Source organism: Triplophysa rosa, linkage group LG6 (genome assembly GCF_024868665.1).
Source record: "Triplophysa rosa linkage group LG6, Trosa_1v2, whole genome shotgun sequence".
Taxonomy (NCBI): Eukaryota; Metazoa; Chordata; class Actinopteri; order Cypriniformes; family Nemacheilidae; genus Triplophysa; species Triplophysa rosa.
The window spans coordinates 11,438,856-11,510,944 of NC_079895.1; the positions used below are offsets into that span (position 1 = coordinate 11,438,856).

The 72,089-nt window shown below is 38.6% G+C and overlaps 3 protein-coding genes across 7 annotated transcripts; 2 read left to right on the top strand and 1 right to left on the bottom strand.

Moving 5' to 3' along the window:
* Positions 1-11,513: 11,513 nt before the first annotated feature.
* LOC130556103 (putative methyltransferase DDB_G0268948) lies at positions 11,514-21,034 on the bottom strand. Of its 3 annotated transcripts, none has more exons than XM_057336808.1 (7): positions 20,603-21,034; positions 20,134-20,294; positions 19,715-19,928; positions 18,799-18,899; positions 18,552-18,689; positions 16,109-18,392; positions 15,319-15,399 (listed from the first exon to the last, which is right to left on the bottom strand). In XM_057336808.1, exons 1-6 carry the CDS (start codon positions 20,711-20,713, stop codon positions 18,389-18,391), a joined length of 729 nt encoding a protein of 242 aa, XP_057192791.1. In that variant the 5' UTR covers positions 20,714-21,034; the 3' UTR covers positions 15,319-15,399; positions 16,109-18,388. The 3 variants fall into 3 exon arrangements, with proteins under 3 accessions (XP_057192789.1, XP_057192791.1, XP_057192790.1); XM_057336807.1 differs by having other exon boundaries at positions 16,109-18,352; positions 20,603-21,033; XM_057336806.1 differs by lacking the exons at positions 18,552-18,689; positions 18,799-18,899; positions 19,715-19,928; positions 20,134-20,294; positions 20,603-21,034 and adding exons at positions 11,514-14,677; positions 14,777-14,914; positions 15,065-15,168 and having other exon boundaries at positions 15,286-15,499; positions 16,109-16,269; positions 16,694-18,551.
* Positions 21,035-22,103: 1,069 nt separating this feature from the next.
* LOC130556077 (uncharacterized) lies at positions 22,104-26,006 on the top strand. Its single transcript, XM_057336767.1, has 7 exons — positions 22,104-22,326; positions 23,602-23,934; positions 24,211-24,543; positions 24,628-24,753; positions 24,898-24,990; positions 25,706-25,743; positions 25,894-26,006. The coding sequence occupies exons 1-7, from the start codon at positions 22,107-22,109 to the stop codon at positions 25,942-25,944; spliced, it is 1,194 nt and encodes a 397-aa protein (XP_057192750.1). The 5' UTR covers positions 22,104-22,106; the 3' UTR covers positions 25,945-26,006.
* A 4,063-nt stretch (positions 26,007-30,069) lies between these two features.
* LOC130555244 (uncharacterized) lies at positions 30,070-36,884 on the top strand. 3 transcript variants are annotated; one of them, XM_057335297.1, is made up of 9 exons: positions 30,070-30,165; positions 34,190-34,438; positions 34,750-35,082; positions 35,164-35,454; positions 35,591-35,695; positions 35,801-35,857; positions 36,122-36,181; positions 36,280-36,311; positions 36,427-36,884. In XM_057335297.1, the coding sequence occupies exons 1-9, from the start codon at positions 30,099-30,101 to the stop codon at positions 36,520-36,522; spliced, it is 1,290 nt and encodes a 429-aa protein (XP_057191280.1). In that variant the 5' UTR covers positions 30,070-30,098; the 3' UTR covers positions 36,523-36,884. The 3 variants fall into 3 exon arrangements, with proteins under 3 accessions (XP_057191280.1, XP_057191278.1, XP_057191279.1); XM_057335295.1 differs by having other exon boundaries at positions 35,591-35,857; XM_057335296.1 differs by having other exon boundaries at positions 35,591-35,857; positions 36,283-36,311.
* Positions 36,885-72,089: the final 35,205 nt, after the last annotated feature.

Below are 72,089 nucleotides of genomic sequence, written 5' to 3' on the forward strand. Positions count from 1 at the left end.
CCATGTCTGGCCCCGGGACGGAACGAGGAGATCCTGAGTGGCCTACCCCCTGCGGCGGTTAAGACCACTACTCAGGCTAGGGCCCTGGCCACTAGGCGACTATACGCCTATAAGTGGTGCCTCTTCTCATCCTGGTGCTCTTCTCGAAGAGAAGACCCGCGGAGTTGCTTGATCGGGTGGGTGCGGTCCTTCCAGAGACTCGAGAGTAATCTCTCCCCTTCCACACTGAATGTGTATGTAGCCGCTATTGCCGCTCAACACGCCCAGGCCAGTCACCGTCGCTTCACTAGAGATTGTGACAGGGCACAGTGTTATGGCGTTTTCCATAGGAACCCCATCTGTCGGTTCGACACAACGTCGAGAGACCGACAAAAAGGGAACGTCTCGGTTATGGATGTAACCTCGGTTCCCTGATGGAGGGAACGAGACGTTGTGTCCTCCTTGCCACAACACGTGCTGTCCTCTGCAGCAGTCGTGAGAGGTCTCAGGCTCCTCAGAACTAAGGTGAATGAATGAAGCACGCCGTCTCCCTTTTATACCCGGATTTCCGGGGGTGGAGTCCGGCATGCAAATTTCATTCGCCAATTTTCATTGGCCTTTTCTAAGTAGTCGGAAGCGATTGGTTCTCAGGGACGAACCCCATCTGTCGGTTCGACACAACGTCTCGTTCCCTCCATCAGGGAACCGAGGTTACATCCGTTACTGAGACGTTTTCTTCCGTGTTGCCTCTGTGTTTGTTTTGTTGGACACGTGATGCTGTTTTGACAGCTCCCACGTTTTCAGAGTCCGTGCGCTTCACCCCTCCCCTCTCGTTACCTGATTAACTACTCATTAGTTTTCAGTACTGTCACCTGGATCTTCCCTCAGTTTTCACTCGCCACGGCTGGTTCCTTATTTTCTGCTCTGTCTCCTTTCCCTTTATACACTCACCTAAAGGATTATTAGGAACACCTGTTCAATTTCTCATTAATGCAATTATCTAATCAACCAATCACATGGCAGTTGCTTCAATGCATTTAGGGGTGTGGTCCTGGTCAAGACAATCTCCTGAACTCCAAACTGAATGTCAGAATGGGAAAGAAAGGTGATTTAAGCAATTTTGAGCGTGGCATGGTTGTTGGTGCCAGACGGGCCGGTCTGAGTATTTCACAATCTGCTCAGTTACTGGGATTTTCACGCACAACCATTTCTAGGGTTTACAAAGAATGGTGTGAAAAGGGAAAAACATCCAGTATGCGGCAGTCCTGTGGGCGAAAATGCCTTGTTGATGCTAGAGGTCAGAGGAGAATGGGCCGACTGATTCAAGCTGATAGAAGAGCAACTTTGACTGAAATAACCACTCGTTACAACCGAGGTATGCAGCAAAGCATTTGTGAAGCCACAACACGCACAACCTTGAGGCAGATGGGCTACAACAGCAGAAGACCCCACCGGGTACCACTCATCTCCACTACAAATAGGAAAAAGAGGCTACAATTTGCACGAGCTCACCAAAATTGGACAGTTGAAGACTGGAAAAATGTTGCCTGGTCTGATGAGTCTCGATTTCTGTTGAGACATTCAAATGGTAGAGTCAGAATTTGGCGTAAACAGAATGAGAACATGGATCCATCATGCCTTGTTACCACTGTGCAGGCTGGTGGTGGTGGTGTAATGGTGTGGGGGATGTTTTCTTGGCACACTTTAGGCCCCTTAGTGCCAATTGGGCATCGTTTAAATGCCACGGCCTACCTGAGCATTGTTTCTGACCATGTCCATCCCTTTATGACCACCATGTACCCATCCTCTAATGGCTACTTCCAGCAGGATAATGCACCATGTCACAAAGCTCGAATCATTTCAAATTGGTTTCTTGAACATGACAATGAGTTCACTGTACTAGAATGGCCCCCACAGTCACCAGATCTCAACCCGATAGAACATCTTTGGGATGTGGTGGAACGGGAGCTTCGTGCCCTGGATGTGCATCCCACAAATCTCCATCAACTGCAAGATGCTATCCTATCAATATGGGCCAACATTTCTAAAGAATGCTTTCAGCACCTTGTTGAATCAATGCCACGTAGAATTAAGGCAGTTCTGAAGGCGAAAGGGGGTCAAACACCGTATTAGTATGGTGTTCCTAATAATCCTTTAGGTGAGTGTATTCCTCGTGTTTTCCTTTGTTCGGTGTCAGACCTTTAGAGTTATTTTCCTCTGGTATCGACCACTCTAAGGGCGTTTTCACATCTGTGTATCGATTGCTTTGTTCTGAAACCGGGGGTTAAAGCTCTACAATATTTAAATTTATTTTAGTTCGGTTCGCATTCACAAGGCAATATTTCCAGACGGACCAAACTTTGTTAATAAAAGTCACGTGCGAGTAAACTCTCATTCGATTGGTTAGAGTGCATCTGTTTATTTTCCGGCCAGTAACGCGAGTGAAAATGAGCGTCAGCTGCGCGTTGTCACGCGTATCTCATGGCAGAGCTCGGGAAGCATAAAATGAGGAGAAGGACGAGAGAGAACCAGGCCTGGATTTTATGTTATGTTTTATTGTGTTTGTGTGGCCGGCAGTCGACTGTGAGGGAGCTGTCAGCACTTTACTTTCGTTTTGTTGTTTGTTTATTTTATTAAAAGTTTGGTTGAACGTTCGCCGGTTTCCGCCTCCTTCCTTCCTTACTTTGAACATTGTTACAAGGAGCCATTAGCAAAACAATCCCTTTTGCGTCACGCAACTTTACATAATTACCCATCATACATTGTGATAACAGTCTGGTTCGTTGGTCCGTTGGGTCAGATGGCTTTCACACGTCTACCGAACCGCTCCAGAGTTCGTTTGCAATCGGGTCGAGACCACCTTGTTCAGGCGGTCTCGGAGCGATTGTTTTGGGGCGGATCCTAGCGCGATTGCCGTGTTCACATATGCCTAAACGAATCGAACCAAGAGAGAAAACGCACCAGGTTTCGAAACAAACCCTTATGTGTGAAAACGCCCTAAGCAACCTTGTCTAGTATAGTCTAGTCTTGCATAGTACAGTTTTTTGGAGATTATACTCACCTTGTCATGTCTTGTCTTGGCTCCAGTGTTAAATTCACGTCCGGGTGTCTGCACTTCTTTGCCATTGTCTACCCAGCGATATCCTCCTCCATCTCGTGGAGTTCCAGTCAAGGGGTTCAGTTCCAGCTCCAGGAGTCTCTTGCCAAGTGGAATCTTTCCGGTGATGGGAGTTTCTATTAAGGGGATAACGATCACCTCTAAGGAGCCTTGCTGTTTTCAAATGTGTCTTGCCATGTGGATTACTCAGCTCTAGAAGACCTCCCCGTTCTAAGGTCCTTGCAGTGTGGATTATTTTGCCTTCTGGTTTTTGCTTATGGACTCTGCTCACTGAGGTTTCCATCAGCCACCTCAAAGACTATCTCTCTCTCTCTCGCTGGCTGGTCTCGGATGCCACACTGTGGTGCTTCATCATACTGGTCACAGAGAACTTTGTGAACTGTGGAGTTTCCCATTTGTCATCACGGGGCTGTTTGTCCCTCTCAGGACTCTACAAACTCTGCTTCCTCTCACCCTTTTGTGTCCCTTCTACCGGCTGAGCGCTCGAGACCCTTACCTTGTGTGTACCCTGAACATTGTTTTATTCTGTCCCGCTACGACGGTTGTGAGATTCTGAGTTTTGGCGGACTCTTTAGAGTAGTCTGTGATCTTTATTAAAATTATTGTACCCTGCACTTGACTCCCTGAGTTATTCGTGACATTCTAACCATTAAAAAGTACTAAAAAGGGCTTGTCAACGTGACAACAAAGTATTTAAAGGTGCTGTGTGTGATCTACACTAAACAAAATTTGTTGAACGAACTTAATTAAATTAAGGAAAACTTTTCCACGAAATTGATTTACATTTCTCCAACAAAATCTAATTTGTTTGAAACGATTCTTTATAATCTTGCTGTATGAACTTAATTTTTTTAGTAGTCTTGATTCAATTATTTTTTGTCATATACATGCATATTTTACATAAAACCAATATAAAACAAATAATTATCGATTAGATTATTTAATGAAAGCACTCAAGAACATTTTTTATATTTTACATTTTTAACATTAATTAGACATTATTTTATTTAACTTCAATAAGAAAATATTGAGTTAATACAACTCAACAGAAATGCAGATAAAGGATCGTAACCGCCCACGACCTAACCAAAGGCAACGCTTTTCTGAACAATGTTAACCACAAAACTCAAAAATATAACAAACTCTTCAAAACCTTAAAGATAAATGAACATTAAACACTAACAAGTGTTTCTTTTTACTGAAAAATGCATAAAATAACACTTATTTAAGAAAATAACTCTCAAAATGCAGTTATACGCAAAGCATGCTGGGAAATTTAAGTCCTCTGCCCAATTGTAACTGTTTTATGTTAACACAACACAACTCCTTTATGTTGTCCCAACATGAATGGATTCATGAATGGATGACTAATCATAAAAAAATCATGTTGTGACCAAATTTTACAAAAGTTGTGTTGATTTAACTTAACCAAGTTAAGCAAATTGAACAAGCAGCAAATATCATTTTTTTAGTGTATAAGGAGGATCTACTGACAGAAATGCAATACATAACTATGTGTTCAGAGGTGTATAAAGACCTTACATAATGAAGCGTTATGTTTTATTGCCTTAGAATGAGCTTTTTCTATCTACAGTACATACACAGCGGGTCTCCTTGCATGAAATTCGCCATGTTGTTTCTACAGTAGCCCTAAACGGACAAACTGCTTTACAGAGCGCATTTCGTAAATATGTAAACTCCTTCAGCAAAGAAGCAAAAACATGATGACATCTTTGCCCTGTGTCAGCCACCGTAGTGCTTTGAAAGGGAGGGGTATGCGGAGTGAGCCGTTTGTTGCTATTCGCAACCTTACCGCTAGATGCCGCTAAAATCTCCACATTGCTCCCATTTCCTGAAAAACAGCAAATTTGGACATGGTTTCGGAACACAAGATGCTCTAACACTGATCTACAAAAGCAACACCACAGTCTGTCCACAATGCAGTGAAAACCACTCGAGAACTGCATAATTGCCTTGCACAAGAACTGGATTATGTAAACACCAGCAAGACCACCTGACACCTAACTATGTGTGGTAATACGTTACTGAGAGGGTCTCTCACCCGTTACTAGTGTTGACAGTACGGCAAATCATCAAGGTTCCCTTGACAGCAGCCTGCATTGACAGCGCCACAGTGATGGTCCCCGAGTAAGCGCATTTAAATGCATGAAATCCCCACTCTAAATCTCACTGAGCCGTTGGCAGGTCTTCAGAGATGTGGCAGCTCTGAGGGAACCGTAATGAGGCGTCTGTGTGTAGAGACCTCAATTATTCATTGGTGGAGTGTTAAAATGCAATAGCAATCGTGCATTTTAAAAGGAGGGAGAAAGAACCACATCAAGAGACATCACAGCGCATCTGTACCTGTGTGTTATGACAGCCTTTACTACAATGTCATGGTATAAACTCTAAATTCTAACTTAATTCTGTTATTCCAACGATAACAACTGCAAAATAAGGTAAACCGAAAAAGATGAAATGACATTTTCTTGTATCTTAATGGTTATTGAGCCATGCTGCTTATGTGAGGGTTGCTAGTTCCAATCCAAGAAGGGAAAACCTTTGAATATAAGGGGTTAAAGAGATTCCACTACGCTACAGTAATCCAAGTGTGCCATAGCACTTATGTAACTGTTCAAATGCATGCAAAGGAAATAGGCCAGGTAAGAAAATACAATGTTGGCACTTGGCAGCACAAGAAGTTCAGCATTAAACAGCAGAATCTGCCTAACATGACATTACAATTAGAGGTTTTCTTGACATGTTATATTTCTAACAAAGAAAGACAAAAAACCTTGTGAAATTAAGACACAAATCTTCTTTACAACAAGTGAGATGGGAAGGAGTGCGCATTTAAACACACTCTTCTTGAAGATGCAAATCCAGACATAAATAAAATATTAACTAACTGGTTTCAGAGTCTTCTTAAACTGTTATCATGACCGTTTTTGATCTAAAGAGTAAAATCACTGTATATAAACAGTATACAAATAAATTCTTTCATTGTTTATTCACCCTCACGTCATTCCAAATCTTTATCACTTTCTTTCTTCTGCAGAAAACAAAAGAAGATATTTTGAAGAACATTGGTGATCTTGTTACACATCTTGTTTGACACGTTTTAAAATTGCATAAACGTGTACAGTAGCTTCAACTTTGTGTTGATTATTTACATAATTTACACGCATGCGATTTATATTTTTCATAACGTAGATACACTTCTATCGCTGTACTGTAGGGATGGAAAAAAACTGCCATATGTGATTTTGCCGACATGTCACACAGGACCACCACTGCAGAACCAATCCCCAGAGAGCAAATTATCGCAGTAAAGATGGTGGGGAATATTGTAAGAAAGAGCACACTGAAAACTGAACTGAAAGAGCGTGTTACCAGAGCACACAGTACAAACACGTAAGGACAAAGAACTGAGAATACAGACAGAAAACTGCACGGTGGGACAGTTATGAGAGTTAATACCAGCAAAAAATGCATATGGCCACCTAATGTACCGACTTTTCACAAGAGCTTAAATTAATTTAACACTAAACAGTACTTAATGAGGTGTGAAACATGATTTATTCTCCTTTATCCACAATATGCTGATTATACTGTAGGCATGTAAGGACAGTGGGGTCGGCCAATAATTCTGCAACCTCTGAAAAATAACAAAAGCGAGAGAGAGGAATTACATTACAAAGACTCTGAAAGGTGTGGATTTGGGAGGATTATAATAACAATGCCATAGGAGGGTATACGTCTGTAAACACTCACTTTATAGCTGGTCGAATGACAATTTTGTTTGCTTCTGAAGTACACAGTTTGCTAATCTTTATTATTCAGATGTTTCTATACAATTAACAGAGTTCCCATTTGGGTTTATTTTATGATATTGACTAGCTGACTTTAGGTTTTTACATGTTTCACACAAGTCAGCAAAAATAAAGTTCAGGAGAAAAATGCCAAAGCCTTAAATTAACAAATACACATACTCTGAACAAAGGTTCATAATAATAATAATAATAAATATGGAAAGTCCTTCCTTATAGTGTTGTTATGAGGAGACATTGCGAGATGAGATCTCATTAAAACGACTAGAAGAGGTAAGAAGTACCTTCTTTCTGAATGCGACTAAAATCCATCCAGGAATCCATTTAACTGCTACCTGCTTTTTGCCAACAGAGAAATTTTACTACGTCCTTTAAACAAAATTTAGGTTTTAAATTGCATGTTTTGTAAACTTGCCAAGACACAGAGAGAGTTTAAAACGTGATCAAATAATCCTTTGTCCAGGACAAAGTGCAATGTGAGTTCTAACTATGAAAGCATTACCTCCTGCAGTGATGTTTATTATTAAGTGTTTTTGAAGTTTTTCTGGCCGCAGATGTGCTGGTTAAAATGCTGACACTGGCAGTGCGGAACCATGCGCATGAGATGAAAGATTTTTAAAGAGAAAAATGAAACTTGACCTAAAGAGTGTCACAAAAAATCTTGTCAGTGAAAAGAGCCTGACATCTCAGGAAATATTCTTGTGTGAAAGCATCATCCATCTTCAGCTTATGAAACAGTATTACAGCACAAACTACTAAACTACAAATTTTCATGTCAGCTGTAACAACAAACAACTGCTGTTATAGCAATCTTACCGCTGTTAATTAAGCTGAACAATCTTATGGTACACGAAGCTCATAATAGCAGGTAATTGACCTGTTTTGCAACTAAATAAAATGACCTCAGTATGTAATGTAAGATTGAAATACAGCTTGAATGAAAAAAAATATATGGAAAAGCTTGTAAAGGTCTTATTATGAGTAGTTCTAAAATCTGGTGAAAACACTGCCCAGCCCATACAGTAAAAAATACAATAAACTTTACATTTATTTATTTATTTATCTGGCAATCATTAACAGATGCAGACCAGACCGTAATCATTTAAAGCGGAGTAATCACACACAGTTTCTGCCAATCACATGTTAATCTTGAGTACCTATAGAGTAGTATTGTATACTTCATATCTCCGAAGAGTCTTTAGTTTTATCACATTTATAGAAGACAGATACAGTTGTACAAACGAGAGGCGCACAGTGGATGGAACTAAAGCAAGAACACTCAATACATCTCTGCATTATCCACCGTTTATATAACATTCATCACCGAAATGCCGTGAACAAACAAACACACTTGCACAGCTGAACTTCCGTAACCCGAATGAAGCACATTGATGGGCGTGCTCTTTCCCTCACTCTCGTTCTGGTTGATGTGTGTGCGTATGCTGTTTCGGGGGAAATTGCCCATGAAAGGTATAAGGACCTCTGTTACGTAACGAAGATTCATGTTTGAAAAAACTTTTTGACCTTGTACCAAAGCTGAGGGGGTGTATTTGGCATAGAAATACTACGCTATACTACGTCCAGCTCGTTTTATGACACTTTTCCCATGTTAAGCAAGAGAATCCAACATGTTTAACAGTGTAAAGAGGTCAGAATGCATGAAACAGTATTTCACCCCCCCACCCCCCCCCCCCTTAAACAACCAACCTGATCTCAACGGAATTTGTAACTGTTTTTCGAGGTGGCTAATCTGTACGTTGTGAATCATACAAAATGATTACTAGAGAAAAGCAACACTGAAGCCCCACCCCTAACCCTGCCCCTAAACCTAACGTCACTAGTGCGAAAGCAAATCGTATATCAATGTACGAATGAGACCGTACGAATTCATACGGATTAACCAAAATTAGCCAAATTATAAAATATTAACGTTTATGCCGTGAGATTATGTTGGATCAACTTTGCTTGCACAGCTCCGAGTTGTAATATCCCCGGTTCACTTTTGCTGCGTAAGAAACTGCAACAGTTGAGTGCGTAAAGTGTTCCACGCTTCATATTTTTTCATTTTTTTCATCATCCAGGTACTTAAAGTGCTTTTTTGGACTTTTCAATATGAACACTACTGTACTCACACTATTTATACAGAAAACCGGTACAGAATAGTGAATAAGTGTGAACCAAGCATCAATTAATGCTTTGGTTCAATTTTTTTAAATCTGTAATCACACACTGTTGTTAAAGCTACAAGTCACATACGGACTTATTCACAAAAAAGGTACATTCTGGAAAAACCTTCTATAAAACATTCCGGAGAGACGTTGCACATTATACAAAAAACGAGAGTTAACATTCTTCAAAATTTAATCTAGTTCATTGTGTAAAAAAAAGTCTTCAGGGTTAGAAATGTAAACCAATAGAAATCGATATCAACAGATTTGATAACCTGACTAATGTGGAAAACCAAAAAAATGCAAGCCATGCATTTCTAAGCAAACTGCATCACTGGGTCATGTACTCATGTACAGGGGTGACCCTGACTGAACTCTACCAGACAGACTGAGGAAAAATGAGGCCAATGGACAAAGATGAGTAGCTCTTAACAAAAGCTTGATCAACTGTCACTCTGTTTGTACCCCACAAAAGTTCATGCACTCACCAGCACACAAAAAAACTAGCATGTTTATGAAATAAAAATTAAAGTTAACAGAAGTTCACATGCAGAGCAGCAACAAAATGTTCAACAAAAGTTCATGCACTCACCAGCACACAAAAAAACTAGCATGTTTATGAAATAAAAATTAAAGTTAACAGAAGTTCACATGCAGAGCAGCAACAAAATGTAAGTGTTGCTGGATACATTTCTGACAAGCACACAATAATGTCTTTGTGTAGCACTGGGTGTGAGAATTCTGCATCAATGTGTCATTATTATCTCATACTAGAGCTTTTGTCTCATCTGGAGATTAGGTTATTTTTAAAGACAAAAAAAAAACTGTAGACAAACAATACAAACAAATTTGTGGTGCTGTCGGTTTGCAGAAAGTTGAACGTTTTTCTTACTCAACACATCATTGTCGCTTGGTGAAAAATTACCTCAGTGCTATGAGAGAGGAAGTGGCTTAGCTGGCTGAGATTTAAGCGGAAGAACATCATCACCCTGTGTGCATATACCTCATTGTTGGTTGCCAAGGAACTCAAATAATTGGTAATTTTTTTCATATCATATTGAGACTTTATTTTAGCCTAATGCATCATTAATCTCGCTCGGAGTCTTAACAATTAAGTCTGGCAGATTTGATAGTCTTCTGATTGGTGAAATTAATCAGACTACAAAAACAGACATAATAACATTATAATGTAAACATTATAACCCCTGCCAATTGACAAATTATAAACGTAAATAAAACTTTTGATGCCATAGAATTTTTTTCTAATCTCTAATCTCAAACTCTAATACAATTTAATGAGATTTCTCTACAAATCTTCAACAACTACATTGCGCATTTTCCAACCGGCATTTATGTGCCCTTGAAGGGCCCTTCGCGAAGGGGACGCCATTTGTGAAGGGAGTTCCAAACGCATACACGAGAAGCAGTAATGCCCTACACCCTTCAAAGAGTTCACTTCAAGGGCTCAGCCCTTCGAAGGGAGTAGGGCATAGAGATGCTCAGTTCCTTTTTGAAAATGGCCATTTTCACGTCACATATGCGTCCGTCCTTTAATTTTGTCCTACTGCAAACGCAAACATGAAACAACTTTTCCACTACTTAAAAAAAACATTTCCCGCCATCTCTCTCTCTATCTCTCTCTCTCTATGATCTTTAAAAATGAATGCTACCACTATTAAACATATTGTTATTCCATATTATGGTTATGTATGGAGGGAGCATGTTCCACGATGTTTTTTTCACTTGTTATGATAAATTGCTAGTGAAAGGTAGAATACAAACAGAATAAATTGTACACAAAAGATAGCCTGAGGTTAAAACCACCTTGAATGTGGAACAGTTATGAGAGATGTGCACATTTCACACCCTGTCGGGATACATAAATACGAAAAGCTGCTACCTAAAATTCACATGCAGGCTATAAAACAATGAATGATAAAATATTACACCTAAAAAAATCAAATTAAAAATTTGAATGGCTAGTCTGCCATTTAATGAGCACAATATTTTAAATTGTCATAATTTTTTGCTCAGTTTGATAAATAACTTTTGATATCTTAAACAAGAACATGGGCTGTTTTGTAGTGTATCTAATAATTAAAAGACAATCACTGGATGGTCAAAATGTAGGTTTCCTGTATCTATACAAATGCAGAATGATAGTGGAGTGTAATACAGTATGTGCTTGCATATATTAGATGACTCATCATGTTAAAGATCAGGGCCAGCTCAATGTTATCATCTTGATGTAATTACTGTATGTTGTGTCTCAAAAGAGTAGAGTAAAATCAAGCTGCATAAATGAAACCAATTAATCAATTTTCGTTTCACTCACTAAACTTTTAATCTCTCATGGTGCTGCTTAGACATCTCAGAGCGTTAAGAGCACAGCCCTGTTCATGAATAAATACAATTTAAGTAGAATATACTGCTAACATTAAATTGAGGATATCCTTTTCACCTATGGGTGGAGGAGAAACATGTTTCTTTTTTATGTTAAGTAAGGAAAAATAGAGCCTTGTTTTTCAAACCAAAAGCTACACTAAATGTCGAGCATTCCGGCCTTTGTTTAATGAGAGCGTTTCTATCCTTTCAATTCTCTGCACACTCTGAGTGCTCTTGAGTTATGAATGTTTGTTTGTCACTTTTTTATACTAAATAGTTTCCCCGTTTTTCTTGTAAATTTGTTGTCTTTTTCTGTAATTTTACATTTTTTAACAGTATTTCAAAAAGAAACGGTAAAAAAAAGAAATCTTGTTGAAAAACTGAAACTGTAACAAATAGCAGAAAAATTCTGTAAAATTACGTTTTTTACAGTGTACATGTATCCATTTTTCAACAGCACAGCCTTATTGACTCATCTGGGATGAAAATATTCAACCCACAGTATTAAAATGTGGTGTGTGATGGGTCACTCAGTGTGTGACATTTCAATGTCAAATCACAGACAGAAAGAGATGAGTACAGTATGTTCGGTAAGAAATGTCTTATTTAGCAAAATCTGATTTTCTCTGCTCGGAACCATGGAACCATGTGAAGGCAGAATTTGAGAAGTCTGCTAAGAATTGTGTCTTTGTACAATCTGGCAAAAGCAAAACTGAAAAGGCAGGCATTTTTAGAGTAATGTCAACCGAATCTGTGGAGCACTGTCAATACGACTCATCCCTTATAGTTTATAACATCATGTGCAGCATTGCACTTACAGTGTAGTGGATGTCTATGAAGCAGGACATTGTGGAGGGTGTACTATTTGTTAAAGCACATATTCATTACGTTCATTTGCTTCCAACATACAAAATTTTATTTGAGCTGTAAAAAATGTGTAAATAGTAATTTTAGCATTTACTTTGGTAAGTGTTACCACCAAAGTAACAATGTGCATTTTAATACTTATTCTGGTTCAGTACCGTGCGGCTTCTATTCTCATTGCATTACTGTAATCAAATCATACAGCGCTTTAATTTATAAATCTATTAATAAAATAAATAAAGAGATGTCAATTTATCCACATTATTGTGTCGTGTCACTTATCGTCTGCATCACATATGAGCGATGGCACTATATTCTCTTTAACTCACTATATCATGTGCTGTCATTTGATAGGGGTCTTGTACATTACTTTTCTAGGTAAAAGATTCGTGGACTGGAATTCGTGACACTGTCACAAACTGTAATCTAATAATTTGTGTTCATGGACACAATTTTTTTTTCGTGTCAGCAGCACGACTTTCAATCTAACCTATTTTAATATGCATTATCTTTCATATGTATAAATATATATCAATGCAATCTGATGGGAATTCATACCTATTTTACAAGGTGGCTCAATTCATGTGAATTCCTATTTTGTACGATCTTATTTTGTATGTTTTGTTATGATTTTACTTTGCTAAATTAGCCTTTGCGGCTGTGATTTTAGGGTATGGTGTTTGTTAGCCACCTCCTAAAATATGTACTTCTTTTGGTATTAGGTTATAAATATATAAATGTACACATACGCGTACTGAAAGTTGTGCTGTACTGAAAGTTGTGCTGAGTGACACGAAAAAAGGGGTTGAACACAAATCAATAGATTCCAAATTTCATGCCAATGCCACAAACTGCCTTGAGACTGGGTTAGATATGAACACACACTTCCTGTCATTTATTCTCTGCATTCACCCTTTGGTATGTATGACACCTCACAACTGACATGCAATGACAAAAGATTTGTGCTCTTTCTTACAAAATAATGACATACACGAAAAATTTCCGTCAGGCTTTAGACCGCATCATAGCACTGAAACTGCGCTTGTTAAAATGACAAATGACCTGCTTATAGCATCAGATAAAGGCAACATCTCACTCATAGTCTTGCTTGACCTTAGTGCTGCGTTCGATACTGTAGACCATAAAATACTTTTAGATCACACAATTATACCGGTATTCAGGGACAGGCACTACAATGGTTCAGATCTTACTTATCTGACAGATTTCAATTTGTCCATTTAAATGAGGAATCGTCTAATCTAATGCAAGTACATTATGGATTACCTCAGGGATCGGTTTTAGGACCCTTGCTATTCTCCATATACATGCTGCCCCTTGGCAACATTATTTAGAAAACATGGAAATAGTTTCCACTGTTATGCAGATTATACTCAGCTATATATCTCATCAAGACCAGATTGTAAATTATGAGAGAAAAAGAAAGTATTACATCATATGTTGATGTGTGTACAGTAAACAGATGTCACAGACACATTTTTGGTGTAACTGTGTTTCTACTGAGGCTTAAAATAAAACCTCTCTACTTGAGAGAGATCAAACACACAAATGGTTAATGAAAACATCAAGAGGATTTCAAAACACTTGTGGCAAACACAAACAAATTAAACATTTACACAGAAATGCCTTTCTCAAATTCGTGTGTCTCTCTGTGTGTTATGAAGCTGTGTGAGCCTGTGTTTAATCACTCTACCATGGAATTACTATACAACAGCACACATGGACAGTGTCTGGCAGCCTGAAATGGTAGGGGCCCCTACATGCGCAAGTCAACACTGCACCCTGGTGGATGAGCTTTCAAATACATTTCAATTATTGTAACTCATTTAATCTAAATACAACAGCAATTTATACAGACTAATGATACACATTTTTAAAGTAAAATGATTCACACAACAAAAGTATTTTTTGTGAGGTTAGTTGTGGCATGGCAAAACTCCAGGAAAAAATATTGATAATAATTCAAAAGAATTCACTGTTCACAATTCAGTCTGTTATGTGATGTCAGTAATATCCAGTTTGCTTTACATCATATTTTCTTATGTTATCTTTAATTCACTGATTTGTTAATGGTGTTGATAAATAAAGTACGTAATAATAAATTTATAATAAATAAAAACGGTGAACAAAATCTTTATATTAAATCAGGTGATTATTATGAATACCTAAATAATATATAATATTTTGTTATGGCACTGAGTTAATAAACACAAAGCAGTCAATCTTCTGCAGGTTTGCAGCCAAGCAGATAGAAGTATTTCACTCCCATGACAACCTCTGTCTCTAATGATGTCACACCCATTGCACGCAACAGTCTTTAAAAAAGAAGAGGATTAGAGAAAGGGAGAGATAGTAAAACACAAGAATATATGGCATGGATTTAACATTAACAGCTGTAGAAAACAGTATAATACCTCTTTGTGATGTCCTGTGAGAGCCGTCTGGCCTCTTCAGGATCCTTTTCTAGGAGAGCCTGGTAACTGGAAAAAGACTCCACCATGCCAATGTAGCCAGAGAAAGGGACAGCTTTCTTCACCCAAAACATCTCCTGCCTGAACACAGAGAATTTTCTCTTCTAGTTTCTAAAACACCCGTTTAATCACACATTCAGCAACAACGTGTTTAAAGTATTTTTTCTTACCAACCAGATTTCTGTTAATTTTTAAAGAAGGAACATATGTTTTGTAGGTCAGTTTTCTTACCATTCTTTGACTGGATACTGAAGAGAGTTGTAGGTTTGGTTGTAAAAATGAAAAGAGCTGGGACCTAGGTAAGCGTTCCGGTATGGCAGCAGGGCAACATAAAACTGTAATAGGACAGACATAAATAATTCATGGAGACAAAACTACTGTATATATATGCTTCTGGATTAGCACAGAGTTCCTTCACAGACCTAAAAAACAAGTGTAAAAATGATTCCCACCTCTTTGCAGATGTGGTTTAAAGCCTCCGAACAGTCTCCATAACTAAGTTCCATGTCCATAGTGTAGTTAATAAGCGCGAGGCAGCCGTGAGGCTTCAGGACTCTGTGAGCCTCCTGAAGGAAAGGTGAATGATCAAACCAATGGAACGCTGACATGGACGTCACAAGATCTATGGAGCCATCTTCAAAAGGCAGTTCCTCAGCTGGACATTCCCTTTGTGTTGCAGAATAAATCATGATGTGAAAACTGTAATGGACACATACACATTCATCTCTACATCTCATGAGTCAAGAACATGTTCGGGTCATATTTAGAAAGATTTAGATGTTTTGTGGCATTATTTCCATGATTTTCCAGATTTTTTTAAGGAAAATCCAGTGGAAATCTACATATTCTTGAAAAGCTTCATGAGATTCGCCCATAGACTATATGAAATTGTCTAAGGACAAAAAGCAAACAGTTACTGTAACAGTTTAATTTGTAACTTATTTTTGGTTAAATGAAAAAGTATGGTAAGCTAATGATTCTAGGACTCCATGGGTACAACCGTTGAATTAATGTAGTGCTGATATAAGAGGCCCAGATCAACTTTAAGTCATAGGGCATACATTTCAAAGCTACATGTATATGGCCCTCTTTATATTGTATGTACAGTATATGACACAGGAAAAGGTGCCACTGTTGCTAAATGTCTGCAATGGTTTAAAAACTCAGTTAATCAAAAGTGAGTGGCAAATAAAAAGGAATACTGTAATATGTTGTTCATGTGATTTATTAAAGTAATCAAGCTCATGCACAGTAGTAAAAGTCAGGTTTGCCTACCTGTATGTGATATTTGTGGAGCTAACATGCTTCCTTGCCATCTCCAGTTGAGCAGGACTGATGTCTGTCCCCACCACATGAGCAAAATATGGTGCCAAGAGCAAGGTTCCTTGTCCTGACCCGCAACCAACGTCCACTGCCAGGTCATAGGGTGACTCTTTCTAAGAAGATACAGTAAACAGAGGTGTAAACCTTTGGGTAGACTTGATTCACAATTAATAGATCAAAATCATACAATTGATATAGCTTTGTTGTTTTGAAAATAAATAGTTTCTTGTTACTTGTTGTAAATCTGTTTATTTAATCGTCTTGTATGGACATTTTTTATGAGTTTTATCTCTGTCTGTAAGAGTACTTAGACTTATGGACAATCATTTTCATTTTGTTGTGAAAATGTATTTCAGTTTTTTTATTCCTGAACAGTACATTTTTTTACTAGGTATTAAAATATTGCCAAATTTAACAAAGCATTAAAATGACTTCATAGAGAGTTCTGATATTAGTCTATTAACTAAGTTGAATGTTAAAAATGCATGCAGTCCACCAGTTTGGATGTGGAAAAAAATGAAAAGATGCTAGTCTTACATTACTCATTAGAAACTGCATAATCTTGCTGATGAGCTCTTGAGAAGGAGATATCCTGTACTTCCAGTATGAGGACGCATGTTCTTTACCCTCAAACAAACGTACAGCCATTTGTAAAAGCTGTGTAGCTTTTCTACCAAACAGGAGATTTAAACTGTCAGCAAAACTTATGGAAAGGAAACAATGGGAGGAGCCACATCTTTAAGCTTAGTTTTCAGGCTCGCCTGTTCCTTCACACTGAGACACCAACGCACAAGTCTGGTCAGTACATTCACTTGGGTCAATCCGTAATGTGCTTAGTGTGCTAATGAGGACTTTGGACTCACACACAGAGGTTTCTCATTCACTGTGGAGTATAACTGAAAATCTTTTCAAGGCCAATAAACATCTCCTGGGCAATGGGCAGAACAGGGTCGAAGGTTTTTAGGCTAACCGGACATCATGCTGGGAAGATACAATGTCCCAGTGATATTTTGGCATGGACAATGGCTTAATATTTCCTTACAGTAATATTGACACAGTCATCTCTGTTTAGTGTCCAAACATGAGATGTTTTACATTTACAATTTAACATCTGAAAGAGTCTGGAGTTACAAAGTACTGTAATAATACTCAACTGATCTGTGTATCATAATACTGTACTCTGCTGGGAGTGACCATGTTTACTTTACTAATGAAGAACAGGCATATAGAGTTAAGAATGCCATATTTAAATGTGTAATGTTTGTATTAGATAAATGTAGCGAGGAAGGCGGGGCGAGAGCCGTGAGGCATGCGGGGACCGGCGGTCGCACAGCTGACACTCGTTGCCACTTACGCCGCCGGCCCCGCCTTACTCGCCCCACGGCTCTCGCCCCGCCTTCCTCGCTACAATAAGATTTATATACATTTTCCAAAACCGAGACAGACTACACATTTCAGTGGGATTCATAAAACGTTTATCGAATACAAAATTAAGTGCAAAAATGAAAGAGCATTCATTTATTTACAAAATTAGATTGATGCATCCATGTTTATAAGTGATCATTTATAAATTTAAAAAAGCGCATTGATTTACATGATTTTGCATTTTTCACTACAAAAACTATAGCTTTTCCATAAAATGTGTACTTTTTATTAACAAATTTATTAAGATAATTAACAAAATAGCTGACCAAAGGTGACAGTATTCAAAGTAATGACAATTCTGTCATCATTTACTCACCCTCAAGTTGTTGTTCTTTATTCTGATGAACACAGAGAAAGATATTTGGAAGAATGCTTGTAACAGTAACAGTTCTTGGCCACCATTAACTACCATAGTAGGAAAGATCGCTTTATAAATATATTTAATAAATATACTATAAAGATATTTTGAAGAATAGGAAAGCAAACAGTTTTAACTACCGTTGTAATTTTTCCTACTATGGTAGTCAATGGTGGCCCAGAAATGTTTGGTTACCAGCATTCTTCCAAATATCTTTCTTTGTGTTTATCAGAACAAAGAAATTTATACAGATTTGGAACAATTCAAGGGTGAGTAAATGTGAACTGTCCCTTTAAGGTCTTAAGTGAAGGTAGGTCATGTGTCAATGAGGTTTACATGCAAGCACACAGAAGTACTCCATGCTCAACTCAAGCTCGGCCTCTGTTGATGAAACATTCATCTCTTCCAGAAAACTGTAACAGAACGTCAAGCAATTACAGCAAAGCACATCATCTAAAAAAACAACAGACATATGAGAGCATTACGAGGAGAAATAAATACACAATGCTTCCTCTAATAGAAAATGTACAGTATGATTGGTTTTGCAAGCAATAAACTTTCAAAGACGGTAAATAAATGTAAAGCTATGTTTCATCAAAATTAAGTAATTACCGTGATGTTGCTTTCTCTAACAGAGCTTTTGCAGCACTAGGCTCTGCTCTCAGATAGGCTTGATACATGGAGAAGGTCTTAAAAAGCCCAATTATGTTTGTGATAGTCCTTTGCACCTTTACTGGAATTACTTCAATCCTTTCAAAGATACAACAGATTATTAGAAAAACTAATATCAAGCAACTCATAGTTTGTTTAGAATTAAATGCTGATAAAATCTTCATTACATTGCAGTGATCTGGTTTACCTCTCTTTGTCTGGGAAGGGAATGGCTTCATATAAATCTTGCAGTTTATTGTTGGCCACAGCTACCTTAGTGCTTGTGAAGGGCAGCAATACTTGCTTTACCTAGCACAATGAATTACATTAACAGTGAATTAATATATAGATGGCCTCAGTGAATCTTCAGTGAAATTTACTGCAATTGGTAACCAAGTTAAAACGAGTTCAGTAAATTACAGTAAACCTTTGTACTCTAAAGGTGACTGTCAAAAACATGCATTATAAAACTGTCATCTTGGTAGGGTCACTATATCAGAAAAGTGCACTGCACAAGATTAATTTAGCAATTGTTTATATTCTCTGCTATACAATTTTGTTACCGATTCTGTTTAGTACATACTGTAAACACAGCCGCGGACCAAATTTAGAGTCCATTCCAAATATTCATTTATTCAGCATTTCTAGATGCATTGTGGCCATTTCAGTCCAGTGTCTAGTTAATTTCAACAAACTCAAACCTCAGTAGACATGAAGTCATGTAACAGCAATATGTAAGACAGACAGCATGCAAAGACAAATGAAAACTGTGATAAAAATCGAGGTTATCACATAAAAAATAATTTGTAACTTTTCCTAAATACGTGTACAAATATTACTGTTGTATTGCTTAAAAGTGAACATGAACTTGTTTTCTTTGCAGTATTTGAGGTCTTAAAAATACAGAGCATCTTTTCTGTTATTTTGAACTGTTTCTCCTATTTTCATTTTCTGCAAATTAATGCAAATAGAAACAATATTTTTATTTAAAATTTGGGAGAAATATTGTTAGTAGTTCAAAAAAAATGAACACACACCTATAAATAGTAAATTCAGAAAAACAGATTTTTTTAAAATGGTCTCTTAATTTCTTCCGCGGCTGTATAGCTAAGGCATGAGCTTACATCCTCATATATGTTATTAAGTCGATCACCACAAGAACCATAGTGGAATTTAAAATTGTCTCCATAACCAAAGAAAGCCAAGCAGCCACAGGGCTTCAGGACGCGCACAGCCTCCTTTAAGAAACTCTCAGGGTCAAACCAATGGGCTGCAGAGGCAGCCGTCAGCAGGTCCACTGAGCCATCTGGAAATGGCAGCTCCTCTGCTTTGCCCACTCTGTGCCAAAGAATAACAGTAATAATCTATTAGTTAGACCAGACAGTGTGATATTGCACTATGATGTTAAGCTTAGAAGACCACATGTTTGGTTTATTTCAAGGTTATGTAAAGATCATATAATATAAAGGTCTCATGGGTATAAAAATAAGAAAACATGGCTTTATATTTCAATGTGGTATTCTTCATAATATGCATTACTGACTTGTAGCTGAGTTTGGGAAAGCCCTGCAACGCTCTTGCCTCCTCTAACTGAGATTCACTGATGTCCATGCCCACCACCTGCTGAAAGTGTGGTGCCAACAGACGAGAGTTCTGTCCCGTTCCACAGCCTAAATCCACAGCTAGCTGATGGGGTTGTCCTTTCTGTGAAAAACATTTGCAGCATCATCATATTGTGAGAATCATGTTTAGTTATTCATTCAATATAAATGACTATGTAAAACAACCACATAAAACACTACAGTATAATATGCACATAACATAAAAGTTGAATACATACAAGTCAACAACATTTAAGTTTCCACATTTGCACTTATTGACAGTACCACCGTGCCATGGTATAACCACAGCTTGTTTGCGCAGTAATCTACTTACTGTTACAGTAACATCAGAAGGACCGTCAGTAGCATACAACACGGCGAATGCATAAATAGCTATAGGACAAATCTCACCTTTTTATCCAGGTATTGTAGAATGATCTCCTTTACATCATCGGGTGGATCAAAGCGATACTTCTGATATAGGGAGGCATGATGTTTCCCTTCGAACAGTCTGTGAGTCATTTTCCCTTCGACTGCAACAAAAATGTCTGATAGTTACTGTATTACATAAAACAGGCGATGTTCAAAGTATCGTTGACCATATGAAAGGTCTGGATATGAATAACGTGTGGACATGAGCAGTTTTGTCGTCATTGGTGGGAGGGAGCAAAACACTTCTAGGTCAGGAAGTCGATCGAGTGTGGTGAGTTCAAGGCGAGGTAAACAGAGTCAGATTCATTCCCGCGAGTCGGTTCTTTTGAACTGAATTAAAAAATGGTTTACATCCACACTCAAAAAAGGAATTGATATAAAAATCATGCATAAGCAGGGCTGAAATTACGATGGGAGAAACGAGGCTTTTTGAACCTTTTACTCAATTGAACCAGTTGCTTCGTCATTACTACGCCAAATCTAAACACCGGCACGCTGAGGACATCTGCTGGACAGTACATTTAAAACATGTAATGTAAATGCAGTGGAAATGCTCAAGCTAAAAATACACGATGCTTTAAACATTACTATCATGTATTTTTATAATAAATAATTATATCTAACTTTTTGCAGGATAAATGGAACAGTAAAGTTGAAAATTGTCTTATTCCTAATACAAAAAGCAATTGACGGTGCAGAATTGTTAAACCCTTTCAAGATCAGTTATAGCCATGACAGTGGGTTGCTTGTTGATTTGTATGAATAACCATAATTGCACAGATCAGGTAACCTACTAATAAATATAGGCTGCTAGGCATATTGTAACTGTTTAATGTTGCAATATGGTAAAGCATTGGCCACTTAAAAAACATGTGCTTTTCATATTTGAATACCAGGTGTTTGTGCGCTCTAAACTTTCCAGTTGTGTGCATATTTAAAAACACTTCTCTTTTTTATTTCCTCAGATTCAGAAAAACATCTCACAAGTCTCACTGATATGAAACTGAGAACACCACAATGCATACAATCATATTTCTAATTATAATATTGAGCAGTGGACTTTGTTATAAATATGGTGAGAAAAATACATTTTCATAATTTTGCTTTCTTATATTGTTAAACTTCCATCAAATTATGGTGAGAACTGAACAGAAATCTTTGAATTGTTTAACGCATGTATAATGCTGTTTGATTTTAGCAAGAATTTTTAGCAGGAAGATTTACAATTTTGCTTATAGCTGAGATGCAAGGACATGTATTATATTATTATCAGTTAATAAAAATAATTAAAACTTGAAAATATGAAATAATGTAATTTATTAAATTACTCAAATCTAAAAACATAATTTAAATCGTTTATTTAAAAATTGTAGTGAATTCTCACCACTAAAAATGTGTAAAGAACAATTTAATTTACTATGCTCAAATTTTGCTGACTCTTTGTCTGGATTTTCCTTTTCTCAAAGTCCAGCGAGGATCTGACATGACTTTGCGATGTGATGTCCCTTACATTTCTAAATCCTCAACATTACTGTGGATTAAAGAAACAGACCAAACATCAAACACAACTCTAGTGTACAACAACTCTGCCTACATCATCTTACACAATGTTGATGAAAACAGTGAAGGAATATACTATTGTATATTACAGGAAGATGGAAGTACAAAAACTGTCATTAATCGCACACTTAGTGTCAATCAGTGTAAGTATATTGTATTGTTTTATAATTGAGTTTTTCTCGATTGCTTAAACACATTTCTTGAAATTATGCCTCCTATTCTCAAAACTCTAAACACAAAGCCATAACTTCTCACACAATTCCCTCAACATCCTATTTTCAGGTCAAAATGAAGCTCTTCACTTACATTAAAACCATTCAAACTTGCTGAAAAAGCAAACTTTTCCCCCATGACACAAGCCCTCAAAAACACTCACACGACAACATAGTCTTAGACACTGGTGAGATCAATTGGATTCAAGAATAATTTGATAGCAAGTGTTTATTACAATATACAACATAAAAGAGTGCAGATAGAGCAAAATTCAAAAATGAGCTTGTGAAAAAATAAAAAATTACACTACTGTAAAGTAATCTTAGATGAAAGTAAATGAAGTAGACGATCTTACAAGACAAGAAAAGTTCAAAAACCAAAGAACAATAAACTCATGCAACACAATAAAGATAAATAAATAACATTTACATTTAGATATTTAGCAGACGCCTTTATCTAAAGCGACTTACAGAGAAGAAAGGAAACAATAAAGCAGTTTGTCAATAGGAGGCAATAAATACTGTAAATATGGTATGCATCCTCTGGACCTTCGGCCAAACTTCGTAAAAGTATACTATAGCAGATTTTCTATAGCAGAAGCTGTCTCAGAGTTCTTCAAAAATAAGGAACATGTAAAAAAGGATACAATTACAAATTTGTAGACTTGACAGTCACAAATTTGAGAGTGCACAACAGTTTACTGGATACAGAATAGTGAAATGTTTCTCATAAAAATTTCTGTAACTGTGTACCGTTATTATACATTTACAGTAAGTAGTATAAAGCCCTGTAGATGATTCTAGGATGCAATTTCATTACACTATCACTTGTGCTCCTATTTATTTTATCCTGAGATTCTGATTGATGTGTCATCTGTTTTGCTACTGAATGTATATGTGTGCTATTTGAGTTTACATTGTGACACTTCAGTTTATTATATTATGTCTTTTCTGAATGAGAATATGGTTAAACCTTTGCAAAATTAGTTTTTTTTGTGTGTGGGGGGTTTTGCAGAAATCACTAGGAATTGACATGTGAGTGAAAACAAGTGAAATGTGTTAAATGGTGTGAGAAATGTGTAATTTTTTTGAGAACTGAAGGTTTGGAAAACTGTGCCAACTGTATTAGTTTTGGTGTGTTAGCGATCGAGAAAAAACGTGATAAAACTCTCCAAACTACTATATAAACCATTTTCTATTTTTCAGATTCAGAAAGTAAAAAGCTTACAATTTACAGACAAAGCTCCAGTCACAGTGATTTATTACTAATTTGCAAGTCTAAAAAGAAATACCACAGGTTGATGTGGACCTTGGAGTCGAGGCCAAATTCAAAAGCCGTATTGATAGCTGTAGAAAAAGGAGGAGAGGTTCAAGTTAAAGGGCCGATCAAGCCAGGAGGAAAAACTTCTACCACATACGACAGTCAAATTTTTATCCTACACATCTCATCTGTGAAGTTCAATTATAGTGGAACATACAGGTGTATTGTGGATGATCAAAATACTTTCTACACAACCACAATCCTACGCACCATTAGAGGTTTGTAAATACATTTGTTTCACTTTTTATGAACAGTATTCCATAACAGTGTAATTTTATTTTTACCTTTTTAGAATAATGTTTCATAGTAAATAATCAGGGTCAAAATACAAGCTGTTATGTTGACATGCCCTCAGTTTTTATTACTTTTTCCCGTGGTCTACTTATAATGTTAATCAAGGCTGACCATCAAACCAAAGTAAATAAGCAATGGTTTAGGCTTCCATTACATTCTAATTGAATTTTCAAAAATGGACCTTGCGTTGTCTATTTCAGTCTCTGCAGAGCCCCCTGGTGGTGTGTTGAGGAATCAATCAGTTGTTCTTACCTGTGAGGTGTCTAATGTTTCTGATTCTGTGAAATTGGTCTGGCTCAGGATGCAGGGGAACAGAGCAGTGCTGGTCAAACAGCAAATGCTGAATGAGAAAAAGAAGAAGAAACTTCTCACAGTGAACGTGAATAGCCTTAGTTCAAATCTGCTGCGCTGGCAGTGTGCTGTATTTACTGAGAACACACTCCGAACTGTGGCCCCTATAACAATCAGTCTCATCTCATCAGCTACAAATGCTCCAAGAAGATCAACAGAAACCTCCACTTCACCAAACCAGGGTAATGTCTTTTAACAAAGACCAGGTCTTGGGTTGGTAGTTGTAACACTGCTGGTGTAATTATTTAGCTCGCATGTTTTTGCAGAAGACACCTTAACACAGGAAAGCCACATACAGACCGTGATCCTTGTGACCTGTGCTGTCACTATCATTGTCCTGATTTTGCTGGGACTGCTCGTTTTTAAATGTTGGCGAAAAACATTTATTGGTGGTGAGTGCTTTTAAACTAACTAGACATTGGATATTGCGAGAGGGAGTGAGAACAAGCTAAGTTTGGCAACAATACACTGTCTTTATTTTTTATCATTTTAACCATACTGCATGTTTTAATTTACTAAACGTTTCAACGATGAAGGTCACGACACTGTGCTGAACTTCCAGAAGGAAGAGGAGGAACTTCATTATGCTTCAGTGACTGTAGCAGGATGCAGTCAGGGTGACACACAAGGTACACATTACACTTAGGTTGCATCCACCCCCACTTGCGTTCTTTGCACTTGACTACTTTCATGACGCATTTCCTTTTTTTTCCTTTTTTTTGGTCCAAGTGTTCTAGTGTGAGTGCAGATCCCAAGTGAGCATGTAGTATTTCTAACCCGATGGGACACACTCAGCAAGTGCAAAAATATAACGTTAATTAATGTGGTGTTTCTAATTATGTGATAAAAAACAGTTCTACAAAATACATAACTGAAGTTTTCACCAATAAAATGTGCAACACTACGTTTTACTACAAGATTATATGTAATATCTAATTATATCGTCAAGTCAAGTCAAGTCAGATTTATTTTTATAGTGCTTTATTTGTATTGTATCAAAGCAGCTATAACCAAAAAAAAAGAAAAGAAAAACATGTTAGCCAAACATAGAAGTAAAGATATAACCTTAAAAAGTAGTAGTATAAGTTACAGTGGAAAGCTATCCGCAACATCTCGCGGAAGCGGTATTCAAGATAATGTGTTTATTGTGCGTTAATGGCACTGCACTTTGGCGTTTTTAAGACATTGGACAGACTTGTGCACTTACTTCCTGTCGCGTATACGTGCTCTCAAGTGGCCAAGACCGCAAGTGGGGATATTTGGACACAGCCTTATACAGTATGTTTCCATTACGATACTTATTTTGTGCAGAAGCTGAATTCTATGTGAAATGTTATTTTTTAGGAGCTGAGAGCTGGTTGAAACCCAATGCAAGGTCAAAGGTCAGCTGAAAAATAAACCCACTCATTCATTCAAACAGTCATTTTGATAGGCTCATAATTGTTATGTCAAGTTAATGAATGATGTCAGTGAGACAAAGTTTGTTTCATAAAAGTACTTTTAAAGGTTTTATCATTTGTATCTATTTACAGGTGTCATACAACAGTTCTACAGTCATCTACTCTGCCATTAAAATACAGTGAGAGACATTTTTCCCTGAATTCTCGCTGTTTTTATTCATAATTATATGGATGACAAAATGCACCCAACTAATGATACATTTTTTTCTATAAATAAAAGAATGTAAAATCCAGTTATTCATCGTTTTGTTATATACTTAAATACCACATTAACTATCTCATACACGCAACTACAACATTTGCACTTAACTTTTTCTTTAAGAATTATCAGCCTTTAATCAGTTTTCTTGCATGCCTAAAAGAAACCTCAATGTGGTTTCATGACACATGACCGTGTAGCACAGCGTTTCCACTGCTTTGCAAAAATGTTTCACCCAGCATGCAGAATGCACAAAAAAAATGTAATGAATCGCAAGCATTTTATGAATTATTCCTTTCTTTATTTAGAAATGTAAAAGTCTAAAGGACATAAAAAATATACAAACAAAAATTATTGCTGAATAAATATTATTAGGAAGTACTTTGCATTATTAAAATATGATTGTTCATAGACTGACATGCTGACATATTGATATACATCACAATCATAATCATCAGATCTTATGACAATCTAAAGGAGGACATTTTCTTGCTACCCATTTACTAATTCAATTCAAGTCAGAGAAAGTTTAAAATACAGCAGACATTTTATCAAAGCCAAAAAAAAGGGTCAGGCAACATGGCTATTTACAATGCTTAATTATTCATATCATGTTCTTGTTTTCTCAAACAGTGGTTTTGTATTATGTTAGTATTTCAAACAGTTTTAGAATCCTGTCCCACAGTTGAATAGTGTTGTAAAAAAACGAATACATGCCCAAACTCAATTTTTACCTGGGTAATAATGGTGTTGAATCTTGTTTGTATGTGCTTATAAAATGGACATTTAAAAATAAAAATCCTACACTCTCAGTAAAAAGGGGCAAAAGCTGTCACTGGAAAAGTACAGATGTGTTATACTACATATGGGACCAGCATGTACGCTAGAAGTACTATGCACTCATTGGGTGTAAACGTGTACTTTTATTAAGGGGACTTCCCCAGTGACAGAAAAGAGGCCATTCCACTGATCTAAAATATGGTCAATTGAAATCAATTGTTTTGCATATTGAAGATTTTAAAAGAGATATTTCTCTTTAAATAATATGACATTTTAATAATGAATGTAACTGTATGTAACACTACTAAAAGTGCTAACTAGTAGAGCATATAATAATAACAATAACAAAAAAATGTTGTACTTTTATGTACTTTTTTTCCTGACAGACGCATGCACCGCCCAGGAAAAGTTACTGGCTTTCTTGTTAAAAACAGACTAAAACCACTGATGTAAAACAAGATAGGAAAACTAGGACAGAGATATAGCCTACTGTACGCAGAGAGAAAGAACAAGATAAGTTTGACCAAAAGTGTTGACTGATAAAATCTTTTTTTAATGATTGTGTGATAATCAGAGATGGAAAGTATTGGTAACACTTTACAATAAGGTGCTATTAGTTAACATTAGTAAATGCATTAGCTAACATTAGCTAACAACGAACAATTTAGATTTTCAACATTTATTCATGCTTGTTAATGTTAGTTCATGTCAATACAGTAATTCATGGTAGTTCATGGTGCATTAACTAATGTTAACAGTGAAAACATTTCATTTTAATAATGTATGAGTAAATGCTGAAATTAACATTAATTAATATTTATAAACGCTGTAGAAGTATTGTTCATTGTTAGTTTGTGTTAGCTAATGCATAAACTAATTGGTTACAAATAGCACCTTATTGTAAAGTGTTTATTGTATTCTTGGTAAAATTTGTCTCTGCTTGTTTTTATTTTTTAGGAGCTGTGAGCTGGTTGAAAACCATTGTAAAACCCAAGGTCAGCTCTAAAACATACACACTCATATTTAAAACAAGTGTTTGGGTTATTATAATCATGTTATGTCATTAATGATAATAATATTGCTCTACAAAGCCAGCCTCAGCCACGCAGTCATTGTCCGGTCTCCAATGTGGAAAAGGACTCTAAACCTGCAGACTTAACTGTTCCCGAATTGCTTACCTTGTGGGTTATACTCACCTCAGTGTTTCCATGCGATCTCCCAGCGATCTACCAGCGAACTACCAGTGTTCCTTCGTGGCTCCCAAGCAAACAAAGGACTCTGGTATCTCTACGTGTTTCACCTGCTGGCTCTAGCACATCACCCGTCCACCAACTCCTGGTAAAGAATGGTCATTGACCATCTGTCTGTCTGCTCAATAACTATATTCAGTTATATCAATACTCACCTGTTGTTCACTTCTCATAATTGTTAATAAATACTTGTCTGGCTTTTAACCTCTGTCTCAGAGTCTACTTCCTGTTACAAATATAAAATAAACTAATAGCATTTAGTCAATAAGTCAGAAATGTTGTCTCTTTCTATAAATATTTTTGATTGTTGCAAGTAGGCCTACTCTTTAAGTTGTATCTCAATATCTACAGATGTTGGACAGCAGTACTGCAGTTGTCTGCTATCAAAATACTACTAGATTCGACTGTCAAATGATTTCTCTGAACTCACTGTAAATTAACATTGTTTTGATTTGTAATTGAATGGATGTAGTAATGTAGGATGAAGTAATAAATAATTTAGTGTGACTAATAAAATATAAATTCCAGATATTCCAGATTTTTTTTGCACATAAAACAACATTACTAAACCTTGTTTAATCTTCAAAGTGCATGTGTTTGCTAAATCAGTAATTGTCTTTACATTTGTATTAACATTTGCATTAAACCTTCTTTAAGTATAATCACACTTCAATCTGTTTGATGCATGCTAGAAAGAAACCTCAATAGTTTCATGACACATGACTGTGTTAAAATTAGAACTGCATTTCCTGCTATGGAAAAAGATTACACTAGCTAGATTTAGCGTTGCAAAAAACTTTAAACTTGCGATCAGAATGCACAAAATCATTGTGATTGAATTTCAAACTTATATTTAAAAAATATTAAAACTGTTATGGCTCTGTAAATGCAAGGCATAACAGTAAAAGAAATATGTAACAATAATGACACCAGAAGTCTGTTATTATTATTAGAAGTACTTGCCATTATTGAAATATGGTTGTTTTAGACTGACTTTACATATCCATTACCAGAATAAATAAACAAAGGGAATTTGTCATATTTATTTCATTTGGCAGACACTTTTATCCAAATCAACTTGATTAAAAAAGAAAATAAATAATCTCTAACAAAATTCACAGCACATGAAGTACAATACTGTAGATAATTAATCTAAAGCAAAGATACAGTAGAGATTAATAATAATAATAATAATAATGATGAATTTAGGACATGAAGTGAAATAGTGTAAAGAGACATCATTATTAGGTATGGTAGAAGTCATAAGCAGGTATAGAAACATAAAAGATGTAAGTTCCTTTACTGAGGTTAGTTGTCATATCGGGCTATACCTCAAAAATATGTTTAAAATCAAGTAACACGTCTTGTTCTTAAGCAGTAGTTTCGTTCAGTAGGACCTTATTGAATAAAAAACTTAGAAATTAGAATAATGTCCCGCTCTTGTTGTCACAGAAAGTCAACATACGGTCCTTACATTTTTCCTTGAAATAATATTGAAATGTGTGCCTATATAAATACACTTTAAAATGAAAATGTAACCTACCTTACCGAGTTAGTGAGATTGTGAGTTTAGATCACATAGATTTGTGTGCATAAAAGAAACCTCAAGATGGTTTAATTCAACACTCCATTTCCTGCTCTTGAGAGAAGATAAAGTGCAAAGCTTTTGATTCTAAACTAAACCAAAATAGTTAAAAAAAATATTTGACTAAGTTATGGGCAATTTCAAACATGCCATATTAAAGTAATCTAAAATCTGTGCCATCAAATATGAAAAAATGTACAACAATTTTTATGACATTTATTTATGCTGTAAAAATTTGCCAATTCAGATTCGCTTAATAGGACTAGGTGTTATAATCCCACTATTTCAGCACGATGTTACATTGTAGTAACATTATGCTCGATGTTACATTGTAGTATTTTATTAAATACACACATTGTTTTATATAACAGACTCATGCACCGCCCAGTAAAGGTTACTGGATAGATCTTGTGTTAACACGCCAAATTGCTTCACTTCAGTCGAGGGACCGGATTAACAAATCATGCAACTCGCACATTTAAAAATTTTGACATTGATGTGTGGATTTTGTTCCAGACTTCAGACTATCTGTGAGTCTCACTTTTAAGTGATCATATAAAAAGGAAACATTTTGTGTATACGCTTGTTTTAATACATTCTTATGTGGTTAATTTGACTATAAACAATGTACCTATTAATATGAATAGAGGATCCCGCATCATTTTAAAGCAAACAAAAACTATTTTAGATTCATGAATTAAGAGTTCTTAGACTTCTTTTCTTCGAACACAAATTAGTTTTTTAAAAGGTGAATACAACTGTATATTCCAAAACAAAATTTATAAAGAGAAAATCTTTTGTAAATGAGCTGAGAAATAACACTAACACTCTGGTGAGTGATATCACATAGATATCTAGACAGATGGATAGATACACATCTAGACTCTTTCTGTTAACAAAAATGACGATAAAAACATGTGTGCACATTAAGACCTTTCCTGATGAAGTTTATGGCTCTAAAAGGTTTATGTCATGTCTCAATGTCATGGGCTGGTGGCCAAGAGAGAGAAGAACCCAAGCGCAGGCAGCAGTAGCGAACACACAAAACTTTATTATAAAATAAAAACCCACCATGGGGGAAAAAGACAAAAGAACGGAGGTAAACTTTAAAATAAAAACTTCCCACGTGGGGGGCAAAACAAAGAAGCAGGATTTAACAAAACAAATTTACCAAACGACTAAGACAAGACTAAATGATACACACGACATCCAGACAAGGGAATCCAACAGGTCAAGAGAGTCCAACAGGTCAAGGGAGTCCAACAGGACTAGGTAACAGTCAATCGACAAGACAACATAGCAAAACCAACTAGGACAGAAAACACAAGGGAATTAAGTAGGGAGCAAATCAAATGGGAACAGGTGCAGGGCATGAAACAATTAACGAGCAATAATGAGGAGACCAGAGAGCAGAGGTGGACAGTAACGAAGTAAATTTACCTGAGTACTGTACTTAAGTACACTTTTTGAGTATCTGTACTTTACTTGAGTATTATTTTTTTCTGAGTACTTGTACTTTAACTTCACTACATTTGAAAGACAAATATCATACTTTTTACTCCACTACATTTATAAAAAGGTCCAAAAGTAGAAAATGGTTACTATGCAGCGGGGTTTCCTGAGTGCGCAATTTATCTGGCTTGCGATCTGCCAGGACCTTTTACTGTTGCCAAGTATTTCAGTTTTTCTAAGCTCGCGGTTTTCCGGCAAGCTTTGAATGGCCATTTGGCAGATTTTTTTAACACAAATCTGGCAACTCTGGGATCTTCCCCGCTAAACTAATGTAAACGTAGGCGCTGCTACACCGTTGATAGCGCTCTAAAAAGGCAAATAGAACAATAAAAGACGAAAAAGGCAGATGATAAAGTGTGGTGTAATCATCTGTGGGTTACGATCAGTCAAAGATCGTAGAAACATTGTCATGAAAATGATCGACACAATGGCTAAACGGTAAATAAGCATCACATACACCTTGAGCTACACGTGCGTGTTAACTTCTGATCTGCTGCTGTATCATTTAAAGCGATTTGTGAATGAATGATATTTTTACTGAAGTAACTATAGTTGAAGTATTCCTGTTGAAATAAAAACAATAGAACCCTGCCCAAAATAGAACATAAAATGTAATGGATTTAATGGTTATAATGGGAATTGTACTACTTGTTGTCTACTTGTATGTGATGGATTCTATTGGTGGGATGGTAAATCCTATTGTAATAAAACCCAAAACACACTACAAAGAGAAATTTAATTAAAAAATCTCATTCTAATTTAAAAATGCATTGTTTTTCTTCAGCAGGGATGGTATTTTCAGTAAAACCACCGTATCCACAAATTTACCATTTTCTATATATAGGAACCATACTCCAATTAATAATCTTTAGTAAAACCACAGCAACTAAAAATACCATAGTTTCATTTTACTAGCTATAGTTTATGTTTGTAGTTTAATTATGGCAATACAAATGGTAATAATCCAACAAACACATGGCTTCTACACTTAAAGGTACAGTGCGGATGTTTTGTATGATCTATTAACAGAAATGCAATATAACATACAAAACTGTGTCTTTAGATGTGTATAAAAACGTTACGTAATGAAAAGTTATGTTTTTATTACCTTAGAATAAACCAGTTGTATCTACATAGGGAGCGGGCCTATCTACATCGAATTTGTTATGTTGCGCAGCCATGTTTTGTACAGTAAGCTCTAACGGACAAACAGCTCTACAGAGGCGTTTCGTATATGTTGGTCTTCGTCTGTGTTTTTATACGCAGCTTGCGTCATCACTGAGTTGAAGACGCACAAAGTAATAAGTCGTAGTACGGAGAGGAGGAGGAGTAGTCGTCGTCTAGCTGAAGCAATTGATTGTTCTGTCTTAGAAGTTTTGATAAAATGGAGGACCATGCGTATTGTGCACAAGCGCCGACAGAGCGTGATCTCCGTCGTCAAAGAAGCGCAAACGTGATGCTGCCAGACGAATTAGAGACAAACGGCGCAGAAATCCAGGATAAACATCGTGTATCTATTACCAGATGGAAGGCACGTTGAAAGACAAATGTTTTCAAGGCGACGCCGAAGTTGCCTGTTTTCTGCTAGACTGGTAAGATAATTCAACATTTTCAATGTTTCCACTTTTTCAATGTTTACCAAACAACTGTTTTGTTGAAATGGTAAGTTAGCATTTTATACAAATGGCCATATAACCTCCGAATAATAATGTTTTTCCGTCCCTGCGTACGTACTCCGGTTGTTCCTGACTTTACAAAGGGGGAGACAAACGTCTACTAACTTACACCTAACTGCCTATGTCGCTGTCAGATCAAACGCTTTGAACAGCGTTGCTATTTATGATTAGCTAACTTTAGTTACTTCACTACTCTCAGCGTGTACTAGATAGCACGCAAGAAATATATATAATTATATAATTGTATGAATTGAAAAACAGTAACTTTCGCAATAGAATACATGTTAAATGATTAATTACTTAATATATTGCCTTACCTGCTTGTATCACTACTATCCGCTGTCTCAGTAGACGACATCCTTTTTTACTGTTGCGGCCTCTGTCGTAATTCGAAAGGGAGGGGTGGGCAAATGACTCAGAGATTCGTTGCAAAACTATAATACAAAGTAGTGGCCGCTGATTTTCAAGAACTGCGCCTTTAACTATTTACAAGAACCTTACTACTTACTGGTAAATTGCTGCTAAAACTGGTAAAGGGAATATACAAAATAAAAAAACACTGCTCATAAATACATATAGGACTAGGGGGCTAATGAGGATAATTAGGCTAAATGATCATGCAGGATTACTGTATATCTAAACTAGACATGTACAGTATGTGCTAAACATATAAAGCTCTTGAAGGAGTTGCTCACTGCAAAATTTGCCCCCATTGACTTTCCATAGTAGGAATAAAAACTACTATGGAAAGTCAATGGGGGCAAATTTTGAAGTGAACTACTCCTTTAATACAACTGATACTGTGAGCTACTCAGTGTATTTAGTAGGTTGCTTCAGAGGCATAAGGTATACGACAATAAAACAATGCACAACTGACATAAAGGAAATTTACTTTTAATACTTGAGTACTTTTAAAAGCACGTACTTCTGTACTTTTACTTAAGTAAGAATCTGTCTTTACAACTTTTACTTGTAGTGGAGTAATATTTGACCAGTAGTATCTGTACTTTCACTCAAGTAAGGAAGTTGTGTACTTCGTCCACCTCTGCCAGAGAGAGCGTATGGCAAGCCAAAACAACAATAAATGTCTCTCTCCACATTAAACACGTGGGTCTGTCATGATTCTGACTCAGAAAAGCATGACAAGAGGCGGCAGAATCATGACACTCAAACTCTCCAATTTCTCAAATTCTTTTAATGCAGTATGGACCTGTCTTATACCCAAAATGTTTTTTTTAAACAGCATATTCATTACGGGGATTTTTTATGGCTAAAGTTACAACTTTATTTACAGTTTAACAGTACATAACAAATGATTTTCAACAAATTTTTGCAAATTCTCACACTTGATTGTAACTCATTGTAGCCAATCTCAAAGTCCAGCGAGGATCTGATGTGACTTTGCGATGTGATGTTCCTCTCTTTTCTGAGTCTTCAACATTACTGTGGATTAAAGACACAGGCCAAACATCCAACACAACTCTTGTGTACAACAACTCTGCCTACATCATCTTACACAATGTAGATGATCACAGTGAAGGAATATACTACTGTAAATGGATTGAAAATGGAAGTGTGGACACTGTTATTAATCACACACTTATTGTCACTCCATGTAAGTATGTTAATTTATGCTTTAATTGACTTTTGTGTGCCTACAAATCATGATAATGTCTGAGATTTTAATTTAATAGGGTAAATATGTTATAGGTTGCAGAACGTTTTTTTTATCCAAGAATGTGAAAAAAAAACTAGTTTTTTAGAAATATGTTTAAAGTGACACACTCACACAAAAACTTCTGTTACCCCCATTTTTGACACATAAGATAAGACACTTATCTAAGACAAGATAAATATGCTTATTACACACATTGATAATTAAGAAATTAAGATAAATAAAGAGACTAATACCAACTGACATTTTAGATGCAGAAGGTAAAAAGCATACCATCTACAGACAAAGCTCCAGTCACAGTGATTTATTACTGATCTTCAAGTCTAAAAAGAAATACCAAAGGCTGATGTGGATCTGGGAGTCGAAGCGTCATTCAACAACCGAACTGATAGCTGTAGAAAAAGGAGGAGAAGTTCAAGTTAAAGGACCAATTAAACTGGGACAAAAAACTTCTACCACATACAACGGTCAATTTTTTATCCTTCACATCTCACCTGTAAAGTTCAATTATGATGGGACGTACAGGTGTATTCCTAATGATAATGATTCTCCCTACACAACCACAACACTTCACACCATCAGAGGTTTGTAAAAAAATATTCTCACTTATCATTCATTCCTTACTTATGTGTTTAATAAGGAAATCACATTGTTGTCTATTTCAGTCTCTGCAGAGCCCTCTGGTGGTGTGTTGAGGAATCAGTCGGTTGTTCTTACTTGTGAGGTGTCTGATGTGTCTGATTCAGTGACATTGGTCTGGCTCAGGATGGAGGGGAACGTAATGGTGCTAGTCAAAGAGCAAATTCTGAATGAGACAAACAACAAGATACTTCTCACTGTAAATGTGAGCAGCCTTCAGTCAGATCTGTTGGACTGGCAGTGTGCTGTATTTACTGAGAACACACTCAGAGCGGTGGCCTCTGTCAGTTCTAGCTCATCAACTACAGATGCTGCAGGTACAGTATATACAAAATAAATGTCCATGTCCAACAAATCCAACAAAAAGGTTATATCTTTAGACTAAGACCAGGTGAGTGAATCCATCAGTCCTTTAGTGGAAAAAGTCATTATTTGACAAATTAACTTTTTTAGTTTTCAGCATAGCTGGAAAGATTACAGTGGTCATTGTTGTGACTCTGTTTGCTGGAGTGCTGCTGGGAGTTCTTGTGTATTATTGGTACAGGAAACAAATGCCAGGTACAAAAATAGTGTTACTCATTCATCACTTGCACATTGTCCCAACATCTTTTGAACACAAGCATAATTTGTTTCTTTGTTTCTTTCTTTCTTTCTTTCGCTCAGCGTCTGAGGAGTCTGAACCAGTGTATATGAATATTAGTAAAACCATGAATGACAGAGGTATCTTCTTTCATTTACTTATTTACATGGGTTTAGGATCTACTGTATGTAGCTGTTTGATTTAAATGTGGCCCACTCATGATATTCAATAGTTATTGATTAAATTATTTATTTATCATCAATATTTTATGTTATTATTGTTTATTTTATAATTTGTGTTATTTTTTTCTTAATCGCCCACCCACTCCAACCACGCTACATAGACTGGCACCAACTTTTTGTTTTGGAAAGTGTAAAATAAAATGTTATTTTTTCATCTTCCAGCACAGAGCTACAATACAGTGGGAAACAGAAATCCGAGACCAGAAGTTCATCGTCAGTTAAGTAAGAACAAATAAGATAAGACCATTTAGTTTTACCCAGCAACATCCACTCAGTTTTTAACTCTGATTTTCTAATTACTAACTATTTATCATTTTCAGCAGGACAAATGAACATAGTTAGAAGAGATGAAGTAAGTGCAAATGATTACTATACGTTTAATAAATCTTATAGTATATGGGCCTAGATGTTTAATTTCATTTGTCATGCACTGGTTTTTAATATGCTGTTAAAATGTCTCTTTATAGACACCGGTTACATCAGAGAGCGTGACCTACGCAAGCATTTATTTTAACAGCTCCAGGTTAAAGACTTCTCCTCACTTAAATAAACGTACAGGCTAACTTCCCTGAATTATAATGAAAACCATTACAATGTTTTGTTTTCAAAAAGAGGGTGATTTCTTTTCTTTGGACAGCAGATGGCAATGTCTGATCACAGAAGCAATCCATTCAGACTACTTTAAGGTGTTATGTTGTGTGGGAAATGTTCATAACTGCTTTTCTGTAAACTATTAAATAACCTGGCTGTCTAGAAGGATACTTGCTATCAGATAAATTGAAAATTGTTCTTAGAATTTTGCAGTTCTTTAATTTTTTTAGCTGACTTTATGCATGCTGGTGATATGACCATTTGATGGCACTGTTTGAAAACATACTTCAAATGTAATTTAAAAAATGTAAATAATAAAGGTTAATGCAGTTACACCTGCTCACTCACTGTCTGAATGTCTGTCGCTTTTCATCCATCTGGAATTCACCCAAAACACGCTTCAGTGTATAAAACACAAAAGTGAGAAAAGAATGTATTTTGATTAGGATTTCTTTATGGACAAAAGATGATGCTCCTCACTAACTCAAGGTTGCTCTGCTTTGTATAAACATGTCTTTATTTAAGCATGTTGACAGGGGATTCTAAAACCCTGGTCAAGGTCTGCTAAGAACATCCACTGAATGATGAATTAAAATTCTCATTACAAAATGATGTTCTGATGTTGATAGAATATGTTGTGTGTACAAGAAAATTACCAAGGTTAACACACTGTTTGCTTTATACCTTTGTCTCTCAAATGTAGACTTCAGATGATCTCCTTTTATTAAGCGTCTGAACACATTAGTAAGGAATACTAGATATACAGAGAGCAGTCAAGATGCAAAGACTCTTACGAGAAGTCTTCATTTGAAGTGCTGACAATCACAGCACCATTTCGATTAAGCAAAGCTTTTCTGCTTTCCTTAATCCCCATGATTTTGAATAAAAATGTCCAATTTCATAGTCACCCCTTTTTCTGTCCATTTTTCCAAACATTTCAGAAGTTCATTTCTGCTATTAAGAAAATAAGAATAAACAAACAAAAGGTGAAAGACGTTTAAACAAACAAACAAACAATTTGATTCAAAGTGATTTGTTTAGAGAGATATTTCAGTGGGTATTTTCAAACATGCTCAGTTTTCATACTTGAATGTGATGTGATATGGATTAAAGACAGTAGGCAAATGTTACAATAGCTTGTTAAAATGAGAGTTGCGCCATGTGACTTTACACAAATCTAATATCATCAATTATTCAACAAATATAAAGGAGTAGTTCACTTCAAAATTTGCCCACATTAACTTTCCAAAGTAATTTTTATTCCTACTTTGCAAAGTCAATAGGGGCCCATTTTGAAGTGAACTACTCCTTTAACTATTGTATACCACCAGAAAGTCCACAATATGCATGACTGGATTTACAGCAAAACAGTATTCAAGCAAAATTTGTATTTTAAAAAATCGAATCATGTTTATTTAAAACTCTGAATTATGTAATATTATATATATATATATATATATATATATATATTTATAATAAAAGTTCAGATTGTTTAATCTGTTAAAACCATTATTCCTTGTTATTTTGAACAAAATCTTAAGGTCATCCATGTTTTGAATAACAATGTGTTCGTCTCAGGAATTGAATAATAGAATATGGAAAATTGATATTCAGAAATTTAGAGCCAGTCACATACTAGATTCTCAACAGCCGAACAGGGATTTAGCTCTGCTTTACCGTTTGCTTACGCCTGATAAGGTTCGCCTTGGGATGTCTATGCCACCAGATGTCTGTTGTCTGGCTTTTTTACATGGAGATACATTCCTGGGGCATGAATCTTGAATATGTTAGAGGAAATGTGTCCTTGTGAATCTATTATTCTTTTATAAGTGCCTTGTCTCTAAATGACTGTTGTTCAGGGGAACAGGAAGTCTTTTTTTGTCAGAATTTTGCTAATGTGCTCATTAATGAGTGCGAAGGAAGCGGAAAAACGGTAAGAAAACGGAAAACCACATCTGATCTATGACTTTAATCAGACGCATTGCAGCATTTTGTTAGTGTAAATAATGTCATGCAGCATTTCAGCTGCTTTTTATGGCAGGTAATATTCACACCTAAATTATATTAGTACTGATATGAAAAAGCAAATTGTGTGACTCTAAACAGTGGCTTTCAGGGACCAAACACACAGAGCTTAAGTATGCAGTGAAGTGTAGCTTCTACTGGCAGTCGATGCAGAGAGTGATGGAGTGAATGAGTGCACAGGGGATGCTGGGATACCGGGACTCAAGGTTGAAGCGTTGATGGACATCGCCGACTCTCTCTGAGCTTTGAGGAACAGCACATTCTCTGTGGAAGGGGAAAGCAGGAGAGATACTCCAGAAAGAACATTCAGGTTTGCTTCCTGTTCAAAGAGGAAGTGGGTGTGAAAAGATGTCATTGATGCATACATTTCTGGCTTATGCTCTTTAACTCTTCCATGAAATTACCTATTTAAATAATTTACAGCATCGCACATCAAAATCTTAATTTAAAACAAGGAAGGTAGTTTAACATCGCCAGCAAAGGGCACGTTTGCGCTAATGTCTTGTGTTACTGAACATGAAAAGGTCAAAGTGGCCATTGTAACATTTCATTAGCAGTTCTGTTTTTAGAATATTGGATTTTAGGAACCACATCGGCTAGATGGTGAATAGACCGAGTTTTGCATATTGCTGCATTGTCATTTGTTTCAAACAGAACAAAGAAATGTACAAATACTGTACATTTTTCCTACTGTGGTAGTCAATGGTGGCCAAGAACTGTTTGGTTACAAGCCTTCTTCCCAGTGGAGTAACTTTGTTTTGAAAAGTGGTGGGGACAAAGACGACACAAACAATACTTTAGTAAATTGTTTCTGTAATAACTCGTTGGGAATATTCATAGACGTCACAAGCGCGAAAAATGTAGGTGACTCCTCCTCCAGAAAACAGTATAAAAACTGTGCCGCTTTTTCGACGGCTTCTGTTGTGTAACGTGCGAAAGACGCATGATAAGTAATATTGACACTGCCGTGAAGCAGGTTCGAATCCGCTGAACTCACTATTCTGAATTTTCACATCACATATCAGACCTGCTTCCATTTTAAACCAATCAATAGATCATTTAAAGCATGTTGTGCTTTATTATATGTAAGGATGGCTGTTGCCGTACGTAATTAAACATATTAATTTGTGATAAAATAAAAACTACTGAAACTAATGTGTGTTTTCCCCATGTTAAAAATGTGGTGTTTGGCACAGATTACCTGTCGGTGGGTCAAGGATTGAGACGTTTGGGAACCCCCTGCTAATAAGGACAAACATTCAAGTATACAGGGGAACAGATGGAAAAATAATATCTTTAAAAAATCTTATTTTCACTTATTACTACGGGCATTGCCAGATTAAATTTAAACTTTCTAAATTTTGTTTTGAACTCATGAAACTACAAAGTTGTGACTTTTTCCATTTATTGGAGTTTTCTATAAAGTATCAAAATGTAATTAATCTTGCAATAGACGATAGCAACCGCATGTCGAGAACAATAAGGACGAACATATAGCACCAAAGTGCAATTAAGCGCAAAATGTTTGGTACATGTATGACTTGAACAGCCATTTTCAAATATTTTCATCATTTTATTAAAAATAATTACCTTTACAATCTGATATGTGATAGGTAAAAAATTCAGCGAACAGCAGTCCCGAACCCACGACGACATGAAGTAAGTAACACATGCTTCACGCTCTACGCCACTGGAGCAGTCGATTTTCATGTGCCTTCCTTATTATTTTGTCTATTCTAATCTGAAAATGATGGGCGGAGTTGTTAGAAATCGCCTCTGCTTACAAAGCAACAAAATTGACTTTGGCAAAAAGTGGTGGGGACATGTCCCACCCATCCACCCACAAATTACGCCTATGCTTCTTCCAAATATCCTTCTCTGTTCATCAGAACAAAGAAATTTATACAGATTTGGAATTACTTGAAGTTGAGTAAGTAAAGACAGAATTTTCATTTTTGGATGAACTGTCCCTTTAAAGTAACAATAAGCCACACAATGGAATTGGAAAATATCAATCATAAACACATTGTGCATGATTGCTGTATCTGTACCTGTCTGTCTGTCATTTTGCCATAGCGTTTTTGCCATCATACATTACCGTATCCAGATATGATAAATATGCTCCTATATCTGTCAGGTGGTCAAGGCTGTTTAGCCCAAAGCAATTGCATGATAAATGACAGGAACCATATCACCAGTGTTAGCAATGTGCCGGTACACCAGCTCCTGCAGTTCTTTTCCCTTTACCGGTTAAGCTAGGACACAGCGGGGTTTATGGCGTGCAGACTCCAGCAATGCAATGCAAGTTTGAATACCCTAGTGAGCTTGTTGTGTAACCGAGTCTCTGAGCTGCAGTCTCAAACCTGGCAAGACCTACACACACACATCAGCATTGGAACTCGACTTACTGCTGTGTGCCTCAGTGCACTCACTGCGAGGTCACTGCATTTAACAGTATACATTATATAATGCGTCAAATTCACTTTGCTAGTATTCCATTCTAGATATAGACGTATTACAGTTATATGCATTTCATTATTTCATTAATTCAATGTGTTCCACATTTATATATTTTTATAATTACTTTTTTTACATGCGAGTACTTGACACATGTGTCCTATGCTGTGAAAAAGCTAAAATATATTAAAAAAACGATGATAAATCTCTCTTATGCTATTTTATATTATAAATGATAAAATTATGTATTATTAACAGCTTGTTTTCTAAATTTTTGCTGTCACACCATAGGACACATTTACGGTTTATTTGTCGACTGCCCATATACTGTATGCACAGTACCACTGCTTTGCAACAATACAAAATTATGAAAAGCACCATTGTTTTCGAAATTTGAATGCAATTGAATTTGAACATTATCACACTATAGGGGCTTTTATTAACATATTTTACGTTGCATTGTGAATTAACTAGGACATGAATTCAGCACTTCAGAAATGGTAATGTACATATAAGTACTGCTAAATTGGATGACACATTGTAAGCCATATTATATTAGTAACAGCAGACATTCAAATGAATGGTAACTTGATAACACATCATAATGGAGCAATGTTAACTGTAATTACAGCAAAAATGAGGTGCGCGTGTGGCCATGATTATGATGGAGTCTGTAGCATAACCTAGTCTGCTGCGTTCCTCAATTCCAGAGCTCTATTATGAACTCTCTGGGGTGACAAAGGTTTATTCACTGTACAGGCAATACGCTGGACAAAGAAAGGGTGCTAATTTTAGAGTGAATTTAATGAATTCGCTCATCCTCATCTATCAGTATTAAAAAATACTTAGTCTTCAGATGTTTCTTACAAGTATAATTTCACATTTATGTTACCTGACAAGATCTTACTGGAACATTTAAAACTGATATGTTTTCTCTTTGAACCAAACGGCTGCTTTTAACAGCTACTGAGATGCTTTATTCTGTTTTGGGTTGTTTTATGGTTCAGCAGCTGCTGTGTATTTGCCTGCTGGACAGCGTTCAGATGCTAAAAGTGAAAGTATCTCCCCATGGCTGCCATCTCTCCAGTGTCCTGCTGCTGAGGCTGTTCTAATGATCAACTGTCAAAGTGATGACGCAGCTTACCGGCATCTCAAGAGGAGGAAATGAATATTTAATGCCCTCTGCGATGTGGCCACATTGTGGAATGGAACTGTTTGCTGTTAAGTGTTACGGGTCTATTATGTGTCATTAGGTGCAGGACACTCTCTCCCTGTTGTGTTGTCGTATCCCGGGAGAATTTCATTCTTTCCTCCTCACATCAATCTGGGCATCCTATCTGTGCCTTCAACATCTCCCAATGCCCCATCCGTCTGGCAGATCTGAGAATTATTGTCTTTTCCTCTGTTCTTCTGTTCCTGTGCACCATCGTCTTTCTTGTGGTTGCTTCTTGATAAATGTTCACCATTCCTTTTACCTTATTTCAGTTCCCCGTTATATATCCTCTCGTCCCCAGAGGAAAATGTTATTGCTAAGAGGTTGCTCTTTTAAGCTCCAGAGACTTTTTGGAGATCACAGTTCTCATGTTTCATTTAAGTATAAACTTTATGCGAGATGTTTCTTCTAAAATGCTTTGGGAGGAAAAAAATTGTTTCCAAGAGACAGTTTCTAATGTTCAATAAAGATATAAAATTTTTGTCAGTATAGAAACATCATTTGATCTTGGAAGAATTTGATAGGAAATGCTATTTTTATCTAGCGTTGTTGTTGAGATCTCTTCCGACACTCTAGAGGGAGACACGTGAGATTAGAGATAGAAAATCTTTCTATTTCTGTTTTAATCTCGTTGTTGTCTGCGAGAAACACCTGCGAAATTTTTGCTTTCTTTTCCTTTTCTCTCAGCATAAACACTTAGTGTTTCCATCTCCTATTTCTCTGGTTTTCTCCATCTGGAAATATCTCCTTTGCTCCCTTTCTCTCCATAATGGATTTTTTTGTCGGCAGAGCCTCTGTTTCTCCTGAAGAGACTGCAGCAGACATGCTGTGTGGAAATGACTGGAAATTGATTTTCAGTGCAGGCTTGAGCACAGCCAGCTATTAAACAGGAACAGGATCCCTCATTAACATGAAACCTGAGAAAGTTAATGTGGAGCGAACACTGCGCGAGCGTGCAAGGGCGAGCTGCTCTGCCCGACGTGATTGGAGAATATTGTGTTTGCGGCGCTGAGAGCGAGATTTGTATGTCCTCGTCTGAACGAGAGGGGTTTACGCGAGCGCGCTGCTAAAATAAACCAGCTTGAGGTTTGACAGGACATGACCGAAAATGAACACTAATACAAGAGATAATGCATGTGGGAGAAAATCACGAGTCTGCCTTCCTGCTTTTGTGCGTTTATAAGCCTTCTGCTAATTTGATTTTGAGAATGAAAAGCAGAGAGACAGATAGAGAGAGAAAGTAGCCAGGAGACAGATAGAGGCAAAGATCGAGAGACTCTACAGAAGCATTTATAATTGCCACTGTTGACAACCTAAAGCCTGAATCGACAATAACAAACATAATGGCTTTTCGCGGGCCGTTGTCTAAAATACAACCAACCATTTTTTCCCTTCTTTCTCGTATACTTAATTTGTTGTTTTTTCTTTAATTCCACGCCTAGAGGTTGAGTCATGATTAGACTGTGGCGAGGCTATTGTTAGCCGCAGGAGGGGTGCATGTACCACGCTGCTGTCGCCATGCCAACACACACTCCACGGCAACAACAAGCGGCCGGGAGATGCTTTTTGATGATGAACCTCAGGGGCCCCCCCTCACTCCCCCCCCGCCCCTTACTCACTGAGCTACATTAGTGGACAAATTTCATCAAATGCCTCGTGTTTATTCTCTCGCAGCGGCCTGGTATAAATCTGCAATGCTGATATCTAGGCTTAGAGAGGGGAGCTCTGGGCGCACGGTGTCTGTTAAATACAACCCTGCTTAAGTATTCATTGCAGTGATATATGCATATTGGAATGCAGTTTGCCAATTAGAGGGAGGGGGGATAATAAAAACTGCAGCTAGCATGCCTGTGACCGGTGCTGTCACGAAGTGGAGGGTTTGGCTGATTGAAGATCAGAGTTCAAAGATTCAGAGTTGTGTGTGTGGGGGGATATAAGGGGGAGGGGGATTGTCAAGCTTTTATTTCCCCATCCGTCACTCAGCCACTGATCAATAACCCTCTTTAGACCCCTCTCTTCTCTGTGAAATCCCACCTCGTGGACATACAGATGCGTTTTTTTTATCTCTTCCTTTATTTTTAAGAATACTCGTCCGGACCCCCATTCCAAACCGAAACCGAAACTGTGCCGTTAATCGCACAGATCAGCCCCCTATTGTCCGCGTGTCTCTGGCACAGGGGTGATTTCAACAAAGCACACGTGTGATAAATATGTAATGGATTGGCAAAGGAGAGTGATGCATCATGGGATATGAGGTAATGTGCAAGTGATGTGATTAGAATAGATCATTTGTGCTCAGGCAAGGTGGGGGGAGGAAGATGCATGGCCCCCACCATCCCGCAGATGAAGGGGTCCCGCAGCCATCCATCCTTCTCGGTAAATGAGTAGATATTATTACTGTAGATGGATATCAGAGCGAAGGAAGGGATTGGACAGAACAGCCTTATTCATTAAGCCCTCACAACAGACTTCATCTGTTTAGTGTGGCAGTTGATGCAAATTGTGTCACAGTCAAGTAGCAAAATGGTATGTTTGCGTAACAGGAGCAGACAGGTTCCCGTCTATAATTTAATAAACGGCGCATGTGCATGTGAGAGACAGAGACATACCTCATCATTTATGTCCTGGTAAAAGATTACAAGCAGTTGAACATCGGTGAACGAAGGAAAATTATGCACTGGCTTAATGATCATAATCTATAGGGCACAGCATGGGTTAGCAAATCTTAAAGGAACAGTTCATTCAAAAATATATATATATATTTTTTTACCATAAAATTGTGAGAGCCATATAACAGATTTCTATGAGATTACAACTCATCACAAGTGGTATAACAACCTTTTAGTGCTTTAATGATGTTTTTGTCCTTTTGTACTTTATGTTTGACCTTTTAGAGTTTGACAGAACGGTTCTGTATGGAATAACATTTTTTTTTATTTATCTCTTGTGTTTCACAGAAAAATTATGAGTTTAATATCATGAGAGGTTGTAAATAATGACAGAACGTTCATTTTTAGATCAACGGTTCCTTTAAAGCAGTGGTTCTCAACAGGGGGGCCGTGGCCCGCAAGGGGGCCCCAGCTGACCTCCAAGGGGGCCTCAAGATTACTAATACTTTAATATTAGACAAAATGAGCAATAAAATACATTTTAAAACAACTAAAACCAAGATATTTCTTATTATTAGTCAATTTCTACAATGAATAAACACTTTTCCAGTTAATATCAAGCTCTGAAATATTTTATTGGGTAGAAATTTTGATCTTTTTGTGAGCAGGAGGGGGGCCTTTGAATATTGTTGAATACAGTGGGGGGGCCTTGGAGTCAAAAAGATTGAGAACCCCTGCTTTAAAGGACCAATCAATGAAATTTAGCAGCATCTAGCGGTGAGGTTGCGAATTGCAACCAACAGCTAATTCTACTCCTACTCCACTACGGTGGCTGACACAGCAATAAGATGTCATCACGTTTTCACTTCCTTCCCGAGGGAGGGAATGCGTATTTACAAAACTCATTCTGTAGAGCAGTTTGTCCGTTTAGAGATACTGTAGGAACATGATGGCGCAACATGGTGAATTCTAAGGGCACTCGCTGTAAATGTAGATAGAACTAGCTCATTCTAATTAAAACATAACGCTTTATTATGTAAGGTCTTTATACACCTCTGAAGACAAAGTTATGCATATTATATTGCATTTCTATCAATAGATCCTCCTTAATCTTACACACTGGTCCTTTTAGAGCTTGTGAACTTGTGATGAGCTTTTAATTATGTTATTTGCAAAGTTGTGCCAAAAAGACAGTTGTGCACTATATTGTTACATAAATGTGCATACCAACAAAACCGCTCACAGATCAAAAATACAGTACATAACTAAAGAAGTTCATCTGACAGTTTACAAATTGAACCCCATATCCCCCTATTCAACAGTGCTGAAATGTGATTTTTTTAATGTATCGAAATACCCGAAGATGCTAATCACTTAAGTTCAACGTAACCAGGCTTACACCAAAACCTGAAAACGACATCACAATGCATATCACAATAATGGTTAAGAAAAAACACCGTCGCTTGCCCCCGCAGAAGCTCTCCCACAAAACTGAGTGATGTCCTTCGCTGTTGCGTACAATGTCAACAGGATGTTAGAACGCACCCACTGCAATGCCAGCAAACCAATTCTAAAAAGGTTAATTAAATCAGAGTGCTTAATATATTGTAATTAACCGGCTGGTGGAAATGACCGGAAAGCATTCCCTGTGTTTCATCAGCGGAGAGAAAAGAGCAAACGTCAAAAAAAGACAAAAACCTTCAGTGGGCAAATGCTGCCTAGATCATTTGTTGGTAAGCAGAATGGCACAATGTTGGCACGTCACAATTACGAGGAGAATTGAAAGTCAGCACATGAAAGAGAATGTTTGAGAAAGTGTATGTGTGGGCATGAAGGATCCGTAGGAGCTTCACAACGCGTTTGGTGTATTTTAGTATTATAGCATTTTCTTTGTGCGTACGAACGTAATTATCTCACTACAAAGCATGGCAGCAAACAAGGGAGTTTGTCTTCTTTCAAGACAGCCCCATTAAAAGGCAAAGCACATACGCAGAAGTGAGCTCGCAACAGCAGCCCCCTCAAAACATACTCGCTCTCTCATTTTACCACAGCACCCCTATTCCTTGCTCTCTCGCCTCTTTTTTCACGCTCTGGAGATTATCATAAGTCGCTGCTGTGGAGTTTGGGTGTGAACACATCACTTGACCTTAGAAGCCTTTCATCCTCTCTTGTAGACCAAACAAACCGTGGCCTTCTCTCATTCCCCAACACGGGGAGGACTCGGATGCTCTCCTCCCATAAAAGGAAACAAAGTCAGCAGACGGGGACCAGGGAGGATTCAAACAAATCGGATTCAACATACTTCAAGCTGTCATGTTTTCAGCCAGACTGTGTGAGACAGTAGACGTACGTGACCGTGCATGCTAGGTTCTGAATCAGTTGGGAAAATGATGCGAGACTTTAAATTGTAGCTAATGATTCTTATATTTTTCTTTACATAAGAAAGAAAATAAAAAAGAGATTCCTGTAATGTCTGAATTGTTTCTCCTACAGACCAAACTGAGATTTTTGCATTGCAGATTTTTTCCGAAATAATTTGAGCAAAATAAAAGGAGAATAGTCAGGAGAAAAAAAGATTCCAGCAATGCTTCAAACTGTGCTCAGATCTGCCAAGATTCCAAAACCTACGATCAAAATATCAAATTCAAATGACTCCAAGAAAATCATTCTAAGACCAAATAAGTTTTTGATGCCTCTCTATTCTTACTGTCAATGTCAACAGCAATAAAATAAGTATTATATAATAATATTATAAATAGGTGTTTACATTATTATTACATTATCTACTATTGGATTTCCTAAGATTCTTTTAACCTAATATAACAACTATAACCACTAAACCGCTTGTCTTCATCATGACATCCATCTACAACACATACTTTATAACACATTACATTTAGATTCTTTGTGTTCAATCGTAACAAACCGAGCCGAAGTGATGTTCCCTGCTGTCCTTCAAGCTGACCTTGTTAACATATCAAAGGAGGATGATCCCGACCTTGTTAGACACATGGATTTCATTAACTTCACGCTCTGTGAAATGAACATCAGAGAAGAACAAAGGGGTCTTCAAGAAAACCTGAACCAATGTCACCCAGAGGTGGGACCCCTGCTAAAATAAGCAAGCAAAGGTTTTCGTGATTAAAGACCTTGTTGAGAAGAAGCTCTGTGAGACGCACAAGAGAACAGGCCAGCAGCGTTGTGCATAACTTCAAGTGGCCAGACAGCGAATAGACTTGTTCTTCCAGCGTAGCCATCAATCTTCGTAATAGCTTATCTGTTTTTATTTCTCCCCCACACATTCAGTACACGGCTCGAAAGTTTTTTTAATGCATTTCTATTAGGGCACTATTTCAACATACAGTGCCCACTTTAAAGAGATATAGAGAGGTGCAGGTGACGAAGAAAGAGAGAGAGAGCTTGCTGAGCCACGTGTGCCGGCCCAGCTGTGGGAAATAAGGAAAATTGATCTGACATTGATTTTCCATGCCCGGCTCACACTTTATTCTGGTGGAGAGGTAAGGTGCCGTGCGTTCGTGTATGCGTACAGGGTTTCCCTGGGGACACGGGGCCGGTTGCTGAATCAGTGTGGCCATATTCACGTTCACACAGTCTGGTAATGGGGTTAAACGTATTTATACAGAACCGCTGACCTGCATCCATTCTTTCTTGTTAAGGGCAGATTGAAGCCCCAGCCACCTTTCTTCTCAACAGGGTATGGAGGAATGAAAAATAAAAGATTCCTAACCAGCGGTTATCCTCCCTGCCGTCCTCGCACTTACGTTCTCGCTTTTTGAAGCTCCTGCGAGAGGAAAACAAGGCAGGTCCGTGACGCCGAGTTAATACCGGCATCACTATTAATAAATGGCAGCCATTATGCAAGCAAATGGACTGGCCGTTTGCTATTTACTCAAAGGACGGTGGGCTCATATTTTCTGCTGATAAACTGGCAGTGGAACAGTGATTAGAAGCAATGCACCTTCTTTATCACTTAATGAGAAAAGACGGGCGACTTTCTTTTCTCTCTCTCGCTCTGTGTCTCTCTTTTATATTTCTTTCCATTCTGTCCTGTTCCGTCTCCTCGTGCTCCCCCCCAGCCTGCCTGGGTTGCTATGACAATGGAGCGTTGCCATGGAAATGGTAGGAGCTGACAGGTTGGTGTTAAAAGAGATACAGTGATATGAACATCCCTGGCTACATACAGTAGGCATAGAAATATATAAAGAAATAACAGAGACAGTGTATTTTTAAGGGAAAGAAGGACTTTTCAAAAGACAAAAGACAAGAGAGAGATAAAAGAAGCTATAACTGACATCTGAGGAAAGGGTTTAGAGTGGAGTGCAGACTCAGAGAATGTGTTCCCTTTTGAACTGATGAAAATGGAGCTGAATTTGAGATTGCGGAACAGAATGAAACATCTGTCTTGCATGCACATCATATAAGTTTCTTACTCGCATCCACACCTCTTTGCCTTCATGCAAACTACTGTTATTGCTCACAAGCTGCTTGTTCGAAGCTCTTATATGAAACAAAACTGGGAACACACTAATATATTTTGTACTAGATGTTAACAAAATGAATAAATATTTAATTCTGTTATATTTGATTCTGATATTCTGTTTTAATTAACTCACCCTTGTGTAATTGTAAACCTGTATGACTTTTTTTCTTCTACAGAACACAAAAGAAGACATTTTGAAGAATGTTGGTAACCTGCAACAGCGGTTCCCATTCACTTCTATTGTACAGACACAAAACCAATGTAAATCAATACGTACCGCTGTTGTTTGGTTACCAACAACCTTCAAACTATCGTCTTTTGTGTTTAGCAGGAGAAAGAAAGTCTTTGAAAGATTTGGAATGACAAGAGGGTGAGTAAATGATGACAGAATTTTCACTTTTGGGTAAACTATCCCTTTAAAGTATAGAGCTAAAACCAAGGATAGCAAACAGTATGTGAAATAGGGTGCCAAATTTGAGTTTAGTTTACTGTTTTTCTCTGTGATGCTCAGAGGAAAGGAAGTGAACACACACACACGATTCCCCTTGGTTCTAGCACCATAACCTTGCTGCACGTCTGTTGTGTAATCTAATCATGGCTCTGTCTCATCCTACACTGCAGAGATAGCAGTCCTCTCACTATCTGAACGAGAGGAGACAGGAGGAGAGCAAAGTAAACTAATATTTGAAAGGGCTGGCCAAGAAAAAGAGAAGGATGGGAGAGAGAAAGAGGGATGAAGCAGAGAGAGATGGACTGGAAATATAGAGAGGACAAATGAAAGTAGCAAGGCTAAGCAGTGAGAAAAAGTGAGAGAAGAATCAAAATCATTCTGATTCAGATTTCAGTTTAACCTCAGGTTTCAATTTCAATAACCTTTTTGTATGTTTGATTATGCAACCACTTTTAATAGTTAGTTAATATACTGGAAAAAATAACACATTTGTATAATTTCTTACAATAAAACTAAAACGTCATTAAATACACACCACCACCATCACTCATAAATCACTCAATAATTTGAATCCAGTATTTTTTGAAAAGGTTAATCTGTATAAGAACCGATTTTTGATTCCAAACCCTAGCAATAGGAGAAAATAACAGAAAAAACATACAGGAGGACAAGAGATGGGTTCCTGTCCTTTCTGAAAGCTCTCAGCCCGGCCCTGTGTCTTGACCTTGAGTTCTGTGCTGACACCCCAGGAGCAGACGCTAACGTGGCTTGTGCAGATCAGCAATTCCCACATCACATCACTTAAAATCTGCTTCACGCTGACCCCAGCACAGTCCATGCAGCATCAATTCCCATTGCGCTCTGCTTAATACTGCTCCATCTCACTGACTCAGGTGCAGCTTGGTCCATCGACATCCAAACATGTCCAAACATACAGAACTAAATGGTTTTCTATTTCAATGAGTTCAGAGAAGCCCAAATCGAGAAAACCGTACTAAAATAATATAAATGAAAATGCTTTTATTGATTGGGAACAGAAACACCAGTTCAGCCATTTGCCAATCTCAGAACAGAATACTTGAGGGGTGTAGATACTGCTAACAGAAAATACAAATAACACAGAAAACACCATGTCTACAGCGAGAGTGAGTACTGAGACATGACCCGACAAAACTAGATACCATTGCAATCAACAAAGCTCCTATTATAATCAACTAAGCTCACTATTTTGCATTATGAATGAAGTTGCACGCTTGCAGTTAAGACAGCCTTGCTAATTATAATGGGAGGAATCTGTTTTGAATGTTGGACGTGGGTTACATTTGGCTGAAATCTCATTCTGGCACCTCTGAATTAAACAAGGTTTCAGTATTTAAAAGTCCAGTGCATGAAATTTAGCTGCATCTAGTGGTGAGGTTGCGTATTGCAACTGACGGCTTACTCCACCCCACAACCCATCCTTTCGAAGCACTACGGTGGCTGACACAGCACTAAGATGTTGTCACGTTTGTTGTCACAGAGATAATGTATTTATGAAATGCGCTCTGTAGAGCAGTTTGTCCAACAGCAGTTTGAAACAACATGCGAATTCCATGTAACAGGACCCGCGGTATATGTAGATAGAAATAGCTCATTCTAAGGTAATAAAAACATAACGCTTCATTATGTTAGGTCTTTATACACCTCTGAAGACATTGTTATGTATATTATATTGCATTTCTGTGACTAGATCCTATAAAACATTACACATTGAACCTTTAAAGTTAAATGCATCTGCAGTATATATGGTAACAGTATAAACTTTGCTTACACATAATATGCAGTACTTTGTTTACGCTCCACACTTCTTTCAATCTACATTCACACAGTTCTTTTTCATTTAGTGAGCATACTTGCTTAAAAACACATTTCAGGTTATATTGCGTTACGCTAAATTCTGTTTAGTGGTGTACCTGGAAAGTCTAGAGCGACTGTTCTCTGGGTTCCTCTCAGACGTGCCCTCAACCTCGCTTCGCCGATCTCTGTTCCAGTGTAATCGCTAAATAAAATGCAAAATATAATGCGCCCACGTTTCTGACACATCCAGTGATAGCAGGAGCAATTTTGTTTGGTTTATCAAAATTTGCATAGGCAGGTGGGTGGTTTTGAACCAGGGATCATTTATCTCATTTGTTGTTGTTTTTCTTAGGAAATATTATGTATATCGCACAATTGCAACAGGATTCTATTAAGTCCCCATTTTTATTAACTTTTATTTTGTCGAAAGAGCAAGTATGCAAAATAAATGCAAGTCCACAGATAAATGCAGAAATACAGATTTTTGGTGAACTGTTTCTTTAAGGCAAAAACAGGCTTGTGCAGTGACAAGATCACATTACATGTTTACCAATAACAGCGAGCAAAATCCATGTTGGGACATGTTGTGCTAAATGTGGAGATCAAAGTTGATTTCTGTTTGGTTAAGACGCTGGAAGCAATGAATCAGCCTCACTGATGGTAGAAAAACTCCCAAAATCATCAATATTCAGAAGAGCTGAGGGGCAGAGATTAGTAAGTTGGATCACACACATTGTGGTTTGCACACAAAATGAGAAATGAGCAGTGTAGGAAAACATATGACTAACGGCTTTCAATCTATTGTTCTCTTAACTGTTTCTCCCTCGTTTGATCTCTGTTTTGCTAAATTAAACTGTTTTTAAAGAAATAAATGTCTTAAAACACAACGCCTAGACTCTCTCACTCTCTGTTAGCGTCATCACTCATGTCTAAATCTTTATTTCTCTGTGACTTACCTCTTTTATCTTTATCATTTTTTACACTCAATTTCTCTCTTTCCTCGTATATCTGTTTGTGGTGTATTGTAGTTGCTTTATTTGTTATGATGCATGGTGTCACCAGGCTAAAGGAGATGATGAATGCTACATAAAGACTTTGAGCCTGGGGCTGTCCAACAGTAGTTTGCCACGTGCTTGCTTCCAAACGGAAACCATTTCCTCGTGCCCTCAGGGGTCACGCAAAATCATGTTACCGACCTAAAATGGCTCCCCCCTGAAGCTTTCTGCTACCCCTCAGAATAAATCCAGCGCACCAGCGCTAATAAAGTGAGCTCGCTTTCACAAAGCGAATCATTAGCTGTGAAACAACTATATAAGAAAACCCTCATCTCCATCGTTTGCTATCTCTTCCTCATGCTCACTACTTGAGTCTAACTTTCAACTGACTCCTTGATCAAATTTGATCAAATTGCTACTGCAGCAATGCCTTATTAGACTTATTATTAGACACGATATTACTGTGTTTGTAAGTTTACAGAAGTCTTGTGCACTGCAAAAACTGATGTGTTAAAAAACAACACACATCACTGTGTTAATAGTATAATGACACATGCTGTGTAGATTTCTACACACATAGTGTGCATTTTATTACAAAAATACCCCTGGAAAGATTAACACAGTAAATGTGTTATCTCCTGAAGGGAGGGCGTAATTTTAAAACTAAACATACTTTACATGGTAACACATTAATTGCTTAAAAACACACATTTGTGTGTTAAATTATCTGTCACAATTTGTGTGTTAAAATGGCTTGCACACATATTGTGTTAAATTTGACACAACATGTGTTGTCCCTGAAAACACTCCCTACATGTGTTGTCCCTGAACACACTCCCTGCATGTGTTAAAATTTGACACAACATGTGTCATTTTTAACACATCACTTTTTGCAGTGTGTGTTTAAAGAATGACATTTCAGAAATTATTTTAAAATGCCATGAAATGTTGTCGCACTTGTAATATTGACACATACATACACTTGAGCTAAATCTAACATTATTCATCAAGCGTAATATGCTTGTCTTCTCTATACAAGTATAATATTTCCTATACACCCCTAAGAAGAAATCACAGATCTCTGTAATATCTCAGTTATTTCTCCTAGACATGAATTACATTAAATGGAATGCAAATTGAAAGTTTCCTGCACCTCATATATTGGTCCTGAGAAAAAAACTCAGAAACCTCACAAATGTGTCCATAGAGTTGAAGAGATCTCAACACAAATCAAAGCTCAGATTTGCAATCAAAAGTCAATATTATTGAAGATTTCAACATGAACTCAAATCCATATTATTTTATCTACTGTATAATCTACATCCATTTTACATTTCCATTCTTTTCATATAGCCTATAAAAAAATGTCTCATTTGTCTCCATTTCTTTTTCTCCTTAGTCTCTGATGTTTCTCATGAATTTCTAAATTAGTACTTAAATGAAACACAACAGAGGACTCCATCAAATCTCCCGAGTTAAGAAAGAGCAAATTCTGAGCTTTCTGTCTTGCGTCATTAAAAAGAAGTAATTTAATAACTCTCTCTCCACAGGTATAGACAAATGGTGGGGAATGAAATGCCAAATAATACACTCCTCAAACACCCCATCTTGTGAAACTAAACTATACCTTAAAGTGCCCTGTAAGGTGGAGATGTGTCCTGGCTGGTAGTGCACATGCTCTGGATCTAGGGTGGACGATGATTCCACCAGTCCTTCTTTCCTCTTCCTTTCCCATGATTCTCCACTGTCCTCTACCATTAAAAGCAAAATAAACCCACAAAAATACATTGGGTGAGCCAGTGCTGCATATCTTTACAACCCAGTGGGGCCACTGCATACTCAAGAGTCATTTTCCTTTCTCAAAAACCAATTTAGTATCAGCATGATTAAGGATATCCAATCACATGGGTTATACCCGCCTAGGGCAGTGAGAAAGCTACAATCGTCCAGAGAACAAACAATTCAGGATGCAGGGTATGCATATGTTTAAACGACCCCCCAATGTGTGTTCGAACCGTGTGGCTGCAGCCTGCTCGTGTTTAAATGATGGCACATATCTATGGATGCCGACCGGGGAGGAGGCAGGATAAGCCTGTGTTCTAAAAGGCTGAGAAAGATCAGAGCCCTTTTCAAACTACACCGACTTCTGCCTGCTTGCAAAAGGAGTGGGCAGCTGTCAAAACAATATTCCCAATCATTTATATGCATATAAGAACAAAGCATTTTGGGTTTTAACATTGATGACATAATTAAACCTAATTTCACACTGTGATATATAAAATTATATTTGATTTGCGTAATTCACCTCTAATTAGGGTTAACAGCTCTGAGGAACAGCGTTTGCATTTTATGAGATATGAGTGGTCTACATGGGCTATTTCCCGTGGACGAGATAAGACGCTCTCTTCCTTCCTGTGCCCTTCTGTTCGCTGGTCTTGCTGGCCTCCTGCCACAGCATGCTTTACAGATAATCAATGAGGAGATCATGGCCGCCAGAGTCTGTCAGCGTGACTCAGCATTCGCCCATTTTAAGATTCTCAGTCAGGCTTTACTTTATCATATCATATAAACTCAGCCTCATAGGAATTTACTTCCAGGATAACCTCACAAGCAAGAATGAAAACTTTTCAGACCAGACATTGACTATTATTCACACTTCTTTTAAGGTATCTTTCCATCTGCGAGGATGCCAGACAGGGCAAAGGATGAATGGTTTAGTGCCCTCTGTTAAAAATCAAAAGAGACCACCAAGCCACGCACAGCAGATACTGTAACTTCACAGTCTAGGACACCCACTCACCGACAAGTTAAAGAAACCGGTTCGTTCCAGAAGGCTGAATTTAGTAGCACAATAATTTATGGGAAAATAACAAGACAACATCATAGACAGCAAGAAAATACCACGCAGAAGACTTTAGTAAGCAACCCATTAAAGAGTACAAACATATCTATGTATTGAAGTTGGATTTAAATATAAAGCAGAACTAAAGTGCATTAACTGCTGTCAATCGATTAAAAAAATTAATCGGATTAATCACACATTTTCTGTGATGAATCACGATTAATCGCACATAACAATAATATTTTAAAATATACTTTTACATTTGAATAATTTCACATTTAATCTTCAAATTTATGTAGAAACAACATATTTCTTTAACAGCGTCATTTTATGAAAGCTAACATTTTGATATTAGTACTGTAACTGATGTCTCTATTAAATTGATTATTTTAACATTAATTATAGCCATTCAACAGTATAATTGAGAGCTATCATGTAGGAAATATACAGAAATTGAAGGACACTTTACAGTCTTTAATGCGAAATTATAACTTAAATGCAGAAGAATTCTCATTAAAGCTACAAAATATCATTGATTTCTTCTTTTATTTTGTTCTCTGATTAACATTAGTGACAGGAGTCACAGCAGCACGTTTAAGAACGTGGCCCCTTTAAGAGCTGTCTCAGTACGCAGATCTGACCGTCACCGCACTCCCATTTTCACAACTCTTTGCATTCATTTAAGATTTTATTTTACACTTTGAAGTCTGTGCTTAAGAAAATGCTAGACAAAACGGGCTTTCTGACATAATCTTGTGTGGTTTTATCCATTCAAGCACGAAAGAGATCTTAACACGGATGCGCTGTCTGACAGAGATTCACCGACGCAGCCTTCAGCCCATGACTGTATACACCAGACTGGACCTCGCGTTGCGTTCTGCCGCGTCCCACAGTTTAGAAGCTGTCTATCTTCATTGAACGCGTCAAAGCAACTGTTTCAAATCGCGCTTAAGTGGTTTAAAAGCCTGTACACGAATAAGAGCTTGATTACATAATGTAACGCAAGACAAAGGATGTCAAACAAACGGATGCTGCGTTAATTGCGATAAATATTTTCTCACGCGTTAATTTAAAAAGATTAATCGCGTGCGTTAACGTTGACAGCCACATATATATAACATATACATATACTGTAATGTATGTATGTATATTACATATATATATACATATACATATATATATATATATATTATATATATATATAGATATATAATATATATATATAAATATATATATATATATGTACTGTATATATGTATATATATATATATTTACATGACTGACAGCATGACAAAGCACATGTAAACTAAGGTTATCACAAAAAAACTTTTAAACTTCCTAAATACATGTTTAAATATTACTGTTGTATTGCTTAAAAGTGAATATGAACTTGTTTTCTTTGCAGTATTTGAGGTCTGAAAAAATACAGAGCATCTTTTCTGTTATTTTGACTTGTTTCTCCAGTTTTCATTTTCTGCAAATAAATGCAAATAGAAACAATGTTTTTATTTGAAATTTGGGAGAAATATTGTTAATAGTTTACAGAAAAAAACAAAAATGATCATTTTACCTAAACACCTATAAATAGTAAATTCAGGAAAATTGAAAATAATTTTGAAATGGCTTCCACAGCAGTATATTCTGTATTTATATGGCCTGAACACGCAAATGCTTGCATGTATGCAGCATTCTGATTGGCTGAAGCTTTTTTGCGGGCTCTTAAACGCACAAAAACAACACCCAACACCAATCCTGTTGTAGACTTTTTGTAAGTAAATAATGGAAAAAAGACCTTCATAACAGAATGAAACCCCTGCTGGGAATTTTGGCAAAAATTAAGTCATTTGCAGTCTTTATACAGTGTAATTAAATTATCATTGAAACTCAAAATATCACCTGAGAGCGAAACACACAGCCAATGGAAAAATATTATTGAAAAGGCTGGGTGAAGGCATTAATAAAAAAACATTTATATTTTGTCTTCAGTCCCTAAAAAAAGAAACTTTATTAATTTAATCTGAAGGCATTTTTAAAAGAGTGTTTACTCTAACCTGCTGAATTGTTTGGCACTGCAGTGGACGTGTCAAGCTGAACGGAGGATTACTGGTCAGCGATGGGCATGGGCTGAGCCCTCCGAGCCACTGCGGCACAACGGTTCTGCTGACCCTGCTGTTCTGCAAAACCCCTCACCCAGCATCACAATGAGCTTGTGCCAGGGTCCAAACTTCCAGGATTTAATCTTTAAAAAAAAAATCTTTGAGAATCTGTATCTTATTGGTCATTGCAGCAGGGTAGTACCAAACATAGACACTGAGGATTTGCATAGAGACACTGATTCGTAATGGAAGTGGTACAGTACTGTATGCATTTTCAATGGCTAATTCGTAATGGAAGTGATACAGTACTGTATGCATTTTCAATGGCTAATACTTCATGTGCTCTACCTGGAAAAAAGCCAAAGAAATCTGACACAACTGTTACCCTGGTTGGAAAATTTTGCAATTTAAGAATCAAAATTCTGTTGAATAAAGAATTATTATTTGATTTAAACAGAGTACTGTACTTAAAGTCCCAGTGAAATTAAAAATTACAATGCCTCTTTTTTCATGAAATATTGCAACATTTATTGTAAACAGTTTATCAATGTGGGCCATTCGCTTCTTAAAAATCGTGTGCCCTCATAATCTTTCGTTAAAATCTGAAAATGCACTACCTGTAATGACTATCCATCTTAAATTACATATGTTAGACGGCTTGGTGGAGCATCCGTGAACTCATCCCATTCAACTGTCAGATGGCGTTTATACTAGTGCGTTTTCCTTTAAAAACGCATAACTCTTGCTACGGTTACACCTGGTTTTTACACTATTCCGGAGTTTTCGAGCCCGGAAACGGAGACTTTTGGAAACACTGCAGACCCCGTTTTAGTTTGAAAACTTCCGCGTTGCATTTCTGGGTTAATGGACGAAAACGTAGACTTTAGAATATGCAGGTGTGGTTGCCCACATTCGCTTACTGATTAGGTCATCCGTATCATTGCGTTTGCTTCCCTGATTCGTTAAAAGGAACCTTGGGTATAGAGAGATGTATGGCTTAATATATTAAAAATGGCAATGACATTATGAATGTGAAATTAAAAAAAACATTGTAACTGTCACAGTATTCATAAACTTTGAAAAAAAAATTTTTCTCTGAGGCCCATTTTTTGTGTCGAAATCTGTGACGTCAAATGGTTGCAACCTAAACCTGTTCTCTTTCGCTATAGCGAAGCACACACGTTTTCCATATATAACAGTAAAATATGATACTTCAAACATAAGATCAGATATATAAATATACAGGGACAGTAGGTGGCGGTATGTCCTCTTGACACAAGCCAGCCTGTCTGCCATAAAAGAAAAATGCGTTCAGTAAGTGTCTGTTCAAGGTAAACATGCATTAAATCATAGCTTTAAACGACCGTCTTTAAGACATTTAAGACATCAGCATCCACCATAATCGCATACTTTACACAATATGAGAATATACTGATAAACACAACAATAAGATGCGGTTTAGTTATTTATTCTGTATAGAGCACATGTGAATATTAGCCCCCGTAAGCTAATGACCGAGAGAGAGAGAGAGAGAGAGAGAGAAGACAATAGGCTACTGATGTTGATTTACGTTGATTTATCAACATCAAAAAGTCAAAATCTGGATCAAATGCATTTTATAATGGCTAAAAACATTGTGTTTATAATAAATTCGAAATGATTTTGGTTATTATGTATGTTTATATTTTTTCTGACCAACAATATTAAAATGTATGAAAATACACCAAATAGCGTCTTTATTTTCTTTCTTAATCATTTTAGATTTATATATATATACACACACAGTATATATTATCCTACAGCTCCTTATATTTACTGAAGAACTGATTAGTGTGTCTTTGTTCAGTTTGGTTGCCTATGCGTGCAACCATTTTATGTCATCGAAAAAGAACATGGCGGCCTCCTTAGGTTAAAATGAGTATTACATTTGAGTTTTTTAAATAATTTAAAATATTTGATGCGTTTCTAACGACAAATGCTAGTAGTGTAAGGCTATTACTACGTATTAAGCCATACATCTCTCTATACACTGGGTTCCCTTTAAGCTACGGTCATATGAGCCATTATGCTACCTGAAGGCGACCATGACCAGCCTCGCAGCGACCGTGTAAACAACAAGCTTATTTGACTTCAAGCTGCGCTGCGTACACGGATCGACAAAGCGACATTACAGCAAAATGAGAGAGAATCGAGAGCCATATGCTTTTAAATCGTGTTCTCTGTACTGAGATGTCATCCGTCGATCGGCCTGCGTGGCGCCCGATGAAATCAAACAAGCCTAATAACATGGATTACCTCATCTAACGTTATCCACACGAAAACGTCCTTGCTTTTCCTTGCCATAATGTTCATTTTGTACTGGCAGGTCTGTGACTAGTAACCATCTGTCATCAATAACCAACTTTTGTATGCCCATACAACTGTTTACATTTGTTTGCGCATGCCCAGCGAGTCTCAATGGTCATGTGACGTGCGTTTTCAGTAGTGTAGCGTAAACGCAGATTTTTTTGTAAAACGCACGTGGAAACGGCAGTATAAACGAGGGTCGTTTTCGTACGACAACGGGGTATTTGTAAACACCACCTCAGTCTGCTGCCAGTTCCATTTCTTCTTCTTTCTTTAAATGGCGGGTCGCAACCAACTTGTTTAGGTGCATATCGCCACCTACTGTACCGGAGTGAAAGTTCCATTTCAAAATGCACCCAATCAAATAACAGAGAAAGACGAAAGCCACGCCCATACTTTTTCTTATTTTTTATTGAATATCATATCAAACTAACAATTCAATCAATATGCATACAGAATATGCTAGGGGGAAATATAAACAAAATTATAAGAATACTTTAAAAAGTGTACAAGCTCTTACAATCTGAATAGCTTTGGATTTCTTTGAGGGCATCATACTTTTTCTTATTCAAAATTCAATTTCACTTGGAAATGCGTCAAAATACGGAAGGAAAAACTATCACAACTTCCAGTTCACAGAGACATTAAGTACACTTTCTGAGTATCTGTACTTTACTTGAGTATTATCTTTTCGGAGTGCTTGTGACTTTAACTTCACTACATTTGAAAAACAGATATCATACTTTTTACTCCACTACATTTATAAAAAGGTCCAAAAGTAGAACGTTTTCCTGTGTGCGCAATTTTTCTGGCTTGCGATCTGCCAGGACCATTCACTGTTGCCAAGTATTTCAGTTTATCTAAGCTCGCGGTTTTCCGGCTAGCTTTGAATTACAATTTATCTGATTTTTCGCAAATCTGGCTGGAATGATATGGAATGATTTTGCAGACTAAATAAAAAGGTATTGCAAACTGCATTTGCAAATGCGTTTTCTATTTGCAAATGCAAAGGGATTTGCGATTTCATTTGAGTTTTGGCAGGCTTAATACGCGACGCCAGAGGAAGTGAAATAGCATATGGGGAATTGCTATTGCGATTTAAATGTGGCAGGGTCGTAACTCGTAAGACAGAGGTAATTCATTTGCAAATAGACTTTGCTTTTCCTTTTGAAATTTGGCAGACATTGTAAGTTCGCGTAAATGCAAATACAAACGCAAACGGTTTGCATTTGCATTTGAATTATGTCACAATTTTGACACGAACAAATAGAAAACGCATTTGCAAATGCAGTTTGCAATTCCTTTCTAATTTAGTCCGCAAAATCATTCCATACTGGGATCTTTGCGCTAAACTAATGTAAACGTCGGCACTACTACACAGCTGAAAGCGCTCTAAAAAAGACAGATAGAACAATAAAAGACGAAAAATGCACATGTTAAAGTGTGGTGTAATCATCTGTGGGTTCAACTTTGTGTGATGCATTGCTTAAAACGAGCGCTACGATCAGTCAAAGATCATAAAATACAGTTGCCGTTTCTCAATTCAAAGAACGCAAAGAACGGACTTGTGTCCTTGCTAGATCGGACTAGGCTAGTGAGACTCGGGAGTTTGAACTCGTGAGGACGGGAGGATGCAGTCCGGTTATATTATGGCCTCTTTACACAGCAAAGGCGGCACAGAAACCGAATCTGAAGCAGCATAAATGTGTATTTACACAGACCATTAATGCGGCTCTAAAGCGGCATAAATGCATTTACACAGGAATAAAAATTATGCGAAATAATGCTGAACATAACCACAAAAGCACTGAACAATATGTTCAATATGTTCATAACAATATGCTATAAAATAATGCCTTAAATTAAACGATATAAACAATATTAGGCTATAAATGCAACATTTTAAATGAATTCCTAGCTAACAAAAACTCCATAGAAATTTGTTATTATCGGGCACCTCACCGCATATTGAAAGACGCCAAAATTAGTTTTAAAGAGCCAGAAAGTCACTGTCGACCAGGTAAATGAACAGTTCCGGTGTTACAGTAAATGTTACCAGATCGTTGTCATGTATGAAATATTGTTCTCAATGAGATGCTTTTGGATGTATTGTCGTATTGCATTTCAATCCTAGCCCGATGAGACCAGGGCTGGCTTGGAAGTTAAATTGGCCCTGGCATTTTTGACCAGCTTCGGCCCTCCACCATTTGTGTCGATGGGGTCGGGGGGGGGGTCATTGCGTTTCCTGCATACATGTCCGATTCGCAATTGCATTCGCGTTCCGTGCATACGCGCCCGATTCACGCTTCTAATCCGTCCATTTCTCCGGCCCATGCGTCCGTTTCGGCCCAAGAAGTACATCGGCCCACCGGGAAAATGCCCGGTAGCCCGATTACCAATCCAGCCCTGGATGAGACCCATATCATTTACACTCCTAGGGCCGGGCGTGCACAAACGCTACTGTCCCCACTCATACTGTCCTCACTTTACGATCTGGACCGAAGCATACATTATTATGATCCGACTGTTTTGAGGTAAACGGTAATAAAATCACACACACTTTCATCACAATATAGAGTAATGTTAAGTTTGTGATTTATAATGTGTTCGACTTCATGCGCGTGTTGCGCAGACCCATCCGCTTAAGTAACACAAGAGCTATTTAAATAACTCCTGCGGTATGCAGCACTGCATAATGTGCGACAAACCTAAATTGAAGGCGTTTGAGATGCGGTAACACAGGTCTGCATGTGATCCTGTCCCACGTATTGGAAGGATTTTTCCTTAAAAAGGAGAGGAGCTAAAGGAAGATTTTAAACAATTCATGTCATGAGTTCAACTAAAAAAATCTGCATTCCGCGCACACAGTCACAAACAATCATACTCCAAACATTTTTCTTAACTAATCTTAAAAAGAACGAAATAAATGTAATTTGCCATTAAAAACTAATCTAAACTATTTTAAAGGCTGAAAACAGTCTCAAAATGTACATCATGCATTCGAACTGTGCCACAGCCTGCCTGAGTAAACAGCCACAGCACAAATAAAAATACTCCAAACATTTAAATCATTTTATGAAGAAATGAAACAATAAATTTGTTTGAATTATTAAAAAAATATGCGTTGTTATTAATAGCCTATATCAAATGTCGCTGTGTGTTTTTGGCTTCATCTTCACTCTCTCGCTTCCTGCTGACATGACAATGACGTAGTTTAGAGCGGCTTTAATGCACCTTTGTTTACACTAATCCTGAGCTGCATCAGAGTCGCCTTTGATACTAGGCTCCGAGGAGGGTCACAGCCGGCATATTTTAGATCGGCTTTCATGCGGCATTGCGTCTTTACACAGAAATGTAATCTGCCACAGAGACGCCTTAACTCGCCTGTGTAAAGACACCATAATGGAACAGTAGAGTACTTGATGCGTCACTCAGTCAAATACATGCAATCCGATTTCACTTAATAGACTTTATTTTAATGTAGCTTTAGGTTTAAACGAAGTTAAATGAAATTAAATAATATGACAAAACACAACAGTTCTTCCTGTCATTATTTTAAAAATATGAAATTCTGGCAACATGGCTGCTCTGATTTCGTTAAGAATAAATTGAAATATGATGCAAAACACAATGCTTTATTATACAGTGTAAGAATTTTGTACAACATGGAATATAACAAGCAAATAATTTAGTCAAAAGTAACGTTTCTCCAGTAGGAAGCGCTCCAGTACAACATTAAATCAAAAATAGAAAAGTGAAACTTAACTTTGCCATCTGTAACACTGCATATAAGGGGAAGAACGATGCCACAACAGGAGACGGTGCAAAGGGTAGGCCTATATTTAATCCAAAAACCAAAAATCCAAAAGAGTAAATCCAAAAAGGGGTAACAGGCACAAAAAGGGTATCCACAAAAAGGTATAATCCAACTGGTAAGAAACATGCAACAAGGAGAACTCGGAAACACAGGAGGGTCGGAACTAGACAGTAACGGAAATAACAACTAGATCTGACAATGGGGAATACACAGGGCAGGGTATATATAGTGTCCAAGTAATGTGAATCAGGTGCGGGTGTAATCATGATGAGTGCAAGGGATGATGGGAATTAGAGTTCGTGAGTGTCAATAGTCCGGTGAGAGTGAACGGGTGATTCTGGGAGGCGGAATTGCTGGAGGGGGTGTGGCTGATCGCTGAGGAGAGCTTGTTATAGTACCCTCCCCTCCACAGTCCGCTCCAGCGGAACTCACAGGACAACAAGGACGGCCATGGGGACGAGGGGCCGGACAATCCGGATGAGCATCATGAAAGTCCAATAGAAGAGAGGGATCCAGAATATCCTCGCGTGCCACCCATGATTGTTCCTCGGGACCGTACCCCTCCCAATCCACCAGATATTCCAGGTGACTGCCGGGTAGATCAGCTGGGACGGATCGAGTGGTGGAGGGGGAGGTGGCTCTCCATCAGTATCCGGCTCTGTGGAGGGAACAAAAATAGGGTTATGATAGGGCTTGAGGAGTGACACATGGAAAGATGAGGAAATACGGTAGTGGGCTGGGAGCTGGAGACGGTATGTGACAGGGTTCACCTGGTGCAGTATGGGGAAGGGTCCAATGAACTTAGGACTCAGCTTCTTGCATGGCTGCCGCAGGCGAAGTTCCAGAGCGGACAACCACACCAACTGCCCAGGTTGGTACTGCGGAGTAGGAGAGCGTCGAACGTCAGCATATTTCTTCTGCCTGCGGACAGCTTGCTGGAGATGTTGATGAGCTGAATCCCACACCCTCTTGCTTTCCCGAAACCAGTGGTCTACAGCTGGCACATGGAAACATGGGGGGTTGCTAACTGAAAGTACCGAGTATGCACTAAAAGGGGGTGAGTCGAGTGCAGGTCTGGCGAAGGGAGTTCTGGGAATACTCGGCCCAGGGGAGGTAACGGTGCCAGCCTTGCTGTTCATCATGACAGTAAGATCTCAGGTATCTCCCAATGCCCTGGATCTTCCGCTCAGCTTGGCCGTTGGCTTGGGGGTGATAACCGGAAGTGAGACTAACCGTGATGTTGAGGTGTTGGAAAAAGGCCTTCCATACTCGCGAAGTGAACTGGGGGCCCCTGTCCGAGACAATATCCTCGGGTAACCCACAGTTACGGAACACATGGGTGAAGAGTGCTTCAGCAGTTTGAAAGGCCATAGGGAGTCGGGGTAATGGGATCAATTTGCATGCCTTGGAAAAATGATCAATGGCTACTAGAATACAGGTAAATTTCTCAGACAGGGTAAGTCCGTGAGGAAGTCTACCATAATGTGCGACCATGGGCGATGAGGGATGGGTAGAGGTAGTACTTTTCCTTCGGACAACGACGGGGAGTCTTGGAGATGCCGCAAACTGAGCATCCCTGGACATACTGGGAGATATCCTGAGACATCCTGGGCCACCAGTATCGGGCGGACAGAAGCGAGAGGGTTTGCTGACTGCCTGGGTGTCCTGATCCTGGAACAGAGTGAGCCGAGTCAATAAGGGTAGATCGATGTTCCGGTGGTACGTAGGTCTTACCCTCAGGACCTCCCGGTGGAGCTTGGTAAGTGTGCTTACCGGCGGCAATCTTCTCATTGATCTTCCATACTAGAGGGCTTAGAAACATTGTTGAGGGGAGAATGGGCTCTGGGTCAGAAGGCTCTGGATCTGGGTGAAACTGGCGAGAGAGGGCATCAGCCTTTACATTCTTGGTACCAGGTTGATAGGTGACACTGAATCTGAACCGTGTGAAGAATAAAGCCCATCGAGCATGTCGGGGACTGAGTCATCGTGCTTCTTTCAGGTACTCAAGGTTCCGATGGTCAGTGATGACGAGAAACGGGTGCTTGGCCCACTCTAACCAGTGTCTCCACTCTTCCAAGGCTAGCTTGATTGCCAACAGCTCACGATTGCCGATATCATAATTACGCTCCGCCAGGGACAGCTTCCGTGAGAAGTAGGCACATGGATGAAGACGTGGAGGATTCCCCTGCCGCTGTGATAGGACTGCACCAGCTCCGGTGGTTGAAGCGTCGACTTCCACAGTGAAGGGGAGTTCCGGGTCTGGGAGACCGAGCGTAGGAGCTGTGCAAAAAGCCTTCAAGTCTTCGAAGGCACAGAGGGCCTCGGGGTTCCAGGACAGAGATTTGGACCGTGTAGAGGTCAGGGCCGTGAGAGGTGATGCAATGGTACTGTAGTTGGCAATGAACCGTCTGTAAAATTTTGCGAATCCTAGGAATCGTTGGAGTTCTTTGACCGTGGTGGGCCGTGGCCACAGATTCACAGCGTCAATCTTCCCCTGATCCATACATACAGAGTTGTTGGAGATGTGATACCCGAGGAAGTGGATGGATGTGGTGTGGAACTCTCACTTCTCGAGCTTGAGGTACAGATGGTTTTGCCGGAGACGTTGTAGTATTCTGGAAACATGGGAGACGTGGTCTGACAGATTCTGGGAATATATGAGGATGTCGTCGATATACACAATAACGAACTGGTCCAACATATCTCTAAAGATCTCATTCATAAAACTTTGGAAAATAGAAGGGGCATTAACGAGTCCAAAGGGCATAACCAGGTATTCATAATGTCCGGAGAGGGTTATGAAGGCTGTTTTCCACTAATCCCCGGGTTTTATCCGAATGATGTTATATGCACTGCGAAGATAGAGTTTGGTCAAAATACTGGCATTACGTAACTGATCTAGGGAGGCTGGGATCAGTGAAAGAGGATACGCAAACTTGCGTGTATGGGTGTTGAGGATCCGGTAATCTAAACACGGTCTCAAACCTCCGTTCTTCTTTCCCACGAAGAAGAAGCTGGAGGCGGCAGGGGACGTGGATGGTCTGATGAACTTTTGTGACAGAGCTTCTCTCACGTAATCATCCTTGGCCTTCCATTCCAGAATCAACAGGGGATAGATCCTTCCTTTTGGCATGACAGCCTCAGGCAGCAGCTCGATGGCACAGCCGATGAGGGGGAAGCTTCGTTGCCAGTGTTTTGGAGAATACATCCTGGAACGCCCCATACTCCTTAGGAATGGCTGTGATGGCTGAGACTTCGGGACTCTCCACATTAGTAGAACTTAGAGGAACTGGTTGACGTCTGGATGAACTGAAGGCTTTTCCGGGACAGCTACTGGGATGAGGGGATTTCGATACTGGACCGCGGAGACAACGAGATTGGCAGTCTTTACCCCAGTGAATCACTTTGCTCGTAGTCCAAACGATGTAGGGTTGGTGGAGTTTCAGCCAGGGACGTCCCAGGATAATGTCCGAGGTGGAACCCTCCAGAACCCAGAACGCGATGACTTCCTGGTGTGACTCTCCGATAAGGAGAGAGATGGCAGGTGAATGGAAACAGATTCGACCTCCACCCAGTGGTTGTCCCAGAATATTATTAATCCTTAAGTGTTGTGAATTTACTTAACGGCATATTTTCAGAGTATTCAGAAACGATTGGGATATGAAATTTCCAGCAGCACCCGAGTCTATCAGGGCCTTTGCTGGAACAGACAGATGAGGAGTAGTTACCATCACATTGATATGGGTAAGATGGAAGGAGGTAGCTGGAAGTACCGTACTCACCATAGGTCGAGGTGGTCGAATGGGACACGGGCGATCATATGGCCAGGATCTCCACAATACAGGCAAAGACGTTGGCTGAAACGGCAAGCTCGTTCCTCACGGCAGTTTTGGTCTATTTGCATGGGTTCTGAGTCTGGAGGGATCTGGGGTATACGGATGGGTGCTCGGGGAGGAGATGCAGTGGGTTTAGTAGATGGGATGGCCGCAAGACAGTATTCGACCAATCACTGTGCACTGGTTAACTGGCCAATCATAGCACACCTCGCTTTTCAGAGCGATGAGCTTTGTTAAAAATCCGCGCGTTTCAGATAGGCGGGGCAAAGAGGAGATACAAACATGCACGGTATGTGGAAAATACAGCGTTTTTGAACCTTAAATCGTGTATACACATTACATTACATCTGAAACAAACGATAATATTCGTTTTAGCCATGTCATATGACCCCTTTAAGGAAGTGTGCGTGCGCCTGCGTGTTAAAGGGGTCATATGACACGGCTAAAACGAATATTATCATATTCATAATATTATTATGAACTACTCCTTTAATACCACTGATACTGTGAGCTACTCAGTGTATTCAGTAGGTTGCTTCAGTGGCATAAAGTATACGACAATAAAAGAATGCACCACTGGCATAAAGGAAATTTACTTTTAATACTTGAGTACTTTTAAAAGCATGTACTTCTGTACTTTTACTTCAGTAAGAATCTGTCTTTACAACCTTTACTTGTAGTGAGTATATAGTTGTCCAGTAGTATCTGTACTTTCACTCAAGTAAGGAAGTTGTGTACTTCATCCGCCTCTGGATTTAAAAGGGCATGTCCTAGTTTAGGACCTTCTCAACAAGTCTTAAATCAGACTTCACTATACTCATCTCTGGATCAAGATGAGCATTGTTATAAAAGCACACAGGTTAATCTCAATAATGATGTTTCATTTCAGATTCATATTTTAAATAATGGAAAAATTGAAACCGCAGCTCTGTCTTGCATTCATACATACACACAAACACGCAGGCAGAAACGCACAAACACTCCACAACACACAGCACATCACGCTCCCTCAGTGCCATGTAAATAGACTTCTGCATGGGGAGAGATGTTGTAGAGCTCTCATTGACTCATGCACAGCACACTTTCAATCTTCCACTCCACTCCATGCTTCGGCTGCCATCCCCATAATCCTCTTACCGCCCGTGTCACACTGACATACATTCCCCCCATCCTGGTCTCAGCATTGCCAATGCACGCTAACAACTCCATGGCCATAGCCAGTCAATTAATCAATGTTAATGTAATACCGGCCTCATCTCAAGTCACGCCACTGATCGCTGCACATCGTCCGAACTGCTTTTGGAAACCCAAGGTCAGAACTTACAGGTTGTGATGCGTTTGTGTGTGTATACGGCAATTAAAATGTCAGGAAGAGGACGTTGTGGAGGAGAAGGACGGGTGTGAGTTTGGAGGTGGATGGAAAGAATACATGGAATTAATTGGCACATTATTGGATCACATGTCACAGGTGACAGAATGAGCCAGGAAAACATTTGAACTGAGTAATCGATAGTGTAAAGGCACGGAGGGCAAGGAAAGAAAGCAGAACAGAACAGAATAGAATACATTTAAAATTATTTTGTGTATTTCATGTGGTTGAAAAAGGCTATAAAATCCTCTTAAAACACCAATCAAAAATTTCTGCTTAATAACATTATCCTGACACTGCTTAGTATTGGTTAAACTAGTATATTACTGGATATTTTATGCTATTAGGATGGAAAGACTGGCCAAATGTATTCAAACTCCCCAAAATAAACACAGAGTTACAGTAGTGAAACGTCTCAAAGCTGTATTCCATCTGTCTATTCTGCTGAAGATGATCCCATTCACAGACACCCTCCTGCACAAATCCTGACGTGCCCGGATTGCATTTTACGGCAGCTGATGCGGCCTGTGGATTCCAAGGCTGTTTTTTTCTGTCTGGCACATATCTGACATAATTCTCACTGTATCGAATTCTCATTTCTCATCCATTTGCTGCTATTTTCAGAGCCGATAGTTGAAAACGAGAGATAGAAAATGGAGGGACACATTTTAACATAAGTAATGACTATAATGCCAGATGAAAACTGGGGAAACAGAAGGATGCAGGTATGAATGCGGGGATGTAAGAGAAAATCCAAGGCCTTCACGCACACCTCTCTCACAAAAGATTACAAATGAGATCTCAATAATGTTTACAGTAAGAGAGGTTGACATTAAATAGACAGCCAACAGAGACTTTTGATTAAAGAAAGAGCATGCCATCCAAATTTACTCAAACTGTTAATATTCAAATTAAACAAAACTGAGAACTTTACGTAAATCTCCTGAGATTTGAATGAGCAACATTTGAGCAGCAATATCTCTTTGATTGACAGACAGGCCAAGGGCAATGTGCCCAGGTTAAAGCAAGTCCCTCTGGTATGCTGGCTTGTTTAGTCTGGTTTTAGATTTTTATGGTTACAATTCATTGTTATCTCAACACAATACAGCCACGGAACAAATTAAGAGACCATTTAAAAGACAATTTTCAGTTCCCTATCGATACTTCACTCGTACTGCGTAGCAGGACGCTATGGGGAAAACTCCTTTTTCTCCGATGACTGAAGCTTTACAATAACGCAGTGAATACTGCACGGCCATTGGTGCTTGCAAAGTAAAACTTTGAGCCAATGGCAGCGAAGCTGCACGGACCTATGGCGATGGTGCCCGCCAAAATGGGCGGGGCTTATGGCTATATAAGCAGACACATCACCGTAAGGTCCTCAGATTTCTTCTCCTTCAGCGACGACTTCTACCTCGCTACTCGGACTGATAGCTTCGCCGTCGGAAAAAGCACTGCAGCGGACTGGACCTCACTGCTCAGCGATTCGCTGGTCTCAGCAGCGCCGGTTCCTGTTCCCTGCCGCCATCCGGCGAACTCTTAAAAAGCAAATTTTCCATGAGCAAATTTCCTGCGGCGTTGTTGCAAATGCCGTGCCGTCACTGTCATTCGTGTGGGATACCCCTGCACGCCGCTGATGGTCACGGCGAGTGCGTCTCATGCTTGGGAGTTTCCCATGCTCAAGACGCACTCAGAGAGACGGAATGCCCTCATTGCGAGACCATGAGTCTCTCCTCTCTGCGCTCGTGGATAGCTTTCTGGTCTCATTTGGCGGAAGCGAATTCGAGGAAGACGACAGCATGTCGTTAGCGGCTTCAGACGGGGAGGAGCTGTCGGGCTCGGCTTTCGACCCGCCCCCCTGCCATCTATAGAGCACAGCGAACCCGCGCCGGGTCTGGATTCCGAGCTTTTTTGGGTCCTTACTAAGGCTGTGGAGGAGCTGGGCTTAGAGTGGTCCTCTCCAGAGGAACCTACTCGCAGCCGCCTGGACGAATGGTTCCTGCCGGGGCGCCGCCAAGCCCCTCGTCAACGAACTTCACTGTTCTTCCCGGAGGTTCATGATGAACTCACCAGGTCATGGCGCGCTCCCTACTCAGCCCGTCTATGACCCTCTTCTTCCTCCGCTCTCACCTCGGTCGACGGCGCGGAAGAAAAAGGATATGAGAAGCTACCTCCCCTGGATGAGTCGGTGGCCGCACATCTGTGTCCGCCCTCGGCCATCGGTTGGACGGCAAAAGCGACCCATCCCTCCAAGCCCTGCAAAATCACCTCGGCCCTCGCTGGACGCGCATTCTTGTCCGCCGGCCAGGCGGCTTCAGCACTACATTCCATGGCAGTGCTTCAAGTGTACCAGGCCAAACTCCTCCAGGGCATGGACGGGTCCGGTACAGATATCGCGCCCTTCAAAGAGCTGCGGAGCGTGACGGATCTCGCCCTACGCGCCACCAAGGACACGGCCCAGGCAATAGGCAGATCGATGGCCAGTCTCGTGGTGCTCGAGCGCCATCTGTGGCTGACGCTTACAGAGATCAAGGAAGCAGACAAGGTCCCCTTCCTCGATGCTCCAATATCCGCTGCCGGCCTCTTCGGACCAGCAGTGGAGGGTTTTGCGGAACGCTTCACCGCAGCGCAGAAATCTTCGCAGGCCATGAAGCACTTCCTGCCCAAGAGACCCGGGTCCAAACCTGCGTCGGCTCGCCCCAAGCCAGCACCAACTCAGCAGCCGGTGAAAGCCAAGCCCCCCGCTGCCCAGAAGGTAACAGGAGCTGAGACGCGTCAACGATCTCGCTCCGGGAGACGTTTCCCCCACCCTCAGCGTCAGGGACCCCGGCCAAAGATCACGCTGGGCCCTGCGCCTCAGGCACCATCCTGAGACCGAGGAAAGGAAGAGGAAGGGACCGTGTCTCGCTGCGGCTGGACCTCCTTCAAAGAAAGCTCTTTTGCTCGCCCAAACACCCCGTTCTGTTCCAGGTGCCGGCGAAAATGTGTTTTTGTTTCAAAATGTGAATACCGGGTCTGTTCTAACGCCCCCACAACCCACCGCTGTTATAGCAGGCACTTATATAAAACACAAACATTGTCAGAAAAAGAGCAACCTTCCTCTTCCACTCTCCACAGGAGTCAAGCCCCCGAAATGCGGCATACCT

Excerpts from the sequence above, each read along its gene's own strand:
- LOC130555244 (XM_057335295.1), top strand. The coding sequence starts at position 30,099 with ATGCAACTCGCACATTTAAAAATTTTGACATTGATGTGTGGATTTTGT. Across the intron at positions 35,455-35,590 it reads ATCAACTACAGATGCTGCAG|TTTTCAGCATAGCTGGAAAG; the intron begins GTACAGTATATA and ends TAACTTTTTTAG. Across the intron at positions 36,182-36,279 it reads AGAAGTTCATCGTCAGTTAA|CAGGACAAATGAACATAGTT; the intron begins GTAAGAACAAAT and ends TATCATTTTCAG.
- LOC130556103 (XM_057336806.1), bottom strand. The coding sequence starts at position 16,804 with ATGGCTGTACGTTTGTTTGAGGGTAAAGAACATGCGTCCTCATACTGG. Across the intron at positions 14,915-15,064 it reads CAGTATCCAGTCAAAGAATG|GCAGGAGATGTTTTGGGTGA; the intron begins GTAAGAAAACTG and ends CTCTGTGTTCAG. Across the intron at positions 14,678-14,776 it reads TCACAGGACATCACAAAGAG|ACTGTTGCGTGCAATGGGTG; the intron begins GTATTATACTGT and ends TCTTTTTTAAAG.
- LOC130556077 (XM_057336767.1), top strand. The coding sequence starts at position 22,107 with ATGACTTTGCGATGTGATGTCCCTTACATTTCTAAATCCTCAACATTA. Across the intron at positions 22,327-23,601 it reads CACACTTAGTGTCAATCAGT|ATTCAGAAAGTAAAAAGCTT; the intron begins GTAAGTATATTG and ends TCTATTTTTCAG. Across the intron at positions 24,754-24,897 it reads GCGAAAAACATTTATTGGTG|GTCACGACACTGTGCTGAAC; the intron begins GTGAGTGCTTTT and ends TCAACGATGAAG.